Here is a 72,089-nt window from a genome sequence, read left to right as displayed (position 1 = left end):
AGATTATGGCTAAGGGTATGTTCACACGAGGGCGTCCGTAACGGCTGAAATTACAGGCTGAAACATCCCCGTAATTTCAGCCGTAACGGCATGTGCAGGCGCTTGAACGCCGCGTCCATTACGGCCGTAATTAGCGCTGCTATTCATTGGAGTCAATGAATAACGGCTCCAATTACGGCCAAAGAAGTGACAGAACACTTCTTTGATGCGGGCGTCTATTTACGCGCCGTCTGTTGACAGCGGCGCGTAAATTACGCCTCGTGTGAACAGACAAACGTCTGCCCATTGCTTTCAATGGGCAGATGTTTGTCAACGCTATTGAGGCGCTATTTTCAGACGTAATTCGGGGCAAAAACGCCCGAATTACGTCCGTAAATAGGCCGTGTGAACATACCCTAACAGTTAATGAAAACCCAAAATTTAGTCTCTCAGAAAATTAGAATATTGGGTAAAAGATTGTAGACTCATGGTGTCACACTCTAATCAGCTAATCAACACAAAAGACACATAGACTTATGGGAAATGTGAACTAGTAACTATTTTGGGTGGTATAACCATCTGTTTTACAAGCAGATGCATTTAAATTCAGCAAAATTTTATTTTTTCACAATTTTCTCTACATTTTGCAATTTTTCACAAATAAAAACTGAATATATCGACCAAATTTTACCACTAACATAAAGCCCAATGTCTCACGAGAAAACAATCTCAGAATCACTTAGATAGGTTTAAGCATTCTGAAGTTATTACCACATAAAGTGAAATATGTCAGATTTCAAAAATGGGCTTGGAGCCCTAAGGCCCAAACTAAGCTGCTTCCTTAAGGGGTAAAAAAAAAACACAGTATCACTGTGCTTGATTGGCCAGCAAACTCACCTGACCTAAACCCCATAGAGAATCTATGGGGTATTGTCAAGAGGAAGATGAGAGACACCAGACCCAACAATGCAGATGAGCTGAAGGCCGCTAACAAAGCAACCTGGGCTTCCATAACACCTCAGCAGTGCCACAGGCCAATCGCCTCCATGCCACGCTGCATTGATGCAGTAATTCATGCAAAAGGAGCCCGTCCAAGTATTGAGTGCATATACTGTACATACTTTTAAGTAGGACAACATTTCTGTATTAAAAGTCATTTTTGAAATTGGCTTAGTTAATGAAAACACAAAATTTAGCCTTTCCGAAAATTTGAATATTCAACATTTAGGCCCCATGCACACGAACGTGTTTTTGGGGCCGCAATTCACCTGCAAATCTGCGAGTGAATTGCGGTCCCATTCATTTCTATGGGCCCATGCACACGACCGTGGTTTCCACAGTCCGTGCATTGCCCAGGAGCCTGGACCGCAAAAAGATAGGACATGTCTTATTACGGCCGTGTTTTTCGGTCCAGGCTCATAGAAATTAATGCATGCGGCCATGTGCACGGCCCGCGATTTGCAGGCCATGTGACACTCCGCAGTGGTCCGAGCCAAATATCACGGCTGTGCACACCACTACGGTCGCGTGCATAAGGCCTAAAAGAAAAAAATGCTGGAAATAGATTACTCAGTGTGTAATGAATCTATATAATATATGACTTTCACTTTTTGAATTGAATTACTGAAATAAATTAAATTTTTGATGATATTCTAATTTATTGAGAAAGACCTGTACCCTATTTTTCAACGGACCCTTCACACGGTCTGTTTAAAACAACAGCCGTGTGACCGGCCCCATTGAAATACATGCATATACTGGTTGAAGAGGAGAAACTAAGGACCGCACATCCACAATATTAATCAATGAACATGAACAGGAGGTTCTTCGTTAACATTTTGATCAAATTGTATAAGCCCACTTGCCACTTCACTCTGAAAAGTAGGACCCTACTCTATTGGTTACAGCACTGCAAGGCGACGCCCGCCAGCACAATACTGCACCCGCCTGCATGACGGCCGTTGTTTTAACGGCCATCATACGGACGTATACAACGTTTGTGTGATTAAGCCCTTAAAGAGGCTCTGTCACCAGATTTTCAAACCCCTATCTCGTATTGCAGCAGATCGGCGCTGCAATGTAGATAACAGTAACGTGTTGTTTTTTTTTCAAAAATGAGCAGTTTTGGCCAAGTTTATGACCATTTTTATATTTATGCAAATGAGCCTTTCTTAAGTACAACTGGGCGTGTTTAACCCATTAGTGACCGGCTCATCGTGTTTTTACGTCGGTCACTAACGGGCCTTATTCCGATGCCATAGACTTTTTACGTCGCAGCATCGGAATAAGTAAACAGAGCAGGGAGCTGTCAAATTTCCCTGCTCTCAGCTGCCAGAGGCAGCTGGGGGCATCCCTGCTCTGCCGTGTGAGATCGATATTAGTATCGATCTCACCCGTTTAACCCCTCAGATGCGGTGCTCAATAGCGAGCACCGCATCTGAGTGGTTTTGGAGAGAGGGAGGGAGCTCCCTCTCTCTCACACCGACACCCGGCGATACGATCGCCGAGTGTCTGTGTCTCTAATGGCAGCCGGGGGCCTAATAAAGGCCTCCAGGTCTGCCTGTAGTGAATGCCTGCTAGATCATGCCGGAGGCATGACCTAGCAGATGCCTGTCCGTTTTAAACGGACAGGCACAATACACTGCAATACTGAAGTATTGCAGTGTATTATAATAGCGATCGCAGAATAGCATATTAAAGTCCCCTTGTGGGACTAGTAAAAAAGTTTAAAAAAAAGTTTGTGAAAAAAAATGAAAAACCCACTTTTTCCCCTTACAAACTGCTTTAGTATTAAAAAAACAAAATAAAGCAAAAAAGTTACACATATTTGGTATCGCCGCGTCCGTAACGACCCCGACTATAAAGCTATTACATTACTTAACCCGCACGGTGAACGCCGTAAAAAATTAAATAAAAAACGACAGAAAAATTGCTGTTTTCTGTGAATCCTGACTTTAAAAAAATGTGATTAAAAAGGGTCAAAAAGTCGCATGTACTCCAAAATGGTAGCAATAAAAACTACAAGTCATCCCGCAAAAAAAAGCCCTCATACAACCGCATCGGCGAAAAAATAAAAACGTTACGGCTCTTCAAATATGGAGACACAAAAACAAATCATTTAGAAAAAAAAGCGTTTTTACTGTGTAAAAGTAGTAAAACATACAAAAACTATACAAATTTGGTATCGTTGCAATCGTAACAACCCGCTGAATAAAGTTATTGTGTTATTTATACCACACGGTAAACGGCGTAGATTTAGGACGCAAAAAAATAAATAATATGTACCTCAAAATGGTGCTATTAAAAAATACAACTTGTCCTGCAAAAAACAAGACCTTATACAGCTATGTCGACGCAAAAATAAAAGAGTTATAGCTCTTGGAATGCGACGATTGAAAAACGTAAAAAATAGCTTGGTCATTAAGGTCTAAAATAGGCTGGTCATTAACCCCTTCCCGCACCTTGGCGTAACTGTACGTCCAGGTGAGCAGTAACTTCGCGCACCTGGGCGTGCAGTTATGTCCGCGCTTTAACAGTTAACCGCCGTGCGGCACTACACCGCAGCGGCGGTTAACTGTGCAGGGTGTCAGCCCTGCTCTCCCCGTTGCGATCACCACATCGAAGAGGTTTACAGCGGATCGGCAGCCCCCCACATGTATTTGCGGGGGCTGGCGATCCTTATCATGGCAACCAGAGGCCAGACAATGACCTCCGGGTTGCCATGTATGGAAGCCTCGGAGGATCAGCCTCCGGCCGGTCCTCCGATGCTTCCTGTCAGTGTGACTGTCACGTCACAATGACAGTTAGAACACATTACACTACGTGTGTAGTGTAATGTGTTCTAGCAGCGATCAGAGCTGCAAGTCTAAGTGTCCCCTAGTGGGACAAGTAAAAAAAGTAAAAAAAAGATAATAAAAATGTTTTTAAAAAGTGTACAAATAAAAGTTATAAGTGACATAAACAAAGAATGCTTTTTTTCCTATAATAAGTATTTTATTATAGGAAAAAAATGAACACGTTAAAAAAAGTACACATATTTGGTATCGCTGCGTTCGTAACGACCCCAACTATAAAACTGTAATATTATTTTTCCTGCACGGTGAACACCGCGAAAAAAATAAACGAAAAACAGTGCCCGAATCAACATTTTTTGGTTACCAACCCTCCCAAAAGATACAATAAAAAGTTATCAAAAAGTCGCATGTACGCCAAAATGGTACCAATACAAACGACATCCCGTCCAGCAAAAAACAAGCCCTTACAGCGCTTTTTTGAATGAAAAATAAAAACGTTATGGCTCTCAGAATATGGTGACACAAAAATTTATTTATTTTATAAATAAGTGATTTTATTGCACAAACGCTGCAAAACATAAAAAAATGATATACATCTGGTATCGCTGTAATCGTATCGACCCGCAGAATAAAGTATAATGGTCATTTATAGCCCAGGGTGAAGGCCATAAAAAAAAACGAATAAAAAACATTGTCAGAATTGATGGTTTTTGGTCACCTTGCTTGCCAAAAAATGGAATAAAACGTGATCAAAAAAATTTCTGGTACCCCAAAATGGTACCAATGAAAACCTACAGATTGTCCCGCAAAGAATAAACCCTCACACAGCTCCAGTGGTGAAAAAATAAAACCGTTCTGGCTCTCAGAATATGGCGATGCAAAATGTGCAGTGTTCCAAAAGCAGATAAGATCCGACACCATTTATCAGTGCGACACCGGCCATACATCTGCGGATTCTTATTTATTTACTGCATTATTATATCCTCTTATTATACCCTGATGTACCCCGCACAGATTACATATGCCCCCACATTACAAACTGAAACACCAGTAAAACCCCAAACAGAACAACTACCAAGCTACATCTGCGCCCCAAAAGCCAAATGGCGTCCCTCCCTTCTGAGCCCTGCAGCGTGCCCAAACACCAGTTTACGTCCACAGATATGGCATCGCCATACCCGGGAGAACCCGGTTAATATTTTATGAGGTATTTGTCTTCAGTGGCACAAACTGGGCATAACATATAGTGCACTAAAATGGCATATGAGTGGAAAATTGTAATTTTCACTCCGCACCATGCGCTGCGCATTAACCCCTTCGCGCACCACAACATAGCATGTCTTAGTGTGGGGAGTGATGTATGGAGCGTCTCATGTGAAAAATAAAGAATTTAAAACGGCAAAATCGCTGTTTTTTTGGTCACCTTCGCTCTACCTAAAAATGTAATAAAAAGTGCTCAAAAAGTTGTATGTACCAAAAAATGGTACCAATAAAAACGAACGCTCGTCCCTCAATAAATAAGCCATCATACCGCTCTATTGACTGAAAAATAAAAAAGTTGTGCCTCTTGGAACGCGGGGAGGAAAAAACTAAAAAGGAAAATAAAAAAAATGGATCAGTCCAGAAAGGGTTAATTACTTTCTAATGAAAAACCATTTATGACCACACGTGGGGTATAGCCGTACTCGGGAGAAATTGCTTTAAAAATGTTGGGCAGATTTTACCCCTTTTATCCTTTGTAAAATTGAAAAAAATGCAACATTTTAGTGGAAGAAATGTTGATATTCATTTTCATGGCCTAATTCTAATAAATCCTGCAAAAGACTTGTGGGGTCTAAATGCCCACTATATCCCTAGATAGATTCTTTAAGTGGTATAATTTCCACTTTTGGGGGGTTTCCACTGTTTTGGCCTCTCAGGGGCTTTGCAAATGCGACATGGCACCCAAAAACCATTTCAGCTAAATTTGAGCTCCAAAAGCCAAATAGCGCTCCTTCCCTTCTAAGCCTTGCTGTGGGTCCAAACAGCAGTTTATTACCACATATGGCATATTTCCGTAATCGGGAGAAATTGTTTTACAAATGTTGGGGTGCTTTTTCTCCTTTATTCCTTGTTAAAATTAAAAATGGCTACCTTTTTTCAGAAAAAAAAGTCGATTTTTACCTTTACAGAATAATTCCAATGAATTCAGCAAAACAACCGTGGGGTCAAAATGCTAACTTTACCCCTAGAAAAATTCCTTGATGAGTGTAGTTTCCAAAATGGGGTCACTTTCCGGGGGTTTCCACTATTTTGTTCCCTCCAGTGCAATTCAAACGCGACATGGCACTGAAAACTATACCAGCAAAATCAGAATTTCAAAATCCAAATGGTGCTCCTTCCCTTCTGAGTCCTGCTGTGGGTCCAAACAGCAGTTTATTACCACATATGGGGTATTGCTATAATCAGGAGAAATTTCTTTACATATGTTGGGGTGTTTTTTCTCTTTTATTTCTTGAAAAAATTAAAAATTTCTAAGTTTTTTCAGAAAAAAAGTAGATTTTCATCTTCACAAACTAATTCAAATAAATTTAACAAAAAAACTGTGGGTTCAAAATGCTAATTATACCCCTAGATAAATTCCCTGAGGGGTGTAGTTTCGAAAATGAGGTCACTTTTGGGGGTCTTTATTGTTTTGGCCCCACAAGACCTCTTCAAACCTGACATGGTACCTAAAATACAGTGAAGGAAATAAGTATTTGATCCCTTGCTGATTTTGTAAGTTTGCCCACTGTCAAAGACATGAACAGTCTAGAATTTTTAGGCTAGGTTAATTTTACCAGTGAGAGATAGATTATATAAAAAAAAAAAAAGAAAATCACATTGTCAAAAGTATATATATTTATTTGCATTGTGCACAGAGAAATAAGTATTTGATCCCTTTGGCAAACAAGACTTAATACTTGGTGGCAAAACCCTTGTTGGCAAGCACAGCAGTCAGACGTTTTTTGTAGTTGATGATGAGATTTGCACACATGTTAGATGGAATTATGGCCCACTCCTCTTTGCAGATCATCTGTAAATCATTAAGATTTCGAGGCTGTCGCTTGGCAACTCGGATCTTCAGCTCCCTCCATAAGTTTTTGATGGGATTAAGGTCTGGAGACTGACTAGGCCACTCCAAGACCTTAATGTGCTTCTTTTTGAGCAACTCCTTTGTTGCCTTGGCTGTATGTTTCGGGTCATTGTCATGCTGGAAGACCCAGCCACGAGCCATTTTTAATGTCCAGGTGGAGGGAAGGAGTTAATGCCAAAGAGCTCAATTTTAGTCTCATCTGACCACAGCACCTTCTCCCAATCACTCTCAGAATCATCCAGATGTTCATTTGCAAACTTCAGACGGGCCTGTACATGTGCCTTCTTGAGCAGGGGGACCTTGCGGGCACTGCAGGATTTTAATCCATTACGGCATAATATGTTACCAATGGTTTTCTTGGTGACTGTGGTCCCAGCTGCCTTGAGATCATTAACAAGTTCCCCCCGTGTAGTTTTCGGCTGAGCTCTCACCTTCCTCAGGATAAAGGATACCCCACGAGGTGATATTTTGCATGGAGCCCCAGATCGATGTCGATTGACAGTCATTTTGTATGTCTTCCATTTTTTTACTATTGCACCAACAGTTGTCTCCTTCTCACCCAGCGTCTTACTTCTGGGTTTTGTAGCCCATTCCAGCCTTGTGCAGGTCTATGATCTTGTCTCTGACATCCTTAGAAAGTTCTTTGGTCTTGCCCATGTTGTAGAGGTTAGAGTCAGACTGATTAATTGAGTCTGTGGACAGGAGTCTTTTACACAGGTGACCATTTAAGACAGCTGTCTTTAATGCAGGCACCAAGTTGATTTGGAGCGTGTAACTGGTCTGGAGGAGGCTGAACTCTTAATGGTTGGTAGGGGATCAAATACTTATTTCTCTGTGCACAATGCAAATAAATATATATAATTTTGACTATGTGATTTTCTTTTTTTTTTTTAATATAATCTATCTCTCACTGGTAAAATTAACCTAGCCTAAAAATTCTAGACTGTTCATGTCTTTGACAGTGGGCAAACTTACAAAATCAGCAAGGGATCAAATACTTATTTCCTTCACTGTATATGCTAAAAAAAAAGGAGGCCCCAAAATCCACTAGGTGCTCCTTTGCTTCTGAGGCCTGTGTTTCAGTCCATGACCGCACTAGGGCCACATGTGGGGTATTTCTAAAAACTGCAGAATCTGGGCAATAAATAATAAGTTACATTTCTCGGGTAAAACCTCCTGTGGTATAGAAAAAAAATGTATTACAAATGAATTTTGTAAAAAAAAAAATGACATTTGTAACTTTCACCTCTACTTTGCTTTAATTCCTGTGAAACGCCTAAAGGGTTAATACACTTTCTGAATGCTGTTTTGAATACTTTGAGGGGTGCAGTTTTCAAAATGGGGTGATTTATGGGGACTTTCTAATATATAAGGCCCTCAAAGCCACTTCAGAACTGAATTGGTCCTTGTAAAAATCGCCTTTTGAAATTTTCTTGAAAATATGAGAAATTGCTACTAAAGTTCTAAGTCTTGTAACGTCCTAGAAAAATAAAAGAATGTTCAAAAAATTATGCCAACATAAAGTAGACATATGGGTGATGTTAACTAGTAACTATTTTGTGTGGTATTATTATCTGTTTTACAAGCAGATACATTTAAATTGAGAAAAATGCTAATTTTTGCAAATTTTCTCCAAATCTTGGTGTTTTTTACAAATAAATATTGAATTTATCAACCAAATTTTTTCACTAACATAAAGTACAATATGTCACGAGAAAACAGTCTCAGAATTGCTTGGATAGGTAAAAGAATTCCGGAGTTATTACCACATAAAGTGACACGTCAGATTTGAAAAATCGGCTTCGTCCTGAAGGCCAAAACAGGCTCAGTCCTGAAGGGGTTAAGGGGTTTAAAGTTATGTCCAAGTGGGCGTGTATTGTGTGTGTACATCTGGGTGTGTTTACTTGCTTTACTAGCTGGGCGTTGTGAATAGAAGTGTATGATGCTGACGAATCAGCATCATCCACTTCTCTTCGTTAACACCCAGCTTCTGGCAGTGCACAGACACACAGCGTGTTCTCGAGAGATCACGCTGTGACGTCACTTCCTGCCCCAGGTCCTGCATCGTGTCGGACGAGCGAGGACATATCGGCACCAGGCGACAGAGGCTACAGTTGATTCTGCAGCACATCGGCGTTTGCAGGTAAGTCGATGTAGCCTCTGTCGCCTGGTGCCGATGTGTCCTCGCTCGTCCGACACGATGCAGGACCTGGGGCAGGAAGTGACGTCACAGCGTGATCTCTCGAGAACACGCTGTGTGTCTGTGCACTGCCAGAAGCTGGGTGTTAACGAAGAGAAGTGGATGATGCTGATTCGTCAGCATCATACACTTCTATTCACAACGCCCAGCTAGTAAAACAAGTAAAAACGCCCTGATGTACACACATAATACACGCCCCTGGTACATAACTTTAAACACGCCCAGTTGTACTTAAGAAAGGCTCATTTGCATAAATATAAAAATGCTCATAACTTGGCCAAAAATGCTCGTTTTTGAAAAAAAAAAACTTTACTGTAATCTACATTGCAGCGCCGATCTGCTGCAATACGAGATAGGGGTTTGAAAATCTGGTGACAGAGCCTCTTTAAGGACGTTAACGACGAAATATCAGCGCTACTGACGAGTATGTTTAAGTAAATGTGTTAATTCCGAACGTTAATCGGGTGTTCCCTGTTTTAACAGCAGTCCCTGTGAACTGATAGGACAGATGGAATATTTAAATAAACAATTAGACTAATTAATAAAATGATCCCCTTACCCTACAGATGTAAGTTAGCCCCTACCAACTTGTGAGGAAAACAACAAATTTCTCCAGCACATCCATGTAAAATATATGGATGTGCTGGAGAAATTCGTTGTTTTCCTCTCTATGGCTCCTTCTTGCTAGCCTGCAACCCCCCCCCCCACCCCCACGGTTGCACATCCGTGAGGAACTATAGATACCACCAGGGGCAGCTTGGGAACTGAAAAAATATCTAAAGTGGCCTTGATAATGTAGGTAGTTCACAATTGGCAGCAGGCATGGCCAACACAAGTAGGCAGGCAAAAAAATAATTAGCCGTAGTCATATTGGTGGTAGGTTTTGCCAATGCAACAATACAAAGTCGGTTTACTAACGCACAATTAACCCCATCCCGCTTTGGCCACTTTTGACCTTCCTGACACTACATTAGCCCCGTGTACCCCTGAGGACGCTACTTAATAGCGAAACATGTCGGGGGGCTTCTAATATTTTAATACCTACCGCCGACCAGACTCCCTGTCAATCCACTAGCCAATTTAACAATTTAACTTGCTAAAGGTTAGGAATACGTTCCTTACCAATACTCATTGTATGCCTGTACCTTTACAGGTAAACTACTTTTTGTCCGGTCTTAGGTAGTGAGAATTTTAATATGTATCTATGTGGTCTGTCTTGCTATACGTAGCCTAATAAAGTTTATTCTAATCATTTTTGGTAGTTGGGAAATTGGGCTTGGTTGCCTGTGGGCGATCTTCCTTCCCTTTCTTGTTAATTATATATTGCGCCCGCCAACTACCTGGGGTCTTTTTTATGTCTTGTGTCTTTAGAATATATTTTATGCACCATGTCAGGTTTGAAATAAATGAAAAAAAGAACCCAACATTTGTAAAGCAATTTCTCCAGAGTATGGCAATACCCCATATGTGGTCATAAACTGCTGTTTGGGCACACAGTTGGGCTCAGAAAGGAAGGAGCGGCATTTGGCTTTTGGAGTGAAGATTTTGCTGGACTGGTTTCTGGGCGCCTGTGGGACCAAAACAGTGGAAACCCCCCATAAGTGACCACATTTGGAAACTACACCCCTCAATGCATTCACCTAGGGGTGTAGTGAGCATGTTAACCCCGCAGGTGTTTTGTAGAAATTAGTGTGCACTCGATTTTGCAGAGTGAAAATTGTATTTTTACCATACATATACCAATATGTGATACCCACATATCTTGTGCCACCATAACAAGACAGCTCTCTAAGGGTATGTTCACACGCAGTTCAGGCGAAAACAGCTCCTGATTTGAAGACTTTTATTAACAACTCGCGTTTTTCGCTGTGTTTTTTTACGGCCGTTTTTGGAACTGTTTTTTAATGGAGTCAATGAAAAACGCCTCCAAAAACGTCCCAAGAAGTGTCCTGCATGTCTTTTGATGAGCCGTCATTTTACGCGTCGTATTTTGACAGCGACGCGTAAAATAAAGGCTCGTGGGAACAGAACATTGTAAAACCCATTGCAGGCCTGCGATTGCTACATCGAAGGGGTTAATGGCAGGGATCCGAGCTAGCTCCGGTTACTGCCGTTACAGGTGGATGTCAGCTGTAACATACAGCTGACATCCACCGCTGATGATGCCAGCTCAGCTCCTGAGCCAGCGCCATCTTGCCGGAAGCCATTTCAAATGCAACGATCGCGTTTGAGCGCTGCATTTAAGGGGTTAAAAGCTCATTTCGGCAAGTAAACTATAAACAAATATTACCACAACATAGTAACTGGATAATACTACTGTAACTGGATAAAAAAATTGTATACAAAGATCAATATTAACAGTAGAGATTAGCGCATTTCACAAAATTCCTTCTGGGCCATTAGATTTGATCAGAATAGATATTTACAAACAGAGGCACTCGAACAGAACCTTTTCTCAAAAAAGTGAAGAGAATCTGGTCTTGGACAGAAAAGAACCTAACCCATCTGTTTGATGTACACATACAAAGGATCCCTCAATATTGTAGCTGACCAACTAAGTCGGGGCCAAGCGGCTTGTGTTTAATGGTCCCTGAACCCAAAAATGTTCAAAGCAGATCACCTGGAAAGTTGCAGAAAAAAAGATCTCATGGCAAAAAGATTTAAACACCAAGGTGAAGAAATTCCTCCCTCTTCAGGAGTACAATCCCTTGGCAGTTGATGCTCTGTTCAGGCTCACGCTAGCCAACATCTTCCTTCCAGTTTTTTTTATGCCAAAGGTATTAATTAAAATCAGGCAAGACCAAACCACGGTAATATCCATCATATCATTCTGAGGTCATGGTTTGCCTAACTCATTCAGAAGAGTCAAGGGTGTTATTGGAGACTTCCCCAGTGTAGAACCTGATGTCTCGAGGCACACAGTTCTGTCCAGATCTGAAGAGATTCAATCTGATAGCCTGGAGGTTGATCAGTCCCTATTACAATCTGGAAGGCTTTGATAGCTCTAATCCTCCACACAATTTTGTGTTTTCCATGAGAACTCACACTTATATTTATCAAATGAGTTGCAAAATGTCTAGAAAATATAGTCAAGACATTGACAAGGTTAGAAATAAAGTGTAATGACGGGGGGTAGGGAAACGGACAAGTGAGCCCTAGTCTACCCGCCACTCTGTCCCTGCCTACTTGCAACGACCCGCCCTAGGCGACGGGGTACAACTGGGCGGCGGTCCCTGCGCTCAGTAAGTGCACGAAAAACACGACAAACATACAAGGGAATACAAGCAAGGGAAAGGGGCAGTTGCCCACGGCAACACCGTGAGCAACCAGAGTGGTGAACGAGCCGAGTCAAGCCAGGAGAGTGCGAGGTACCAAACGAAGAGCAGAAGAGTAGTCAGTAAGCCAGGGTCTGTATGGAGCAGGATCAAAATAGAAGGAGCTGTAGCTGGGCCAGGAAACGAATCACAAGCACCGAGGGACAGGAAGGGCAGGCTTAAATAGACCGAGGGCGGGAGCTAGCTGAGTCTGGCCAGGTTGCGATAGGCTCTCCCACTCCTAAGCCTGCCAGCCTGAGTGGTGGAAGCTGGAGTCAGTCTCAGGGATGTAGATTCAGGTGCTGACTGATTAATTATGGGAGTTAACCCCGAAGCTGTGCCTGGCAGATCCTTTACAGTACCCCCCCCTTTTATGAGGGGCCACCGGACCCTTTCTAAGTGGACCTGGCTTACTGGGGAAACGCAGGTGGAACCTCCTGACCAATACCCCAGCGTGAACATCCCGGGCGGGTACCCAAGTCCTCTCCTCGGGCCCGTATCTCCAATGGACCAGGTACTGGAGGGAGCCTTGGACCATCTTGCTGTCCACAATCTTGGCCACCTCGAATTCCACCCCCTCAGAGGTGAGGACGGGAACAGGAGGTCTCCTCGAGGGAGCCAAGGACGGGGAGCAGCGTTTAAGGAGAGAGGCATGAAACACGTCGTGTATACGAAAAGACGGGGGTAACTCCAGCCGGAAGGAGACAGGATTGAGGACCTCAATGACCTTATACGGCCCAATAAACCGGGGAGCAAACTTCTTGGACGGAACCTTGAGACGCAAGTTCCTAGACGACAACCACACCAGATCCCCGACCATAAACAGGGGGTTAGCAGAACGTTTTCTATCAGCCTGAGTTTTTTGTACGCTCTGGGATGCCTCTAGGTTCTTCTGAACCTGGGCCCAGACTGTGCACAGTTCCCGATGAACGACCTCTACCTCGGGATTGTTGGAACTACCAGGTGAAACGGAGGAGAACCGTGGATTAAACCCAAAATTACAGAAAAAGGGGGAGACCCCTGACGAGTTACTGACCCGGTTATTAAGGGAAAATTCGGCGAGGGGAATGAATGAGACCCAATCATATTGACAGTCAGAGACAAAACACCTTAAATATTGTTCTAGAGATTGATTAGTCCTCTCAGTTTGGCCATTGGTTTCAGGATGGAAGGCAGAGGAGAAGGACAGATCAATCTCCAACTTCATACAGAAGGCTCTCCAAAACAATGAAACAAATCGTACCCCTCTGTCCGAAACAATATTGACAGGGACCCCATGGAGACGCAGGATGTGTTTGACAAACAAGGTAGCCAACGTCTTGGCGTTGGGTAGTTTCTTGAGGGGCACAAAGTGGCACATCTTACTGAAGCGGTCTACTACCACCCACACCACCGACTTGCCTTGGGATGGAGGCAAATCGGTGATAAAATCCATGGAGATATGTGTCCAAGGTCTCTGGGGAATGGGCAACGAATGCAGTAAGCCCGCTGGTCGGGACCTGGGAGTCTTGGACCTAGCACAAACCTCACAAGCGGCGACGTAGGCCTTAACGTCTTTAGGCAACCCAGGCCACCAATAGTTTCTAGTAATGAGGTGTTTGGTACCCAAGATGCCTGGATGACCAGATAGTGCGGAGTCATGATTTTCCCTAAGTACCCTTAGCCGGAATTGCAGGGGAACAAACAGCTTGTTCTCAGGAAGGTTCCCGGGAGCTGAACCTTGATCAGAAGCAATTTCAGAGACTAAATCAGAATCGATCGAGGAAATGATTATACCTGGAGGCAAAATACAAGCAGGATCTTCCTCCGAAGGAGGACTGGCCATGAAGCTACGCGACAGTGCATCAGCCTTAATATTTTTAGACCCAGCCCTATAGGTAACCAAAAAATTGAATCTGGTAAAAAATAACGCCCATCGAGCTTGTCTCGGGTTTAGCCTCCGGGCAGATTCCAGGAAAACCAGATTCTTGTGGTCGGTAAGGACCGTTACCTGGTGCCTAGCCCCCTCCAGGAAGTGGCGCCACTCTTCAAATGCCCATTTAATGGCTAAGAGTTCGCGGTTGCCAATATCATAGTTACTCTCAGTTGGCGAAAACTTCCTGGAGAAGTAGGCACAGGGGCGGAGATGGGTGAGGTTGAGATCTGGTGACTGCGCTGGCCACTCCATTACAGATAGAATACCACCTGCCTGCTTCTTCCCTAAATAGTTCTTGCATAATTTGGAGGTGTGCTTTGGGTCATTGTCCTGTTGTAGGATGAAATTGGCTCCAATCAAGCGCTGTCCACAGGGTATGGCATGGCATTGCAAAATGGAGTAATAGCCTTCCTTATTCAAAATTCCTTTTACCTTGTACAAATCTCCCACTTTACCAGCACCAAAGCAACCCCAGACCATCACATTACCTCCACCATGCTTGACAGATCGCGTCAGGTACTCTTCCAGCATCTTTTCAGTTGTTCTGCGTCTCACAAATGTTCTTCTGTGTGATCCAAACACCTCAAACTTCGATTCGTCTGTCCATAAGACTTTTTTCCAATCTTCCTCTGTCCAATGTCTGTGTGCTTTTGCCCATATTAATATTTTCCTTTTATTAGCCAGTCTCAGATATGGCTTTCTCTTTGCCACTCTGCCCTGAAGGCCAGCATCCCGGAGTCGCCTCTTCACTGTAGACGTTGACACTGGCGTTTTGCGGGTACTATTTAATGAAGCTGCCAGTTGAGGACCTGTGCGGCGTCTATTTCTCAAACTAGAGACTCGAATGTACTTGTCTTGTTGCTCAGTTGTGCAGCGGGGCCTCCCACTTCTCTTTCTACTCTGCTTAGAGCCTGTTTGTGCTGTCCTCTGAAGGGAGTAGTACACACCGTTGTAGGAAATCTTCAGTTTCTTGGCAATTTCTCGCATGGAATAGCCTTCATTTCTATGAACAAGAATAGACTGTCGAGTTTCACATGAAAGCTCCCTTTTTCTAGCCATTTGGAGAGTTTAATCGAACCCACAAATGTAATGCTCCAGATTCTCAACTAGCTCAAAGGAAGGTCAGTTTTATAGCTCCTCTAAACAGCAAAACTGTTTACAGCGGTGCTAACATAATTGCACAAGGGCTTTCAAGTGTTTTCTAATCATCCATTAGCCTTCTAACACAGTTAGCAAACACAATGTACCATTAGAACACTGGAGTGCTGGTTGCTGGAAATGGGCCTCTATACACCTAGGTAGATATTGCATTAAAAACCAGACTTTTGCAGCCAAAGTAGTCATTTACCACATTAACAATGTATAGAGTGTATTTCTGATTAATTTAATGTTATCTTCATTGAAAGAAAACGGTGCTTTTCTTTCAAAAATAAGGAAATTTCTAAGTGACCCTAAATTTTTGATCTGTAGTGTATATATATTAGAAAAAAAGCAGAGGATTGGAGCAGCACTGTGAACAAATGCCTGACTAGGCTGGTGCAAAGCTTCAAAAATAAAGGAGTGACCTCTCCTTATGTGTTAGATATCCAAAAAAGAGAACGTGAAGCAGCACTCAAATAAAGTGAATTTATTCATCCAACATGGAACCACAACGTTTCACCTCCTCTATGAAGGCATTTTCAAGTGAAAATGCCTTCATAGAGGAGGTGAAACGTTGTGGTTTCATGTTGGATGAATAAATTCACTTTAATTGAGTGCTGCTTCACGTTCTCTTTTTTGTGTATATATATATATATATATATATATATATATATATATATATATATCCTAAAGGTTCAAATTGATGCTATATCTCGTGTCACGATCCGTGAGTACGTGGACCCACTAGGCTGCACCGCCGTAGCAGCTGGCCAAATAACAGTCCTAGTACAACTTGAAGACCGATGACACCAGATGTGGTGTGGGACAGCAGGCGTGACAGGTGGCACAACACGACTCCAACACTCTAAGGCACAGGAACAAATATAGCATGGGGTACAGGATAGAGGAAGCCTGGCACGGGAACAACGGGAACAGGATAACACTAAGGGACCATTTGCTTAGACTAACATGGGTAAACGCAACAACGCCCAGGCAATGAGTGAAAGGGCAGAGCCATTTTTATATTCCAGGGTGATCATGGGCTATTTAGTGTTTTTTTTTATATGTGCGCGCACTTTCCCTTTAAGGCTGGGCGCGAGCAAACACCCTACAGGAACCAGCATAGCAAGCGCAAGTGAGTGCCTGCGTCTCTCAGGAGGGAGATGCCGCCCAGCACTCACACATCCATAGCCGCAGCCATCGAGGGGTAAGTCAGAACGACGGTCCGCGGCTGTGGAAGTTACAGTATCCTCCCTCTTATGACCCCTCTTCTTGGGGCCGGAGTGATAGTAGAGCTTCTTAATGAGGGTAGGGGCATTGAGGTTCTCTTCTGGCACCCAGGACCTCTCCTCTGGACCGAACCCCTTCCATTCCACCAAATAAAAAGTTCTTCCTCCTACTTTCTTGAAGTCCAGGATCTCCTTAACCTCGAACACATCAGCAGAACCGCTGGGAGCAGCTGCGGGGCTATGAGTTTTAGCGTAGCAGTTCAGGACCACAGGCTTCAGGAGGGACATATGAAAGGAGTTGGAGATCTTAAGGGTAGGAGGCAGCCGAAGCTTATAAGAGACCGGGTTAATTTGCTGCAGGATCTGATAAGGTCAGAGGAACCTGGGATCAAATTGGTATGACGGCATCTTCAGTCGGATATTTCTTGAAGACAGCCAGACTTTGGTACCTGGAAGATACTGAGGTTGCTCTCTTCTACTAGTATCCGCTTTTCACTTCATGCGATCGACTACCAGCAGAATGGAGGACCGGGTCTGCTGCCAGATCTGTAGAAAGTCCCCAAATGCAGAGTCAGCTGCGGGTACCTGGGATGTAGCCGAAACAGGAAGAGGGATTCGTGGACGTTGCCCATAGAAAATGAAGAATGGTGTGGAAGCGTGGACTCACTTGTGTGGTTATTGTATGAGAACTCGGCCCATGGAAGAAGCTGGACCCAGTCATCATGCTGCATGGAGATGAAGAGACGAAGATAGTTTTCCATGATTTGGTTAATCCTCTCGACTTGGCTATTGGACTGGGGATGGTAGGCTGAGGAAAAGTCCAATCTCACATCTAGGAGTTTACTCTCCAGAATTTTGAGGTGTACTGAACCCCCAGATCAGACACAACGTGAAGGGGCAAGCCATGCAAGTGGAAGATGTGTTGGATTAAGAGATTGGCCAGTTGAGAGGCAGAAGGTAGGCCAGTCAGCGGAACAAAATGTGCCATGTTCGAGAATCGATCCACCACCACCCAGACCGTATTGCATCCTGCTGAGGAGGGGAGATCGGTAACAAAGTCCATTGCTATATGCTGCCAGGGAGCGTTGGGCACAGGCAGAGTCTGGAGCAGACCGGCAGGCTTGGAGTGAGCAACTTTGTTGGAGGCACACACAGGGCAGGAAGAGACTAAGTCACAATATCTTTGGGCAGGGTGGGCCACCAAAAACGACAAGCAATCAGATCTAGAGTCTTACGAACACCCGTGTGCCCACCAAGTTTGGACCAGTGTCCCCAGCGAAGGATTCTACTACTGTCTCCCCAGAGGAATATCTCTAACTTGCAAGGGATTAGCGGAAATAATGCAGGACGGACCTATGATACATTAAGGGGAGTCCACAGTGTCCTCTGTTTCAAATGACCTGGACAGGGCATCGGCCCTTGCATTTTCCTCAGCGGGACGGTAGTGGAGCACAAATTGGAAGCGGGTGAAGAACAGCGACCACCTGGCTTGACAGGGTTCAGCCGCTGAGCCGACTGGAGATAGGTAAGGTTCTCATGGTCGGTATATATCAGGATGGGCTGAGCTGCGCTCTCTAGTACAGGGGCCTCAAGCACGCGGACCCTGAGGCTGTCATCTGCGGCCCGCGGGACACAGAGCAGCTAGTATAGGCTCTGCTCCGGGACTCTGTGGAATTCCCTGACATCGCGGTCCATATATGGACAGTGTTGTCAGGGTCTTCCCCAAAGCGGGGTCCCGGGCAGAGCGCTAGTATAGGCTCTGCTTCAGGACTCTGTGGAATCCCCTGACATCGCTATCCACATATGGACAGTGATGTTTAGGGCTTCCCCAGAGCTGGACAGTGATGTCAGGAGCACAGCTGGAGTCCCAGTAGAAGCGCTACTAGCGCTCTAGCCGGGACATCAGCTCAGGGGTTACCCCTGACACCTATGTCCATATATGAACAGTGATGTCAGGAGCAGAGCTAGAATCCCAGGCAGAGTGCTAGGAGCGGCTCTGCTCCGGGACTCCAGCTCTGGGCAAGCCCCTGACTTCACTGTCCACATATGAAACTGATGTCAGTGGCTTCCCCAGAGTTCCGGAGCAGAGCCTATACTAGTGCTCCGCTCTGGGGTTGCCCCTGAAGTCACTGTGTATGGACAGGGACGTCAGGGGCTCCTCCAGCAGAGGAATGCCTGGCAAAAGCGTCGGCAATGCTCTGGCTGGAGATTCCACTCCTAGAGGGAGCCCCAATGGAGCCATCTACTGGGGGTATGTGTGGCAGCATCTGCAGAGGGCACTGTGGCATCATCTACAGAGGGCTCTGTGGCATTTATCTATAGAGGGCTCTGTGGCAGTATCTATAGAGGGCTCTGTGGCAGTATCTATAGAGGGCTCTGTGGCACTATCTAAAAAGGAGCTGCCTAATCTTGACATTTGTATCTCTGCCAAACGCTGCCAACTGAGCCGCCGGACCGCACTTAGCAACACTTAAACCGTAAGGCTATATTCACACGACAGTGAAAAAAAATGTCCATTAAAAACGGATCAACTGTCGGTTTTTCATGGCCGTTTTGCATCAGTTTGTCTCTAAACTTTCACCCATTTCCAGTCCGTATGTCCGTTTTTAATGGCCGTTTGACATCAGTTTTGCATCAGTTTTTCATGGCCGTTAAAAAAAAAAAACTGATGAATTTCATTGGTCAGACTTTTTTTGTCCCAACCCCCTGAAAACACCCAAAGGAAGGTCACGTTTACCTAGACACAAGTTACAGCCTCCCTGTAGATGATGCCACACCTCCCTGTATATGCTATACACCTCCCTGTATATGATGCCACACAGCCCCCCTGTAAATGATGCCACACAGCCCCCCTGTAAATGCCACACAGCCCCCCTGTATATGATGCCACACATGCTGACATGAATGCCCTTCATACTCACCGATGCAGCACTGTCTTCTTCAGGTAAGGTACCTAGTCTTCACGGGATCTGCGATGGCGACGCGATGACACTCACCGTTGCAGCGCTGTCTTCTTCTGGTATGGTCGCTAGTTTCACGGAATCTGCGAAGGTGGCGGGATGACGCCATCGCGCCGCCTTCGCAGAGCCCACGAGACTAGCGACCAGACAAGAAGTCGTCGGCGCTGCATTGGTGAGTATGTGTCGTCGCGCCGCCGAACTAGTAGTTCCCTTGCAAATCCCCATGTCACACATCAGTTTTTAAGGGTTGTTACATGTATCGACAGTTGTTAAAAATGGATCCATTGACTTCTATGGGGGCCGTCAGAACGGCCAAAAATAGGACATCCTATTTTTTGACGGACATAATTCACGGGCCGTTAAAAAAATGGCCGTGTGAATACGCCCATAGAATATCATTGTTCTGAAAACGGCCGTTTTTCACTGTCGTGTGAATAAGGCCTAAAACTGGACTGTTGAAATAAGTACGTGGAGCAATCTCACAAATTTCCATTAAGATTAAACCTAGCGCTATTATTATAGTAATGTAGTATTATAGTAATGTATTATTATAGTATTGTAGTACTATTGTTATAGTAATGTAGTAGTAGTATTATTATTGTAATGTAGTAGTGTTATTATAGTAATGTAGTATTATAGTAATGTAGCATTATTATAGTATTGTATTACTATTGTTATAGTAATGTAGTAGTAGTATTATTGTAATGTAGTAGTGTTATTATAGTAATGTAGTATTATTATAGCAATGTAGTATTGTAACGTAGTATTATTATAGTAGTGTAGTATTTTATAGTAATGTAGTATTATAGTAGTTCAAATAACTAATTAATTGACAATAATTTTGCATTGTATCAAATTTGAAAATAATGCGGCCCGTCAACTTCACATTTTTTTCTATATGTGGCCCACTTACCCGGCCGAGTTTGAGACCCCTGCTCTAGTAGATGTCTCCACTCCTCCAGGGCCAATTTGATGGTCGGTAACTCCCGATCCCCAATGGAGTAATTGCGCTCTGCGGGAAAGAAAAAAAAGGCTAGCGTAATAGCCACATACTACTGTCTTTGCTTTGAAGCTTATCTGGAACAGAAGTGCACCTGCACCAGCAGAGGAAGAGTCCACCTCCAACGAGAACTGTCGAGACACGTCAGAAGGCTGGAGGCTGAAGTGAAGGCACTCTCAAGGTTATTAAACGCTGATTCTGCGTCCGGAGCCCACACCTTGGCGTTCATACCCTTCTTGGTAAGGGTAAAGATGGGAACCGTCAGTGAAGAGAAGTTTGGGATAAACTGCCGGTAGAAGTAGGCGAATCACAGAAAACGCTGTATGGACCTCAGACCCTGAGGACGTGGCAATTCCAGGACGGACTTTACTTTCTCCAGATCCATCTTGATGCCTTGATCCGAGATGATGTAGCCCAGGAAGGGCAGGGAATTCTTTTCAAAAGTGCACTTCTCCAGCTTGGCGTACAGATGATTCTCCCTTAATCGCAGCAGACCATGACGGACACGCCTCCGATGAGTCATCGGATCTGGAGAGAAGATCAAAATATCATCGAGATAGACCACAACACAGACATAAAAGAGATCTCGGAAGATATATTATTGATGATCCCTGGAAGACCGCGGGAGCGTTACACAGACCGAAGGGCATCACCAGTTCTTCGTAGTGCCAGTCTCGAGTTTGAATGCAGTCTTCCACTCCCACGCAAGTCTAGCTTAGAGAAAATCCTGGCTCCTCGTATGCGATAAAATAGTTAGGTAATTATTGGCAACTGATATTTGTTCCTGACCGTGATCTGGTTGAGACCAGGGTAGTCAGTGCAAGGTCGAAGAGATCAGTCTTTTTCTTAACGAAGTCGGGGAGGAGGATTTTCGCACGAATTCCCTCTCCAGATTCTCCTTGATATAGGCCGACATGGACTGAGTCTCTGGCGAGGAGAGAGGCTATACTCGTCCACAGGGAGAAGAAACATTTGGAACCAGTTCAATTGAACAGTCGTCAGACCGGTGTGGAGGACGCATCTCAGCCTCCTTCTTGCTGAAGGCGTCCACAAACTGAGAGAAATGGGAAGGTAATCCTGCTAATGACTGAGGCAAAGGAAGCTTGATCTGTAACAGACAGCAGTTGAGATATTTGAAGCCCCATTGGAGAACTTCTCCAGAATTCCAGTCCAGGACTGGGGCACGTAACCGGAGCCAAGGCATGCCCAGGAGGACAGGATTGACAGCTTTGGGCAAAACAAAAAACTAAATCAGTTCAGTATACGATCGGGTCGGGCAGAGGCAGTCAATTCACGGAGGCAACAGCCAAAGACGTCTCCAGAGACTGTGGGCAACTGGAGATGATCCACTAGGTCTTGTTGGATGAAGTTTGCCACGGACCCGGAGTCCAGATAGGCAGAGACCTGGTGGGTTTTTTCGCCGGACACTACGGTCACGGGGATGGACAGTTTAGAAGAGAATTTTTTATTTAGCGCCGTTCCGCCTAGGGTTGTTTCTCCAACCAATCCTAGGTATTGGAGTTTTTAGGCTTCTGGGGACACAAACGCACAACATGGCCTCCGAGGCTGCAATACAAAGTCCCGAAGTGCGTCGGCGTGGTTTCTCCTGAGCTGACAATTTCAGATGGTCCATCTGCATAGGCTGCTCTGGTGGAACAACTGGTGAGGGCAACAGGGATTGCTGGAAAGTAGGAGACAGCCTGGGGAATCTGCTCTCCCGACAAACCTCTTGGGATCGCTCCCGGATCCTCAAGTCAATCGGGGTGGCTAGAAGAGCACAGTCATCCAGGGTAGGTGGCAGATCACGAGCGGCAAGCTCGTCTTTAATCTCAGAAGACAGTTCCTGCCAGAATGTAGCCACTAAGGCCTCATTGTTCCAGGACAGCTCTGCCGTCAGGGTGTGGAACTGAATTGCGTACTCACCCACGGAGATGTCTCTGGCTCTGGCAGGTAGACTGAAATGGATCTTCAGAAATCCCCTGCAGCTCCTCGCATCTCCGTCATAGCGAGGAGGAAGTGGCAGCAAGAATCGGGAGTCGGCACAGGTACTGAAAAGAGGTGTAGCAGGAGGAACAGCCGGAGCAACAGGAACTGTGATGACTGCCGCTTGCGCATCCAGCCGAGGTGCAATGGCGTTCACCACCAGGAGCTGGTCCTTTCGTGACCGAAGGTCTCGCAGTTCTGCCAGCATGGCTTGTGGCGTCGTCATGGTCTTCGGTTGACCAGCAGGATCCATCGCCTGAGCGTACTGTCATGATCCGTGGGCATGTGGACCCACTAGGCCGCACTGCCATAGCCCTTTAAGGCCGATCACACATGCTACAGGAACTAGCATAGCGAAGCGCAAGTGAGTAACGGCGTCTCTCAGGAGGGAGATGCCGCCCAGCACTCAACTCGTTCATGGCCGCGGCGTGGCACGTCAGAACCACGGTCCGCGGCTGTGGACGTTACATCTCATCAGATCTTTATTGCAACCACCATTAATTGAAAGGATCCTGTGGGGATCTACAAGATTGAGACCTACTGTTCTTAAGCTAATAACACAGTGGGATTTCGCTGCGTTCCACTCCCTTTGAGCCTCGGAAAGCAGTTAGTCATACATTCCATCAATTATTATCACTTATCTACTAGCCCTAAACTCTGCCAAAACAATAGGGGAAGCATCTTTTTTTTTTTTTCTTTGCCAGACAGGGTTTACATTTTCCCTACTTTAAGACCCCCCAAAGTTCTTGCTTTTGAAAAAAACTGATTATTTTGCTTCCATTTGTTTGTCCAGACCTCTCCTCTGAGGAACAGAATGTCCATTCCCTAAATATTCTCAGCCGGATATGGGCCGTGAAAAAGAGCACCGATCAACAAGACCGCTCGTTAATCGGTGCTCGTTTGCTCCTTTCACGAGAAGCAATGCTTGGTTATGTATGGGGACGAGCAATCGTTATTACGACAGTTTGTCCCTATACATTTCCATCCCTCCATTCAAACTAGATGTGGCGGCATGTAGCTGCCTCACCAGGCAGTACTGGGATTATGTGACACCCATTCTAGAGATAGATGTGGGTCTCAGCTCTTGGACCAGCACTTATCAGACATTTATAGCATATCCTGTGGATATGCCTTGAATGTTAAGTGGGACTACTTTTCTTCTAATTTTGGTGGACTGCACCTAGTAAAGGTATGTTCACACAGGGCAGATATGCAGCATAAAGTACACAACGTATCTGCCCTGGATACCGCAGGGAATTCTGGCTGAAAAATTGCAACGAAGTCTACTTACCGGTAGCCATGGTGACGCATCTCTTAAATTCTGCAGCCCAGCCTCTTGGGATGATGTTTTATCCCATGTGATTGCTGCAGCAGTCACATGGACGAAGAAGCAGACAGATCTGGGTAAGTATAGGCTTTTTTATTTTTTTTCTGATTTGCGATGGAATCGCAGCTTTTCCGCTGCAAAAATCACATCTATTTGTTGCAGGTTATATCTCCCCATTGACTCAATGGGAAAACCCCGCAACAGTAAAAGAACGATATCTTACTGTATTATGCTGCAGATTTCCCCACAATAAAAACAGTTACGGAAAATCCGCAGTATTTACGCTACACGTGGACTTACCCTAAGGGCTCATTTACATGAGCGTGTGCGTTTTGCGCACGCAAAAACAGTGGCGTGTTGCGTGCGCAAAAGGCACTTAACAGCTCCATGTGTCAGCCCTGTATGATGCGCGGCTGCGTAATTTTCACGCAGCCGCCATCATTATGACACTCCGTTTGGATATTTGTCAACAGAAAAAGCACGTGGTGCTTTTGTTTGCAAACATACTTTTGACTGCTGTTGCGCGAATCACACGCGTCCCACGGAAGTGCTTCCGTGTGGTGCGCGCGATTTTCACGCACCCATTGGACTTCAATGGGTGCGTGATGCGCGAACAGCGCACAAAGATAGGACGTCGTGAGTTTTTTTTCAGCGGACTCACGGACTGTCTGCATGCCCCCATACTTCTATAGGTCCGTACGACACGCGTGAAAAGCACACGCGTCGCACGGACGTATATCACGCTCGTGTAAACGAGGCCTAAGGGTATGTGCACACGCTAGCTGCCTTTTACGTCTGAAATGACCGACTGTTTTCAGGAGAAAACAGCTGCGTCGTTTCAGACGTAAAAGCTCCTCCTCGCATTATGCTTGGCGTCTTTGACGCCCGTAATCTTGAGCTGTTCTTCATTGAATTCAATGAAAAACGGCTCAAATTACGTCCAAAGAAGTGTCCTGCACTTCTTTGACGAGGCAGTCATTTTACGCGTCGTCGTTTGACAGCTGTCAAACGACAACGCGTAAATGACCGGTAGTCGGCAAACCCATTCAAATGAATGGGCAGATGTTTGCCAACGTATTGGAGCCGTATTTTCAGATGTAAAACGAGGCATAATACGCCTCGTTTACGTCTGAAAATAGGTTGTGTGTACCCAGCCTAAGAGTGATTAATCAATAGGGTTAGCAATCACTGTGCCTATGCCCTTGTGTATGGTACTGAAAAAGTTAAAGCCTTACACAAAGGTGAATCAGTACATTCTTTCCAATCCATAGCCCCCTAGATAGAACATAACCCAATTACGTTTCTAGGGGATTTAATATAAGTATAATACTGCGCTATGGAGTAGTAAACAAAGCATTTACTAACAATTTATTGTTCGGACCGATGAAGACCCAATTCTGAATCTTTGGCCGGAAGTTAGTAGAAATTAACGAATTAGGAATGAGTTTGGGTTCTTAGACTCAGATGGTCTACTCTTTAAAAGACCTCCAGCTGAAACATTCCATCAATGTTCTGGACGTCTTTTATGTATACTGTAATCACTTTCCTGCAGTTCAGCCTCCTGTTTCTACACATCTTGAATTTTACATTTCACCCTACTTTCTCTTCCTCTGTGCTATGCCATCAAGCCCATTAAGACATAAGCAGCTAGAGTCAGTACCCTCAATATTCTCCTAAATAAGAGATTGTAAGTATAGAGATAGGGGGGCTGAGCTGTGATCTTCATTATAAGGGTATGTTCACACGCAGAGTTTTCAGATGTAATTCGGGTTTACGCCTTGAATTACGCCTGAAAAAACACCCCTAATACGCCTACAAACATCTGCCATTGCTTTCAATGGGAATTATGATGTTCTGTTCCCACGAGCCTTTATTTTACGCGTTGCTGTCAAAATACGGCGCGTAAAATGACGGCTCGTCAACAGAAGTCCAGGACACTTCTTGGGACGTTTTTGGAGGCGGTTTTCATTGACTCCATTGAAAAACAGCTCCAAAAACGGCCGTGAAAAATGAGTTGTTAAAAAAAACAAAAAAAACTTTGGAAAATCAGGAGCTGTTTTAGCCTGAAAACAGCTCCGTTTTTTCAGACGTTTTTGGCCACTGAATGTGAACATAACCTCACTGTGTGACAGGAATTGGTCTAAACGCTGTGTATTTTCATTTTAACATCTTTTAGAGCAGAAGGGGCATTTTCCAAGCATCAATGATTTAGGCATTGATTGAAATCATGCTCAGGTAAGTAGGGAAGCATTTCCAGAGCCATATTCTCCCCGGAGCTGCGTTCCCAATTTTTTTTGCGAATTAAGAAGGGACGGAAATACAGAACTCTCCTAGCACAAGTCTGCGCATGCAGTCTAAAGTTTAATACTCTGAGTTGCAGGAGTGTATTTTTTTGTAATTATAGTGTCCGTCCCTTGAGATGTCCAGGGAAAATAGATCTTGGATATAAGCCTGGGGGATCGATCAGATGAACTGCTCCTTGTAGCCAAGGCCAAGCTTGCATGTTACATTTGTTTATTGCCAAGATTCAGAATAGACCATTTCTTTAACAAATAAATCAGACTCCGCTTCATTTTCTACACTGTTTATTAGGTTTATGAATCGACCATCACAAAGAAAAAAAAACAGAGCAAAAACACAGCACAAGGAGTACAGGGACACGGGAGAGAGGTCACAGGGCCACACACATCACATCAGTGGGAGCTACAGGAACCCATCCTTGCTGCTTTAGGGACTGCTCACTGGCAGGGATAGGTTTTATTCTTTGCACTCCATGACAATGAACGCGGTGTGTGATTTATAATGTGGTCTTTCTCCTCCTTCTCACTGATTAGAAGCAGTGAAAGGCTCAAGAACTTCACTGATCTCTTTTCCTCTACATTTGGTCAAACATTGCAGACTGAAAGCCCTCAATAACACAGAAGTAGTCACCCCTCTACCCAGCGTGCGCTCTTGGATTCCCTAATTACGATACACTGATGTCAGAAGTCGCCAATTCCCTCTTTTTGTGCTGGCCTTGGACAGCGTTAATAGTTAATGACAAACAAATACTGGGACACAGTAAACGTGACGCTGCTACCTACTGGTTAGAAGAGGGATGTGATGGGAAGCGTGCAGGGAGCACTACACTATTCAGAAATACTATCTGCCAGCAATATTCAGACTGTGGTGGTATACAAGGTCAGGGGCAGCTGCATGTGAGAAAAAAAAAAACACATAGCAGCAAGGTGGACAAGGAGATCCCTTATAATTTAGATCTCTAACTGTGGTTAACCTTTTCAATGCTGAACCTGTGTACAGAGCCTCCAGACTGAATGGGGTTAATGAGCCAAATGGCTGTAATGGTCGGGCGGAAGCAGCAAGAAAGGAAAAGAGCACTTTCCACTCTTCAGAGCCTGAGAGAATTGCCTGCCTTTTTTCACTTGGGTTCACACCATCGGAAAGTAGTGTGATGGGGGCAGCATTAATAATGGAAGTGGCTCCCTCCTCTCGAAGTATTGATGCATTAACAACGGGTCTCATAGATTCCACTGCGGCCAATGTATCGCACCCATTTGATCACATCATGGTCGCTGTAATTCAGCTTCGGTTCAAACACTTTAAGATATCGAACTTTGAGGCCGGACGGAGCAAAGGGGACCTGGGGAAGAAGGCAAACAAAAGTTAATTGCAGCAACATCTCATATGTACTAATATCGTGGTAACTGGTATTTGCTAGTGTAATCACAGCTAGATGAGCTTGTTGGACATCCCATGCCACAACCATGTTCGAGTCTTTTTCGTCTAGAGAACGCAAGAACCAAAAACAATTTTTGTTTTTACTAGAACCCGTGTATACAATATACATTAGGCCAACCCAAAAAAAAACCAAAAAAAAACACTTAAGGAAATCCAAATTTTATATATATATATATATATATATATATATATATATATATATATATATATATATATATATATATATATATATATTTTAGATTTAGGTCTCTCTCTCCTGTAATCCATTTTTTTAAACATCAATATATAAGAGATAGCTACTCCATTGTGATAATGTGGGGACATCCCTAGAGAACCCGTACCTTGCAATCAACTTTCTTGCGGCATATAATAATTTTTGTATGGCTTTATCTGTAGAATATCTGAAACTCCCATAATACATAAACGTACTTTCTGCAAAGGTATTACATCCAAATATCATCATCAAGAACACGATCCCAAAATCAATATATAGCTTCGGGCATCTCCAAAGTAGACGTATCCAGTCCGCTTCTTCCAGTCTAACCTACAATTCATTTTGACAAGAAGTACAACTGATGTACAATATAAGTTTGGGATTTTAAGTAAGCCAAAACTTGGTGAAATCTTGGGTATATTTCTAAGACAAATTCTCATTTCTCATCAGATAGGCCTCACAGGTCTTTTCTCCATTTCAGCTTCAATCGATGAGGGAATTCTCAAATGTTCCTCAACTAACTAAGCCAAAAGGAATGTTATCCATACTATACAGGTAGTCTTATTTATAATGCAGTCAAGAACAGGAAAACCATCACTAAGGCTTCATGCACACGACCGTGCTCGTAATTACGAGCACGGCCGGCCGCGGGCCGCTTTTGCGAGCCGTGCTGTCATTATAAAGTATAGCAGCACGGTCCGTAAAATAGAAAAATAGAACATGTTCTATTTTTTATTTAACGGCACGGGCACCTTCTCGTGAGAAAACGAGAAGGTACCCGTGGCTAACAAAAGTCTATGAGCCCGTTATTGCGGGTCGTAATTACGACCCGCAATAACGGGTGTTTTTACGGTCGTGTGCATGAGGCCTAACACCACGCTGATTTTATCTGTAGATACCTCTATGCAAAGTCTCTAGAAGGCCTATATTCCGGAATTAAAAGTGGCAGTGACTTAAGTGCCCCCTCAGAAAAAAGATCCTTCACTATTGTGATCTTTATCTTTTTCATAATCTTCCCACAGTCCAGCACACTCAATGGTTTTAAAGCTAAATTACTCCATATTGGAGAATTAAGAGAAGAACCCACATTAAACAACTTCTTACAATACCCCCAGAGCCCCCACATCATTCTACAAGCTGGAAACTTGAGAAAACAAAGTAGAGCTGTTCAGACTCGAGAAGCTGGATAAAACTATTGTATTTATGAGAATCCATTGAAAGCAAAATCAAGTAAAAAGGATATAAAAATCACCATCCCACAGGTACTGAAGTGGTGAGGCAAAGTTGTAGAGTAGTAGAGTCTGAAAGTCGGCAAATTAACCCCTCCATTCAAAGGATGTTGGAGGACAACCTGTTTAATTCTAACATAGCAAACGCATCAACCTTAGACTTAATTATAGGTACGGATAGACGAGGTGTACCCAGATAAGGCAATATATCATCTGCGAATAAAGAAATCCCATCCTCATACATATATGTTTTAATATGGAGATGGGCCCCATTACAGCCTCCACTCTTCTGGGAAGACTTTCCGCAAGATTGTGTAAGTGGGAATTTGTGCCCATTCAACCAGAAGAGCATTTGTGAGGTCAGACACTAATGTTAGACGAGAAGGCCTGGCTCGCAATCTGCATTACAATTCATCCCAAAAAGGGTTGGAGTCAGGCATCTGTGCGGGCCACTCCAAGGTCTCTAAGGGCATGGTTTGGTGTGGAGGAACTGGATTTGTGCACTGGGGCACAGTCATGCAGGAACAGGAGAGTGTCTCCCCAAACTGTTGCCACAAAATTGGAAGTATACAAACTGCCTAAAATGTCTGTACACTGTAACATAAGCGGCCTAGGCCAAAACCAGAAAAACTCCTCCATACCATTATTCCTCCTCCACCAATTATTCTAGTAGGCACTATGCTTTCTGGTAGGTAGCGTTCAACCGTTCACCAAACCTAGATTTGTCAATAAGATTTCCAAATAGCGAAGTGTGTCTTTTGGAGTGATGAACCACATTTCCAGCGGTGGCATGCTGTAAACCATTTCAGCCAACGCTTGGCATTGCACATCCTATGACAGTGCCACGTTTAAAGTCAGAGCTCACCGGTACAACTTAAATGACCAATGTTGGTCTATGGAGATTGCATGGCTGTGTGCTTGATTTTATGCACCACTTTGCAATAAATGGGGTAAGACACCATAACAATATAAACAGGAGTGTCATCCACATACTTTTGGAAATAGTGCACTTAAAATCGTTCCTATCAATAGCACAATCTTGTTTTATTATCCAAGTGAGGGATTAGTGATCTCTGGTTAATAGGTTAGGGCTAGATACATAACTGTAGACTTTTAGCAGCCGGTTAGAACACTCCAGGGCCCAGTTCACATTTTTTTTTCTTTAACGTGGCCAATCAAGTAGGGGAAAGAAAACCAAACACTCAGAACCAGTAACCCAAATTGGTTTGCGATGGGCAATTCTTCCACTTTGCCCTCTCAATAGTTTAGATATCTCGAGGTCCTAGAAAACATCTTACCTCAAAGTTCATGGAAATAGGGGGTCGTGCCCACTTTTTCTTGTCATTGGTCGGCAAGAGCTCAATCTCCGCGCTAATCTGCGATTCCTTCATTCCAGCCATTCGTTTTATCCTAAAAGGATAAAATTAAAGAATGACAGGACAGGTTACAAAACGTCATCAGGCTTAACTGCATGTGATCAAAACAGTGAAATCTTTCACATGGTTTTCCAAGATAATTAAAAAAAAATAAAAATAATATGGCTGGGTGAGGGGCTTGGGACAGCGGAGGCCAGTAATTGACTGCAGCCATCCAGTTGGTATACAGTCACGTCATCGCTGCAGCCAAAACAAACAGCGGTGGAGGGGGGTAGGAGAGGAGGAGCGAGAGATTGGAGCAGCTATGTTGGAACGCCAAGGGATCGTCGCGCCTCTTTTTGTTTTATTGCATTCCACACCGCTCCTCCCTCGGACAATTTTTTTTTTCCATTCGTTAAAATTCTCTAAGATATACTACAAAGGTTATGTTCGCTTGTACTAATGATTTATGCAATGTTTGTTAAAGTTTAGTGTCCATTTAAGAACTCTAATATATTAACCTGATCTGTTTTCCTTCAAGATTTACAAAAGAAGTGTAGAAATATAGGGGCAAAACGTAAACGTTTAATATAAAACTGGATTATCACTTACTTCCAGACAATGGCATTTTCACTGGCCTTGTACTTGGCTTTTCCCTTCATACAAATGACTTGCACTCCGCTTGTGTTGAGTGGTGTGGGGATTCGAACCTGTGTAGTAAACCGCAAATTAAGCACAAGCATGAACAGCTGACAAGCAAGGACGTTCTGGAAAATAATGTTTAGGCTGGGTTCACACGACCTAATTTCAGACGAATTGGAGGCGTTTTACGCCTCGAATTACGTCTGAAAAAATGCCTCCAATACGTCGGCAAACCTCTGCCCATTACTTTCAATGGGTCTTACGATGTACTGTGCCGACGACCTGTCATTTTACGCGTTGCTGTCAAAAGACGACGCGTAAAATAACAGCCTCGTCCAAGTGGTGAAAGACACTTCTTGGAGCCGTTTTTCATTGACTTCAATGAAAAGCTCCAAATTACATCCGTAAAAGACACGGCGAAAAACGCCAGTACATTAATTTACGTCAGAAATTCAGGAGCGGTTTTCTCCTGAAAACAGCTCCGTAATTTCAGACATAATTGCAGTTATCGTGTGCACATACCCTAAAGGGTATATGGGTACGGATTTGTAGATGCTACCTAAAAACAAAGTTGAAGCGTGAAAAAAAAAATAAATATGAAAATTCTCGTTCTGTACTTCACATTTCTCCTGTTTTCCCACGGTCTACTACTCAAAAACATACTTGCGCAAAGCTTTCTATAGGATTGATCACACTCCAGAATATCGCACCTCAATTTTCTGAGCCAGCAGGGAAGGCTTGAAGTTGGATTTAATGACCACCTTAACCTCTAGTTTTGTACGCCCCACCTCACGGACCAGCGGGATGACACGGAATGGAAGGATTATGTCCTTTGTGGTTCGATATCTTAAAGTAAAAATAAAACAAACACAGGAAACTGCATTTAGAACATGTTGGGCCGTGTAAGAGTACCTCAAGTCTGAATGCATACATGTTCACAAGAATACCAGAACTAAAGAGTCAAAAATCTACATGATCAGGAGGCCAGTAAACAAAGCCAACAAGTGGCTGTATAAGATGCAGAGGGTTATAACATAATATATGCAACTGCTTATCTTCTCACACCTTTAGTAGGAAAAAAAGAAAAAAAAAGCCCACCTCTCCTAAATGTGACATACTTCCTGATCAGAAGATATTTTCAGGTGACAGGAAGACCGTACAGGTGTGTGCATAAAAGGAAGAGGTGACAACCGGCTGTAATCTTTCTTCCTGCTGTCATTTGCAGCTCCCCCTTACACACACACAAACCCTCAAAGTAAAACTTTGAATCCTGTCCCCCCCCAACATTAACCCCTTAATGACCACAGATGAGCCTTTTCACGGCGGTCATTAGTGGGCTTTATTCAAATGCAATAGCCTTTTCACGGCGTTGCATCAGAATAAAGTAAACAGAGCAGGAAGCTGTCAAATCTCCCTGCTCTCAGCTGCCAGATGTAGCTGAGGGCGTCCCTGCTTGAACGTGCGAGATCGATATTAGTATCGATCTCACCCGTTTAACCCTTCAGATGTGGTGCTCAATAGCGGCCGCCACATCCGAGTGGTCTTGGAGAGAGGGAGGGAGATCCCTCTCATCCCACTGACACCCGGCGATAAGATCGCCGAGTGTCTGTCTATGGCAGCCGGTGGCCTAATAAAGGCCCCCAGGTCTGCCTGGAGCGAATGCCTGCTAGATCATGCCGGAGGCATGACCTTGCAGATGCCTGTCTGTTTTAAACGGACAGGCATAATACACTGCAATACTTTTGTATTGCAGTGTATTATAATAGCGATCGGATGATCGAATATTAAAAGTCACCTAGTGGGACTAGTAAAAAAGTAAAAAAAAAAAAAAAGTTGAAGCCAATTTAAAAAAAAAAAAAAAAAAAAGCCCTCATACAACTGCATCGGCGGAACAATAAAATAGTTATGCCTCTTCAAATATGGAGACGAAAGAATAATTTAGAAAAAAAAAGGGTTTACTGTGTAAGTAGTAAAACATACAAAATCTATACAAATTTGGTATCTTTGCAATCTTAACAACTCGTTGAATAAAGTTAGTGTTATTTATATCACACGGTAAACGGCGTAGATTTAGGACGCAAAGAAAGAGTGGCGAAATTTCAGGTTGTCTTCTATCCCCCCCCCAAAAAAAGTTAATCAATAAATATGTACCCCAAAATGGTGCTATTAAAAAGTACAACTTGTCCCGCAAAAAACAAGACCTTATACAGCTATGTCGATGCAAAAATAAAAATAAAAAGTTATAGCTCTTCGAATGTGACAATGGAAAAACTTAAAAAATGGCTTGGTCATTAGGGCCCAAAATGCAACCTGGTGGGGAGGGGTTAAACTGGTATCAGTTAAAAGCAGCTAAGATTCTGGGCTTTAACATGAAACCAAGATCTATACCCTCATTCTAGTCGTGGCACGGGTTTGAAAGCTTGATCTATTACATACGTCCTTGGCAGTGAGAGGGTTCAAATTATGTCCGCTCTGAATATGGGTTCACATTGGGAGTTTTTAAAAACACTCAAGAAAAAAAAAACGCTTCAACTGCAATCTGGTTTTAAATTTAATAGTAAAATGTAACAAAAACAAAGAGCTGAGCCTTCTAGACTTATACCAATATAATGAGCTCTAAGGGTATGTTCACACGACCTCTTTTCAGACGTAATGGAGGCGTTTTACGCCTCGAATTATGCCTGAAAAGACAGCTTCAATACGTCGGCAAAATTCTGCCCATTGCTTGCAATGGGTCTTACGATGTTCTGTGCAGACGAGCTGTCATTTTACGCATCGCTGTCAAAATACGGCGCATAAAAGGACGGCTTTTACGGTCTCCATCGGGGCTCACAATCTAAACTCCCTATTGGTATGTTTTTGGGGTGTGGGAGAAAACCAGAGTACCCGGAGGAAACCCACGCAAACACATTTATACATACAAACTCCATGCAGATGTTTGTCCTTTGTTGGATTTGAACCCAGGACCCCAGCGCTACAAGGCAACAGTGAGCCACCGTGCTGCCCAGGCTGTTTTCCCTTGAAACCACATACCCTAACAAAGTCACAATTTTACCTCATCAGTTCAAACTCTCCATCGGGTGGAATAAAGCTGATGCTGCGCTCGGAATCAAACTTGCTGAGCCGAACACACTGATGGAATGTACAATCATCAATAGCAATGGATTGTTTCCCACTGCAAAAGAAGAAGTTATTAATTCATACCCGATTCATTAGCCACTTGAAGACTGTACGTAACTTACAAAAGGCACCCGGGACAGCAGTAAACACAAACTGTTACGACTTATCACTATTGGATATTTTCAAAAAAATACCCATTTATACATACATCTACTGGCAATTTTGTAAACGTTTTAAAACATGACATAACCAAGGGAATGTTTCACAGTTTAGGCTATGTTCACACATGCGTTGTTACATTCAGTTGTTCTGCCCGTCAGAGAAGCAGAACAAGGGAATACTGGGCAGCCACGATCCTGTTGGATGACGGACAACAGCGGCGGCTGACTTTAATAGGTTGCTGTCGTAGTGTGTGTTGTTTTACTGAAGACAATCGCACTATTGTCTCTGGTGATCTCGTCCGAATCTGCAAAGGAGGCCCCTAACAGACCTGAACAAGGCCTTACATTACAAAAGCCAAGGTGGTTGAAAAGATGAGGAAATAAAATGCATCTAGTTTACGTAGGAGCTCTAGAAAGAACACCAATGCTTTACTACACTCACGTTTTGCCTGTCTCATCAGCTGTTCCTTTGCCTTGTTTCTCAATTACAATCTTGTCATTCATTCCAAACTTGCACTCCGGCATGCCACTCAAGTAGCTCTTCATAACCACCCGCCCAGACACATGAGCGCTCAGCACCTGCCCTGGAAAATGGGAAAATCAGACAAGGTGGATTAATACAACTAAGCCTTCGTCAGAGTGCGAAACGCGCGTCAAGGTGTCTCTTATGTGCTTTCCATCTTCCATTATGCCAGCAACAGGTCATTAACTTCCTCTTTTTTTGCTATTGAGTAATGTTTTGAAGTTTTTCTTGGTACCTCGTTATTAGCAATTTGGATTCTATGGCATGTGGAATATAGTGTTCTAGACACGCTTCCTCTGCCATATGAGTAACTACCGCCTAAGCATATATTGTATTCGCTGGTTTTAAAGTTTCTACTTTTTGTATGTAATTGTGGGACGGGGGTGTCCAGGTCTATGGACGGATAAAACAAAAACGTATTTTGGACTACATGGTCTGATTGCGTAATTGTTTTGAGACATATTTTGGTTTAGTTGCTTTACCCCTTAGTGACCAGCCTATTTTAGGCCCGAATGACCAAGCTATTTTTTCTGTCTTTCTATAGTCACATTCAAAGAGCTATAACTTTTTTTATTTTTACGTAGACATAGCTGTACGAGGACTTGTTTTTTTACGTGATTATTTGTACTTTTTAATGGCACCATTTTGGGGTACATATTCTTTGATTTGTTTTTATTGGGGGGGGGGGATAGAAAAAACCCTGAAACTGCGCCATTGTTCTATGCGTTTAAATTGACGCCGTTCACAGTGCGGCGTAAATAACACGTTACCTTTATTCTATGGGTCAGTACGATTACAACCATACCACATATGTAGAGGTTTTTTTTTATGTTTTACGACTTTTGCACAATAAAAACACTAACTAAAATTATTTGTTTTTGCATCGTTGCTATCAGACCGGTAATTTTTTTTATTTTTTCGTCAACGTAGTAATTTTTTGGGCTTGTTTTTTTGCGGGACGAGACGTAGTTTTGATTGGTATTGTTTTGGGGTACATGGGAATTATTGATTAACTTTTATGACTTTTTTGGGGGGCAATGGAAAAAAAATAGCAATTTCGCCATGGTCTTCTGCGTTTTGTTATTTTGCAGTGTTCACCTTGCGGTTTAAATTACATTAGGTCATTACGGTCGCGGCGATACCATATATGTGTACTTTTATTTATTTTTACACTTACTAAATAAAACCACTTTTTATGGAAAAGTTTTGTTTTTTACTGTCATTTTTATTATACTTATTTTTTTTCTAGTCCCACTAGGGGACTTTACTATGCGATCTTTAGAGATCGGTGCTAAAATGCTTTGGTACACTTCGTATACCAAAGCATTATTGCCGGTCAGTGTAAATCTGACAGACAAACTCTGGTACGTCCTATTAGGCATATGTCCAGGGCAGACCTGGGGGCTTTTATCAGGCGCCCGGCTGCCATGGCACCCCATCGGAGGCCCGCGATTGCATTTGCGGGTCACCGATGGGTGCGAGAGGGAGCTCCCTCCCTCTGTAAGCAAGTTAAATGGCGTGGTCGCTATTGAACGCAGCATTTAACGGGTTAAACGGGTGCGATTGAAGTAAACTTAGATCGCGAGATGATAGATATATATAGCTATATACCTGAACGTATAGGTTCTAATAAGGTGGATTAATACAAGTATGTAGAAATACTAAATTAACAACTCAGTAAGTCACTCTATACTGTACTTACCTTGAGGGGACATGAGTAGGTTAACACTCTCCAAAACATCCAGGAACAGCTCATTACGACGATATTTAATCCCTTCACGTCTCCAGCCAATTTGACCAGTCACCTGGCTGGTGATCTGAGACTGTTCCTCCTTGGTCTGTCAGAACCCAGGAGGGTGGGGAAAAAAAAAAATAAAAATATGACAACCACAATAGGAAACATAGGCTTGTTGTATCCATGCTTTTTTAAAAACTTGAATGAATCAATAGAGAACTTGGGCATTTATTTAGTACCATAATGTGCAAAACCGTAAGGGTCCATTTACATAAGATGTTTTTGGTAGAGTGCAAACTGCGGCAATTATCAGTAATAATCCACATTTATTTTTGCAGCAATTTTTAATGCGGTTTTTACCACATGCCCACAAAACGTCTCATGTAAATGCACCCGAATGAGAGTTTCTCAGTTCAAAAAGTGAGTGCTTTATGTGGACTACCCAGCAAGGGGATATTATAGGGGTATCCCCATCTCAGACATTTATGGCATATTCAAAGATTAGGTGGCCAGCAGCTGCATGTGTGGCTGTCTCTGGTCAAGTCTATGGGAGTTTAGACAAGAAAAAAAAAAAAAATCAAATAAGCTCTCCATTCAGTCGGTGGTTGCCTCGCTTAATTTAACAGTGGTCCATTCAGTTGAGACCTCTCAGGTATTTATGGCAAAACTAGTTAACACACTGACATTTATAAACCTAGCATTACACAACGGTGCTTACGCCATTAAAGACGAAGCAGAGAAAGATGCCCCCACCAGATTATCACAAATTCTTCCTTATTCCATTTCACTCCTACCTGATGCTACACGTCCAGCCACATGAAGCAGGAGAAGAAGCAATATGGTAGACAAACGTGGGAAGAGCAGGCAAGCAGGTCAGGAAACACAGAGATTAAAAAAAAAGTCGAGTCAAGGTCTAGGGTGGCAGCTAAAAGGCAGGTGAGAGCAGTTAGTATGTCAAACTACAAAATCCACAACGAAAAAGCAAATACAACACATGAGAAACAGCAGAACCCTGAAGACCAGATTTAAAAAAAAAAAATTCAAATAGAAATAAATGGAGAGATATATTTATTTATTTATTATGTTAACATATTACTATAGCGCCGATTCTACACTCCTTTACGGTTCTGGAATGCCATGTTGTACTTTGCGGAAAATGACGAGTCACCTGGCCCAACAAATTCACTATCATTTATGGCAGAAACTGGCTAAAAAATTATAGCGGACATCTACGCGAGCTTGTGTAGATTTCCATTTCTGGCACGCCGACAGCCAGAGATGCGACTAAGGCCATATGCACAAGAATGTAGTTTTCATCCGTAATTGCGGATGAAATTGCAGACCCATTAGTTTCTATTGGCCACAGTATATTTACGGCTGTGTGTCCGTGCCGTAGAAATGACCCGCAATATATAGAACATGTCCTATTTTTGTCCGCAATTACGGCACAGACGTCTATGGGCGCTTCTGCAATTGCGGATGGCTAAGGATGTATATGCGTAGCCGTCGGATTCATATTTGCGGACAGTAAAAACCATTACGGTCATGTGCATGAGGCCTAATTTAAAGAGGCTCACACCTCAATGGGATCTATCAGGGTATCCTTTCAAAAATGGATGCGGCATAGCCGTCACGTCACCATTATGAACTGAAACCATGACTCTGGAGTGAGCTACTAACCGAGCAGAATTCTACTGTGTAACTTGTAAACTAGCCTTTGTATTTGAATGTGCACAACGAAAAACAACAAAACCCATTAGTACCTGTGTAAAACGCCTGAAAAGTTAGAAAGTGTACTGTGGCAGCCGTTTATTACCTGGCTTTTAATCCCTTGCTGGGTGATGAAGGTTTTCAACGCTCCAGTTTCAGAGTTTTGTGGGTAGCCAAAGTCCAAGATTTCTATTAAAAAATAAATAAAAAAAGTAATAAATACATAATAATTATGTATATAAAAAGGAAAAAAAAAAAAATATCAATATGGACTAAGGATATGCAAGATGAATTAGACCCCAAACAATTTCAGTTCTTACCATCAAGCAGCTCATAGATCAGTACGAAGTTGTTCTTGATATTTTCTTCACTGATCTTTCCAAAGTAAGCAGTCATGACATCACACATCTTATAGAGGAACTCAAATACCATAGCGGCATTGACATTTTGCTTGGTGACTGCTGCCAACCAGATGTTTGAGCGCTTTACGTGAAAGAAGCTGGTACGAGCAATGTTGGTGACGGGAGAGCGCACCTGCTGCCGTGCGTGGATGACATTGACACGGAAAGCATCCACTGCATTCCTCCTGAATGAAAGCAAAAACATACCAACACAAACATTAAACAAAACAGGCGATGGCATCAAATTAGACAATGTGAAATACAGTGCACCCTCATTCCAAGTTCTAAAAGAGAAGCCAAAAAAAAACAAACAAAAAAAACACAATTACATCTTAGGCTTCGTTTACATCTGCATCAGCCTTCCGTTCATGGGTTTCGTCAGACCTTTCCGTCAAGAGAACCCATGAACAGAAACCATAGCTTTCCGTTTGCATTATCATAGATTTCAAGGGTAATGCTTCCGTTGCAAATGGTTTCCGTTTGTCTTTTGGTGGAAATAATAATGTCGTCGACTACGCTATTGATCCCGCCAAAAATAAACGAAACCTTACAGAGCGGAGACAAACGTAAACCATTTGCAACGGAAGCATTACCCTTGAAATCTATGATAATGCAAACGGAAAGCTATGGTTTCCGTTCGTGGGTTGACCAGACGGAAGGGTCTGACAAAACCCATGAACGGAAGCCTGATGCAGATGTGAATGAAGCCTTATTTGTACATATAATGCAGGTGATCCACCAGAAGAAAATTTAAGTTCCTTAAGTGTAATTTTTAATTATTTTTTTTAAATATCTTCTTTCCCCAGATAATATCCTCAAAAGCCCTCATGACGACAGGTCCCCTTATTGTCTGTGGGACGCGGTGCGGTCATTTGTAACCTTGTGTGGACTCAAATCACCATAAAGATCCTTATCCACACAACCAACTACTCAAAGCCAGGATGTAGATATTGTTGGATTTGTCATACACGGCACCTCAAAAATCAGAAGGGAACAAGATGCCATCAGAATCTTTTAGTAGTGCAACCTCAGGCACTGGAACTTCTAGCTCTCCACAAAAGATATTAAATATGGATTTAAATTGACACTAACATTTAATAAAAAGGTTTTACAATAAAGGGCCTTTTTCTATTTTCTTCTGGTGGGTCTCCGGTAATGTTATTCTTGGCAGCAGTGACCGATATATGAAGGGGCACTATAATGACACATGGTTTATGAAGACTTTACACATTCAATTGTAAGTTAGTAATTGAAAGGAGACTTAAATAACCATTTAAACCACTAAAACGTAAATAGATTAGAAGACAAAATCTTTAAGGTTTATTAGCAGTTTTAAATGCAAGTATGTATATGAAGAGCCAAGCACTCTACCAAACATCCAGTTACTACCACAGCGAGTTCAGTAGCTTCCCTACCAGAGACCAACATAATAGCTCAGTGCAACAGCTGAGCTAGTAACTACTTGACTGTGTACTAACCCAACCAATACACATCCAATTCAAAGGTCTCTAGCAGAGGTAAATAACCTTGCACCTCACAATACGCTTGAGCAAACCACACATTTTAGTTAAAAACTGTTAGAGCACAAAAGCTTCTAGAGCCAAGATTGCCGCAAATCTGGTACAAGCAAAGACCCGGCACTAGAGGGAAAGTGGCAGCAGTAAGAGGTCTTACCTATTGCTACAGCAGCCAATGAAGTGATGAGATGGAAAGAGATGGCACCAGCAAGGAAAAGGACAGTGACAGCAATGAAAGAAAGGGTTAGAAATAAAATACTAAAAGAACATGGCACACTAGCAAAGATCCAGGAGGAGGAGTGCACAGTGAATACTGCAAAAAGACATCCTGACTGCAAATACAGCACCTTGAAGCAATGCTCATCTCAGAGGCATGCCACATAGTTGCCAAAACGTAAGATTCTCCACCTACATAGTTACAAAAATCTGATTCATATCACAGTAAAGACAGGGGAGAAGAAAAATAAACAAAAAGGAGTACAGCAATGCCTCGTCCACCTTCTACACTCCGCTCATTACCAATTTATTCACGAGCTAAAGAACTGCGTAAAGAAGCTGGTCGCTGGGCAAGAGATGCCCGAGCTCCTTACTAAGTAGATGGATTCTCTAGCCAACAGTGCCTTTAAATGACTGCAGCTCAGCTCAAAGCTGGATCGGACCGTACCAAGGTGTACCTTATGCAAGAAAAAAAAAAAAATAAAAGCACACTAAACAGATGGAAAACACTTATGTGAATTTTAACATCCGAAAAGAGAAAGACATGCACCATGCAGAGTGAAAAGGTAGTCACGCATGACCATGGCTGCTTTTCCCATGCATCACAAAACCTGGTGAGGAAGTGAAGACTGTGCCTTACTTGATCATTGTTCGGAACACTCAGAAAAAGTCTATAAATTGCAAGTGCAGCTTCTCCTGTGCACTGGGTGCTATGAGTAAATTATTTTTAAAGCAACGGTACTCAGACAGGATGGAGAGTACCGGAGCAGGAAAAGGCAACATGGCAAACATCAAACATGCAATGTAAAAGAAGGACCATGAAGAAATACAGAACATTACACTACAACTGAAGTATTGTGTGTGGTAATCTAAACCTAGAGCTCCTAGAAAGTCTTTATAAACACAGTTTAACCCCTTAGTGACCAGCCTATTTTAGACCGTAAAGAGGTTCTGTCACCAGATTATAAGTGGCCTATCTGCAGGATCACTATGTGCAGAGTAAATGAATGGGGAGAAGTGTATGACGCTGATTGGTCACTGATTGGTCAGCGTCATACACTTCCCTCCACAACACCCAGTTGGTCAAAAGTAAAACACGCCCAGTTGTCCAGTAAGAAAGTCATTAGCATAAATCTAAAATTGCTCATAACTTGGTGAAAATAGATCATTTTTCTAAATAAAAACCACTGCTGTTATCTACATTACAGCGCCGATCACAAGATGTACAAGATAGGGCAATTATAATCTGGTGACAGCCTCTTTAATGGCCAAGCTATTTTTTACGTTTTTTCCATCATCTCATTCAAAGAGCTATAACTTTTCTATTTTTGCGTTGACATAGCTGTATAAGGTCTTGTTTTTTGCAGGACAAGTTGTAATTTTCAATAGCACCATTTTGGGTTACATAGAATTTATTAACTTAACTTTTTTTTTTGGGGGGGGGGGGGGGAATAGATAAAAACACAGCAATTTCGCCACACTTTTTTGCGTCCTAAATTTACGCCGTTTACAGTGTGGTATAAGCAATAACTTTATTCAGCGGGTTGTTGCGATTGCAACGATACCAAATTTATATCGATTTTGTATGTTTTACTACTTTTACACAGTAAAAACGCTTTTTCAAAATTTGTTTTTGTGTCTCCATATTTGAAGTGCCATAACATTTTTATTTTTTCGCCAATGCAGCTGTATGACGTCTTTTGTTTTTCTGCGTGACGACTTGTAGTTTTTATTGGTATCATTTTGGAGTAGATGCAACTTTTTTTTTTTAAGGCAGGATTCAAAGAAAACAGCAATTTTTGCATTGCTTTTTATTTTATTTTTTTACGACGTTTTTTTAATCGATTTCTCACCCGTTAGAACAGGGATGCCCCCAGCTACCTCCGGTAGCTGAGAGCAGGGAGATCGAACGGCTCCCTGCTCTGTTTATTCATTCCGAAGCAGCGCTGTAAAAGGGCTGTTGTATCGGAATAAAGCCGGTTAGTGGCCGCCGTAAAAACACTATGGGGCGGTCACTAACGGGTTAATAGTCATCCTCTGTTCAACTATATGTTCCCATGTAGGTTGAAGTTTTGGGATGACAGATTTAATACATTAGAGTTTTCCTCCTCTGAATACTCATGAAAGCAAAGTGTGATCTTGCAGGGAATATCGCAATACAGATCGGAAACCACAAACTCGCCAGCTAAACAAACATAACGGAGGAAACTCAGCCGTTTCCGTATCTCCCATAGAGTTGTATTCTAGTCATACAAGCCGTCACATAGGCTAGATATGCAAAAATAACAATCCAAAATGCATTTGTGGCAAACTAAAAAAATCCCAGAACCTACCGAGACCAAAGTAAGTGTCACTTAGGCAAAAAACAGTCAGAAAAATCCTGCATGTTGATCAATGATTCTTTCCCAAGGGGTAAGGATGATCACAGCAGAGGAGGAGGTTATTTAGGTTCAATCTTGTTTACATGTAGGAAGGGAGAACGACAGGATTTTTGTTTTTTAACCCCTTCGGAACGAAGCCATTTTTTGATTTTCGTGTTTCCAAGATCCATAACTTTTTTATTTTCCTGTCACTAGAATGGTGTGAGGGCTTATTTTTTGCGGGAGGAGTTGTAGTTTCTTTTGGTACCATTTGTAATTCCATATAATGTACTAGGAAACTGAAAAAAAAAAAAAGTTCTTTGCGGGTTGAAAATGGAAAAAAAAAAAACAAAAAAAAACAAAAACTGATTCCTCAATTGTTTTTTGGGTTTTGTGTTTACTGCTTTCACCATGCGGTAAAACGACAACTTATCTTTATTCTGTGGCTCAATACGATTACGGCGATACCAAGTTTATATAGGTTCTTTGTTATATTTTACTACTTTTATTGATAAACTTTATTAAAATAATGTTTTGTGTCGCCACATTCGGAGAGCCATAACTATTTAACAGATTAAGCCCTCACACCGCTCATTTTTTGTGGGACGAGCTGTCGTTTTTATCGGTACCATTTTTTGGTACGTAGAACTTTTTTTTTTATTGCATATTTTTTGAAAGCCAAGGTGACCAAAAAGATAGCGATTTTGCAGTTTTACATTTATGGCGTTCACTATGCGCAGTACAAAAAAAAAACGATATGATATTAATATTTCGGACTTACAGACGCAGCGATATCACATTTTGTTTACTTTAGGGGGAAAATGGGAAAAGGGTTTGTTTTTTTTCCTCACTACTAAAAGCTTTTTTACTTTTTTCACACACTTTATTAGCCTCCTAGGGAACTTGAACCCACGATCGTCATTTTTACAGGCATCCGTTAAGCCCATTCATGGGCAGGGCTTAGCAGAGGCAGACCTCAGACGCTGCGGTTGCAATTGACCACAACATTTGAGTGGTTAAACAGCCAGGAGCAGCGCGATCGCTGCTCCTCGCTGTTAGTCCCGGGTGTCCCCTGTCGAATACAGCCGACACCCTCAGCATATGGAGAGCGCTCAGAGCGTGAGCGTGCTCCAAACATCACCCCCGCACCTAGACGTAATGGCACGACAGGGTGCGCGAAGGGGTTAAGGTCATGATCGCACACACAGTTGCCAAAGCCAAAAAGGTCGATCCAAAAAAGAAAGATAGGTATAAGAAAAGACTGATGCATTTCCTTTCTTGTGTGTCCACTTCTAGGTTTGGCTAAAAAAAAAAAAAACAATCACCGAGCCAAAACTGCATGTGTGATCCTGGCCTGAAGGGAAACAGTCACCAGCTTTGAGCCCTCAAAAATGCTGACAGCAATATATAGGAGGTTCGGGGGGAAGGGACGACAGTAACAATCCCTGTTTCGTTGATCATAGAAGAAGTTGCATGACCGAGAAAGAGGTTTAATGCCCCCAGCGCCGCGATTGCAACTGCCACAGATGCAGCCGCTTGATGTTCAAGTACTACGGGCTCTCCTCACTTGTTGAAGGTTTACGCACCCCATTAAATAAAGCCACAACACATGAGCAGCAATTCTGCAGCATTAATGGACATGCTGCAGCTAAAAAAATACTGTACCGCAGGTCAATTTGTGTGTGTTTTTTTTCCGCTGTGAGGGAGGGGGGTGGGATTTGTGGAAATCTCACTCACACGGCTTCTACTGTAATACGCTGCAAATTTTCCGCAATGAAGTCTGTAGCGGAAAACCTACAGGGTTTACACCTAGTGTGTTCCTACCCTTATGGCTCGGTATATAAACTGGGTTTCACCTGGCTTGCGGTCTCAAGTTTACATGAATTGTTGCAGCCGTGCACCCTGTCAAACAGTTCAGTTATAGTAAGCACACGCCTCATTCTTTGTAATTTAAATTATCTATACAAAAACTTGGATCCGTTGTGTTCTCAAATAAGAAAATGTGTACCATAAAAATAAATAAACAGTTGTATTTTTTCATAAGAAACTATGTGCGCATCGGAGTCTTATACACCAACACAATGACAGACCAATTCTTGTGCGATTGGTGTATTTTTATCAAAACCTACACAGGACGTAAAACATCTTACCAAGGACAAACGCAGATTTCTTACACATAAAAGGGTATGCATAAAACATTTATAAAAAAAACAAAAAAAAACCCTTCCCCATTTTTCTTTAAAAGGCCCTGTGGTCACCTCACTACTACTGTGTGAGAATCCATGAGACAATGTGCAAGACTTGCCAGCTTGAAGGAGTTGTACTAAGACAAACCCTGCTCATACAGATGCCAAAAGGTGGGTCGCCCACTCTGAAGGACCCAGTTTATCCATGCAGGCCAGATGAAGCAAAAACAGCTGATCATATAGCATTAAAGAAGCCATCCCCGAGATGATCAGCTGATCGATGACACCTGCTTTACTTTAGAAAGCGGTTGCCTAGGTAATACAACCCCTTTAACTGGTTGGAATGTAAAGAAAATTTATATTTAAAAAAAAAAAAAAAAAAGTACCTGTGGGAAAAGGCACTTTAAATAAATAAATGTTGCTTACCCAATGTCATCTCTGTACACCCGGGAGATGAGGACCTCTCCTTTGTGATTATAGATGAACAGCCCCCCGATCATGGTGGATTTGCTTCAGTCTCCTATTCCCATGATGATTACAACAGATCTGAGAAAAAAAGATGGGTGAAAAACAAAAAGTAGGTTTGAATCCGCACAGAATTTCAGAATACTAAGACAAATCTGCATTTAGAAATATAGTTGGCAAACACAACTGAGCAAAAGTAATCTAGTAATCGTATGTTTTCCTGCACATCTGAAGACAGAAGCTCAACCACTCCCGGTGACAACCTGCCTTTCTATGACAAAGTGACAGCTCTTATAGACCTGTTTTCTGCCTGGAGCTCCAGTTTAAGCCCAACACACATTCAGAATTACAGGAAGAGGGGGTGGCAGAGAGGGGCTGGCATAGAAGGATGCTTCATACAATCTGTGTTGACCAGTCTCTTCCCAGATCTTAACAGTCAGCACTCCAACTACAAGTATCAAGAGGAAGGAAGAGGCAGGGATCCGCTCACATGAAATTCAGAGGAAACCGCTTTCTATAGAAACTGCTCAGGAATTGGAACTGCTGAGCTTACAAAATAGCGCACACTGAAAAAAACAAAATCTATCATGTTACATGGATTCTATGTGCAGGGGACTTACAGCTGTATTACAGCACACAGAATACAAAGTACAGGAGAGGAAAAAAAAAAACAATCCAAATCCTTCCAGATGAAAATGACTACAGACACTGGAATTCTAGACACGGGTGGTGGCGTGGGGGATGGTCAGCATGTGTACAGTGTCTCCTATATTAGCCAACTTATGGAGTTCACAATAGAACTAATGAGATCTGATCTTCTGTTGGAGGTTATTTTCATTACATCTATTTCATAGGTAAATAAGACAGACGGGTTTGAGGGTAAAGAAAGAAAATATGCAGAGTGTCACGGCAGTTGACAGGAGTGGGGACTACAGCACAATACAGTTTTCTGTTGCTTCTGTTAACTGAGATAAAGGTCCACTAGAACGCGGTGAGCCACGATAAGCAAAGATAAATGACCAGAAAAACACTCAGACATAAGACATGCGTTCACCAACAGAGAACACCAATATTTAACATTGAGGCCAGGAACACATGCAGTTCTTGAGGAGCACAGGAGTAAACACAAGAAAGGAGGAGATGCTATATATTATATATTAATCTCCTTCCTTTTAGATCCCAAAAAAAATAAATAAACAAAAATGTGATCCTGGCATGAAGGGAAAAAGTCACTTTTTTTGCATATTCAGAAGGCCTCAAAAAATTATATTATACAGTAAATAATTTGGCACGCCGTATAAGGCCTGCTTCACACATTTTAGATTCCGTGTTTTAAAAACGCCGTGCTTTAAGCTTTTGGTGTATTTTTTTAAAATTATTATTATAATATAGCATAATTTTATACAAGCATTTTTGGATTCCATTATTTAATTCTTTAAAGGGGATTTCCCATGAGGGACATTTATGACATATCCACAGGATATCTTCAAGTCGGTAGCTGGACAACAGCACACGTCTCCAGATAAAACAGTAGAATTTATTCAAACATCCACCAAGAATTGGCTCCGAGGAGAAGTCTTAAATGTCAGATAGATGCGGGTCCCACCTATCTTTAGGATGAGGCCCCCTAAACCCCATTCTAGCTTTTTGTGCTCACGCTGCCTCCCGGCCACTTACTGATTACATGGTTGGGAATTACGGAAGCAGCGTAACTCGCTAAGCTACGCTGTTTCTGTAACTCCCATAGAACTGAATAGTAGTTACAGAAACAGCATAGCTTGCATGCTACGCAGCTTATGTAACTGCCATTCACTACTATGGGAGTTAAGGAAACAGCGTAGCTCAGCGAGTTACGCTGCTTCCGTAATTCCCAACCATGTAATCAGTAAGTGGCCGGGAGGCAGCGTGAGCACAAAAAGCTAGAATGCGGTTTAGGGGGCGCCATCCTCGATAGGTGGGACCCGCATCTATCTGACATTTATGACATCCTGTGGATATTTCATAAATGTAATGGGAAAACCCCTTTAATGTGTACATCAAGAACGCCATTCAATGGACACTTGAGCCCCATGCACACGGCCGTAGTTTTCATCCGTAATTACAGATCAGGTTATTGCGGTTGAAAATGCAGACCCATTCAGTTCTAAAGGCCACGGACACCTTTCAGTAAATTTACGGATGTGTGTCCGCGGCGTAGAAATGATCTGCAAAAAAAATTAAAACGAACATGTCCTATTCTTACCCACAATTGCAGCACAGAATCGCCCATAGAAGTCTATGGGCGCTTCCGCAATTGCGGACGACTACTGATGTGCATCCGTATTTGCGGACAGTAAAAACCCCTATGGTAGTGTGCGTGAGGCCTTAGGACGACTTATAAATTTGCATAACAGATACCAGACAACTTTGGTTTAAGCAGTTTTCAAACAGCGGCATATGTCACCCATAGGCTCACGTAAAAAAAAACATACAGCGCGGTATACTTTTTTTTGCGGGATCCCTTTGGATGGAATAGTGTAGTCTACTACGCTATTCCGTACCTCCAGGAGGCCAAAAAGACACTTGGCTAGGGCTGGGCAATTATGACCTAAATCACCATTATTTAGGTCACACCTTTTAACATGCCACGCCATTGAATATATACCCACTGAGCCGGCTGTGTATTATTTATTCCCTGACACTAGCCTAACCCACGCTACTGCATCGCACCTCTCTGCTCACATTATATAGTGAATGGTGGAGCAGGAATCTGACAGCTCCCTGCCCCACCATTGGATTCAAACATAACCATACCGAAAAAAACGTCAGCTATCTGCGCGGAATTCGGTTTTATTTTGACGAATTGCCCAGCCCTACTTTTGGTCCCTATGGGCATCTTTATGCCGGGAATGCTCCCAGGAGCAGTGATTTGAGCAGGGCCTAATTGTTAGGGTAAGGCCATACAGAAAGGCCCTGACACGGCCACAACCCAGCCAACAACCGCGCCAGCACCATGTTCCGTGCGGCTCTTAACAGGGTATTTGACAGCGGCGTGGAAAGCGGCCAATTCCTGCAAAATCGTGCAGCCATAAAGGATGTATTAATTAATGGCCGCACGATATTGCAGCTAAAGGGACGTTTTACCCCCATTAACGCGCGGCCATTAAGAGAGTGTTTAACAGCCGCGCCGAACATGGTGCCGGCGCAGCTGTTGGCAACACCGTGATTGTATCAGGGCCGCTATGTGTGGCCTTACCCTAAGGCCGGATTTAAACGAGCGTATACGTTTTGCACACGCAAAAAACGCAGCGTTGTGCGCACGCAAAAGGTACTTAACAGCTCCGTGTGTCAGCCTCGTATGATGCGTGATTTTCGCGCAGCCGCCATCATTATGACACTCTGTATGTTTGTAAACCGAAAAGCACATGGTGCTTTTCTGTTTTCATTCATACTTTTAACTGTTGTTGCGCAAATCACACGCGTTACACAGAAGTGCTTCCGTGTTGTGCGCGTGATTTTCACCCACCCATTGACTTCAATGCGTGCGTGATGTGCGAACATTGCACAAATATAGGACATGTCGTGAGTTTTACGCAGCGGACACACGCGGTGTAAAACTCACAGATTGTCTGCACTGCCCCATAGACTAACATAGGTCTGTGCGAGGCGCGTGAAAATCACGCGCGTTGCATGGACGTACTGCACGTTCATCTAAATAAGCCCTTAGTAAGAGCAAGTACAAAACCTTGGGATGACTAATGCATCTTGGGAAAGTCAGGACAGTTTACTGGAGCAGGGATCTGCTGGAGGAGTCATTCCCTACCTAACAACTTAGAAGTCAGTCTCTCTTTCCTATGTCCTCTAGGGCTAGTTCATTACAGTCTGTTCTAGCAACAGGTTCTCTTAAAGGGTTATTCCCGTCTTAGACATTTATGGCATATCCACTGTATACGTCATTAACATCTGATAGATGCGGGTCCCACACACCTATCTCTGGAATGGCGCACCCTGACCCACATACTACCTTCTCTGGCCATTGACCGACGGAAAGTACGGAAAACAGCCACCATTTCTGTAACTCCCATAAAAGTGAATGGGAGTTCCAGGAACAGCGTAGTCTTAGGGTATGTTCACACGCAAACGTAAAATACGTCTGAAATTACGGAGCGGTTATCAGGCGAAAACAGCTCCTGAATTTCAGACGTAATTGCTCATACTAGCGTTTTTCCCGGCATCCATTACGGACGTAATTGGAGCTGGTTTTCAATGGAGTCAATGAAAAACTGCTCCAATTACGTCCCAAGAAGTGACATGCACTTCTTTGAGGCGCGTAAAAACAAAAAGCCCGTCTGTACAGAACACCGTAAGACTCATTGAATTCAATGGGCAGATGTTTGCCGACGGATTGGAGACGTTTTTTCGGCCGTAATTCCAGGTGAAAAACGCCCGAATTACGTCTGTAAATAGGGCGTGAACATACCCTAATAATGCACGGCCAACGATACGATCCATAGCAGTCGCAACAACCTGTTTGCAATAACTAAAAGACTCCCCTTGCACTTCATTCTTAACAGTAAGGCTGTATGCACACGGTGCAGAAAATCACACAGGTAATCCCACGTGGAAATCTGCATCTAATAGTGTGTTTTTTTACATTTTGATTGTGGAAATAGGTAGTTTTATGCTGCATAGTTCGGTGCATTTTTTATAAATTAGTCAGCTACAATTCGCAAGTGGAAACGCAAGACAAATTGACGTGCTATGGATTTTATACACTGCAGGTCAATTTACATATGGAAAAATTCTGCAACATGTAGAGGAGATTACGTGAATTCTTATTTACCTTGCTGATACTATATTATGCTGCGGAGTTAAAGAAAAAAAAAAAGGGGCCAGCAAATCCACACGTAATACGCATTTTGTTTAGCTAAGGCCATGTTCACATCTGCGTCAGGGCTACGCTCCAACTGAGCTTTCCGTCAAAACGACAGAACCCTTGCACAACGAAGACAAACTGAAAGCATCGGCACCGGATCCGTCACCATTGAAATCAATGGTGATGGAGACGGAAACTTATGGTTTCAGTTTGCGACAGTCAGTGCTCCGTTCTGACGGAATGGAGTCCTGGCGCAGATGTGAACGAAGCATAAGTTTTCTGCGACTAAAAGTCAGTTCCATTCATCTGAACGGCACCTGCTGCAGAAACAGTCACATTCAGATGAACGGAACCGATTTCACAGAAAATATCAGCAACAAACTCTGCCACGTGTGACTGCACCCTTGATAAGATGGAGATGGTTCTGCACTTTCGGGGACACTTTGCTTTCATGGACCGAACTTCTGGAATGTTTGTCACTATTGATTTCGGCTGTGAGCAGATAACGTACACAGAACGCCGCTGTAACTCAAGTCTAACTAACGGCATCCAGCTCAATCCACGTGACGCTACTAGGAATTCATTCATTTTGAAGAAAATTCACGCACTAGCAATTTTTAACAGTTGCAGATCTGCAGACAAAAAAAAAAGCCGCCGCCGCCGCCGTTATCTCACATTAAAAAACTCCATATGCTCATAATGAAAGATCAAACAAGGGAGGAAACCCTGGAGTGAAGGATAAATGATGCACATCTGATAGACTTCAGGAGAGCAAGAAATAGAGAAAGCCAGGAGTCATCCTGTGACAGGTCAGAACATTACAGGGGGGCTTTCACCCCAACTTTAAAAGAAGGGGCAATTGGGAGGTTTATTTTAAGGCCGCTGGGGCAGGCCCCTCACATTGAAGACACCATACAGATGGCCCTCGGTGACAGTTCTCAGCTCCTGCCGTCATCTAAGAGGTCACGTGGTATCTTCCCGCACAACATTGGAGATATATAGGGGAGGGCATCTGGGTGACAGGACGTTTTCCGTGTACACACCCTAATGCACACAGCACTGGTTAATACAACGAACGAGTACAGCGTATTGTGGATCGCGTAACGATCAACAATTACACAAGCAAACCCTCAGAAATTACCTCCCCCCGAATAAGTCTCTTCTTTGCTATGGCGCCTGTCGGCCGCGGTCATATCCATCACAAGGCGGAGCTGCTAGAGAAGAGGGACCCCGGCAACCATGGAAGATGGTTACACCTTACGAGGGCGTGCAGCACAACACCGGGCCGGCTCGCTGACCACGCCCGGAAACTGGGACCCGGCTAATTTGACAGCCGCGCCTGTAAACCCTTCAGGCTCTATACTCTGCTCGCAGCACACATGACATGAAGAACCGTCCCCGGGATGACGAAAACATATGCAGCCCGTATTACTTGGCGTAACCCACACATACACCCGGTACCCGAGAAACACTCATTATTAGTCAACACAAAACCCACCGAGAATAACGGTCTCAACGAGAAATTCCGTCTATCACTGCCCGTTTACCTGCTCTCAATCCCAGAGCTTCTGAGGAGAGTGAAAGATGGCCGCTCCTTTCCGCAGTGCTTACGTCACCGCGCAGCTGCGTTAAATTCCTGAATCCGGTACTCGATACGTGACAGGCAGGGGGGACTGCGCACGCGCACAAGTAAGTACTGCTAGAATTGCCGCCTGACTGATCAGGTCATGTCACGTGATGTAACGAAGGCCATAGAATATATAGTATATATGCATGCGTGCGCATGTGTGTGTATATATATATATCAATCAAGAAACCTTCATTTATATTTAATATAATCTAAAAATGCATAAAGAAAATGAGATGAGCGGGTGTTTAGCTATAAAGGAAGGCTGATTTGGAATTCTATGTGCACTAACACAGTATGAGGGGTCTGTATTCCGTGTGCTGCTTTATGGTACTTACACAATATGGCGTATGATGGGGCATGGCACGATTTCTGTGTATGTCTCTGAAAACTTGGAGGTGAGTGAAGGTGCAGAATTCTATGGGCACAGTATAATGATCAGCGGTGTGCAGGAGCCATAATGGCTTGTTGATTTACATCCCATTGCTTATATATTGCTAATATATTCCGCAGCGCTGTACTGAGTGTCACTATTCACATCAATCCCTGCCCCCAATGCGGCACGCTATCTAAAGTTCCCTAATTCATTCACACACTATGGCTGATTTTTTTGCAACCCAGACTTAGGCCTCATTTACACGAGCGTGTGCGTTTTGCGCACGCAAAAAAAACGCAGCGTTTTGCATGCGCAAAAGGCACTTGACAGCTCCGTGTGGCAGCCCCATATTATGCGTGGCTGCGTGATTTTCGCGCAGCCGCCATCATTATGACACTCCGTTTGGATGTTTGTAAACAGAAAAGCACGTGGTGCTTTTCTGTGCATAGTTTGACAGCTGTTGCGCGAATCACGCTCGTCCCACGGAAGTGCTTCCGTGTGGCATGCGTGGTTTTCACACACCCATTGACTTCAATGGGTGCGTGATGCGCGAACAGCGCACAAATGTAGGACATGTCGTGAGTTTTTTGCAACGGACTCACGTTGCACAAAATTTACGGACTGTCTGCACGGCCCCATAGACTATTATAGGTCCGTACGACACGTGTGAAAATCACGCGCGTCGCACGGACGAATAACACGCTCGTGTAAATAAGCCCTAAGGGCGGATTTACACGAGCGTGTTAAACGTCCGTGGGACGATTGTTGAAACAGCGGCCGTCCCACTGACCTATGTAATTCAATGTGGCCGTTCACACAGCCGTTGTTGCAACGGACCGTGTGAAGGGTCCATGCAAAAATAGGACATGTCCGTTCTTTCCACGCATCACTCCATAGACTCTCAACTATGAGGGAAGCGTGACATCGCGTCCCGCAGCGCTGAGCACAGATGCACCTCTGACGTGAAAAACGGCAGTTTTTCACGTCCGAGATGCGCAGCGCTCGTGTAACTAAGGCTTAAGGGGAACAGCAATGACGTTGGCACCGTTTGTGCAGCTGTCAAATTGCTTGTTAATGGCCACGCTTTGTTTCAGGTAAAATGGCTGTTTAGCTGCAAATTCATGCGGGGAATAATGAATACACCCTTTATGGGCGCGCAATTTTTCAGGTAAACAGACATTTTACCCACAACATTGCGTGACCATTAACAAGTTATTTGACAGCTGCGCCAAACTGGGTGCCTGCACAGCTGATGGCACCGCATCAATGCCGCTCCGTGAGGCTTTACCCTTAGGCTGGGTTCACACATCACGATCAAAATTCGTTTTTTGACACAAATCGTTGAGGTGCTTTTTGGCTTCATTCCTGGTTACAATGAAAAATTTGAAGCTAAAACTCGGTTATTGCAAAAATAATACTAATAAATGCAGCATAAACCTGTGGGGTTAAAATGCTCATTATACTCCTAGATGAAGTCCTCGAGGGGTGTCACTTTTCCGGCGTTTCCACATTATTTAAAATGTCACCTTCACTTTGCTTTCATTCCTATGAAACAACTAAATGGTTAAGAAACTTCCAAAATGCTGTTTTAAATACTTTGAGGGCTGCCGTCTTTAGAATAGAGGGGGGTTTTAACATATGGACTCCTCAAAGCTCCTTCAGAACTGAATAGGTCTGTAAAAGAATAGATTTTGGAAATTTTCTTGAAAATGTTCAAAATGACTGCTTAACTTATAACCCTTCCTTAACCCTAAGGATGTTGAAAAAATGATGTTATCATAAGGTAGACATATGGAAAATGTTAATGTGTAACTATTTTGTGTGGTATTACTACCCGTCTTACAAGCAGAGAAAATAAAAATTGAGCACTAACATAAAGTACAATGTGTCACGAAAAAACAATCTCAGAATCACTTAGATGAATGAATGCATTTCATTGTTATTACCACATGAAGTGACATGTCAGATTTGAAATGTATGGCTCTGACAGAAAGGTCAAACCTGGCTGCGGCTTCAAAGGGTTAAAGTTCAAATTTACTCAATGAAATATTTTCTTTCCATGAGTCCAAAGGCAGCACAAGAAGGGTTAATATTCCTTTTGCCCCCAGCTAGGACAGAAGTAATAAGCCAGAATTGAATAAATTATAAAACAGCCCAGCTCCTATAATGCCACCCCTGAGACAGGAGCAAACCCTTTAGTTATATAGCAATGGCTATATAATAAGGCCGGGAAATTTGTGCTGCCTTCGGACTCATGGAAAGAAAAAATTTCTGAGAGTAAACTTAGCCCAGTTTGTGGAAGACCCGACTAGAGGTGAAGCTCTGTTGGATCTGGTCATTTCTAATAATGCAAAGCTTGTTGGGAACGTCAATGTTCGTGAAAAGGTCGGTAAGGGCATGTTCGCATGGAGTGTTTTCAATCGTATTTCGGGGCATTTACGCCTCGCAGAACGCCTACAAACATCTGCCCATTGATTTCAATGGGAAATACGGCTGTCTGTTCCGACGTGGTGTTTTTTATGCCTAGTTTTCCAAAAACGGCACGTAAAAAGACGCCCGCGAAAAATAAGTGCATGTCACTTCTTGGGATGTTTTTGGAGCCGTTTTTCATTGACTCTATAGAAAAACGGCCGTAAAAAACGCTGCGAAAATTGCGAGAGTGGCTTAAAAAACTTCTCAAAATCAGGAGCTGTTTTCTCTTGTGCACACACAAACTCAAAAACGTCAAAAAATACAGAGCTGTTTTCAAGGGAAAACAGTTCCTGATTTTCAGCCATTTTTTAACCCCTTAATGACCAGGCCATTTTGCTCGTTAATGACCAAGGATTATTTTTTGTTTTTTTCACGGTCGCATTCCAAGAGTCATAACTTTTTTTATATTCCGTCGACATAGCCGTATAAGGGCTTGTTTTTTGCGGGACGAGTTGTATTTTGTATTTGCACCATTTTTAGATGCTTATACTATATTGATTAACTTTAATTAATTTTATTTTAGGAGAGAATTGAAAATAAGCAGCTATTCCAGCATTGATTTTCACGTTATAAATTTACGCCGTTTACTATGCAGCGTAAATAACATGTTAACTTTATTCTATGGGTCGGCACGATTACGGAGATATCAAATATGTAGAGGTTTTATATGGTTTCCTACGTTTGCACAATAAAAACCCTTTTACAAAAAAAATTACTTGTTTTTGCATCGCCGCATTCCAAGAGACGTAATTGTTTTATTTTTCCGTCAATGTGGCCGTATGTGGGCTTGATTTTTGCGGGCCAATGTGTAGTTTTCATTAGTACTATTTTGGGGTACATAGCACTTATAGATTAACTTTTATTTAATTTTTTATGGGGGGAATGGGAAAAAATAAAGAATTTTGCCGTTGTTTTTTTTGGACGCCGTTCATCCGGCAGTTTAATTAATGTGTTCATTTTATTGTTCAAGTTGTTACGATCGCGGGGATACCATATATGTGTATGTGTTATTTGTTTTGACACTTTTACTAAATAAAACCACTTTTTGGGCAAAAAAAGTAGTTTTATTTGATTTTGACTGTAAATGTGTATTTATTTTTTTTCACAAACTTTATTTAACTGCATTAAATTTTTTTTTTTATTCCCACCAGGGGACTTCACAATGCGATCTGCTGATCGCATATATAATGCTTTGGTATACTTAGTATACCAAAACATTATTGCCTGTCAGTGTAAAACTGACAGGCAATCTATTAGGCCATGCCCCCGGCATGGCCTAACAGGCATTTGCTGAAGACAGACCTGGAGGTCTTTGTTAGGCCCCAGGCTGCCATGGAAACCCGACGGCGACCCGCGATTTCTTTGCGGGGGCACCGATGGGGTGACAGAGGGAGCTCCCTCCCTCTGTCAAACACATTAGATGTCGCTGTCGCTATTGACAGCGGCATTTAATGGGTTAAACTGCCGGAATCGGAGCGCGCTTCGATTCCGGCAGTTGCAGCAGGAGCCAGGCTGTGTATAACAGCCGTGCTCCTGCCGCTGATCGCATGGGTACACTGTCAGTACCCGCGGCATCACAGGACGGATATATCCGTCCTCCTGCGCGAACTAGCAGCTGCAGAGGACAGATATATCCGTCCTTCATCGTTAACAGGTTAAGCCACTGGCGATTTTCGCTGCGTTTTTTTGCGGCCGTTTTTAGAGCTGTTTTTCTATAGAGTCAATGAAAAACGGCTTAAAAAACGGCCCAAGAAGCGACATGCACTTCTTTTTCGCGGGCGTCTTTTTCCGTGCCGTTTTTGGAAAATGAGGCGTAAAAAAATGCCCCGTTGGAACAGAACGCTGTATTTCCCATTGAAATCAATGGGCAGATGTTTGTAGGCGTTCTGCTTCCGATTTTTTTTAGCCGTTTTTCGGGACGTTACTACGTGTGCACATACCCGAACAGTGATCACAATATAGTTATATTTTACCTATACTGTAAAAAACAAACACAGGCTGGGAGGGCGAAAATACTTAATTTTAAGAAGGCCAATTTCCCCAGGATGAAGGCTGCAATTCAGGATATAGACTGGGAAGAACGAATGTCAAATAATGGTACAAATGATAAATGGGAGATTTCAAATCTACTTTGGGTAATTATAGTGCAAAATGTATTTCTATAGGTAACAAGTATAAACGACTAAAATTAAACCCCACATGGCTTACACCTTCTGTAAAAGGGCAAAACATGACAAAAAAAGGGCATTGAAAAATACAAATCTCAGGGTACAGCTTTAACCAATGGCGGATTATCATATGAGCGGTTCCGGCGACCGCCCGGGGCCCGAGGCTCCCAGGGGGCCCATATCCGCCCGAACCGCACACAATCTTAAAAAACTATGCAGCGCTCTAGCGCTTCTAACTGCAGTGCTCTAGCGCTGCTAACTGCCGCGCTGTCCCGCTTACAACTGAATCTGCGTCCGCAGGACGCAGATTCAATTGGGTTGAATGCTGGAGCCTCGCTCCAGCATTCACTCTGCCGTGAGCGGCTCGGTGCATGCAGGCGCGATGTAGTGACGTCATCACGCTTGTCTGCACAGAGTCACTCACGGGACAGTGCAGAGGAGGAGAAGCATCCCCCACCGTCGTGGGAACTGGAATAGGTAAGTAATTATGTTGTTTTTTTTATTAGGTACGTACATATGGAGGCATTATACTGTGTCGCAGCTGTGGGGGCATTATACTGTTTCGCAGCTATGGAGGCATTATACTGTGTCGCAGCTGTGGGGACATTATACTGTGTAGCAGCTATGGAGACATTATACTGTGTAGCAGCTATGGGGGCATTATACTATGTAGCAGCTATGGATACATTATACTGTGTAGCAGCTGTGGGGGCATTATACTGTGTCACAGCTATGGGGGCATTATACTGTGTAGCAGCTGTGGGGGCATTATACTGTGTAGCAGCTGTGGGGGCATTATACTGTGTCACAGCTATGGGGGCATTATACTGTGTAGCAGCTATGGAGACATTATACTGTGTAGCAGCTATGGAGGCTTTATACTGTGTAGCAGCTATGGGGGCATTATACTGTGTAGCAGCTATGGGGGCATTATACTGTGTCACAGCTACAGGGGCATTATACTGTGTCGCAGCTATGGAGGCATTATACTGTGTAGCAGCTATGGGGGCATTATACTGTGTCACTGCTATGGGGCATTATACTGTGTCGCAGCTATGGGGGTATTATACTTTGTCGCAGCTATGGGGGTATTATACTGTGTCGCAGCTATGGGGGCATTATACTGTGTAGGGTCAGCTAAGGGGAAAATTATACTGTGTAGAGGCAGCTATGGAGGGCATTATACTGTATAGGGCAGCTATGGGTGGCAATATACTGTGGGGGCAGCTATGGGGGACAGTATACTGAGCAATTACAAGAGCTGCAGGTGTATCACTATATCTAAGGGGGATTGCTGTGTAGCACTATATACAAGAGGGGGAGGGCTATGTGATGCTATTTATAGAGGGGGAGGACTATGTAGTGCTATTTACAGGGGTCAGTGTGTGGTGCTATCTACAGTGTTTGACACCATTATATTCAGGGGCGCAGTCTATGGTGCTATAATATTTACGGGCCCAGCGTTTGGTACTATTTTATTCAGGGGCGAAGTGTTTGGTGATATTATATTTAGGGGCACAGTGTGTGGCACCATGATAATATTATCTTTGTTTATAGGTATGGAAATGTTGGAAAAGTGAGGAGCCAAAGACATCTGAGTGGCAAATTCTGCAGAAATGGGTCATGGCCGGGAAAAGTCGTCATGAAGTCTGGACTGAATGGAGAAGAAAAGAGGAAAAAAACGACGTCGTCACCTGTGAGTCACTAGATTTATAGACAATCTGTCATCTCTACTGAGATGTTTATTATAGGAAATCCTTGTATTTCACAAAGGCTTTGTGCAGTCCAGAACTGATAGACAAATAAGTGTTACTATTCCCCTTGTCAGGAGAATGTGTCCCTACACGGTGCAATACTGTCAGCGATGGTTGGAGACTGTCATTATGTGGGGACACAGCCTTTTGACAAGGGGAGTACTAACACCCATTTGTTAATGTCTGGACAAAAAGGAAGTGTTAACAATAGTTACAGGGCGGCGGTGGAGAAGGGGGGCCCAAGTTTGGGTAACAGCCGAGGGCCTATGGTCTACTTAATCCACCACTGGCTTTAACCCCTTCCCGCTTTGGCCCCTTTTAACCTTCCTGTCAGTCCCATTTTTCAAATCTGACCTGTTTCACTTTATGTGGTAATAACTTCGGAATTCTTTTACCTATCCTAGCCATTCTGAGATTGTTTTCTCTTGACACATTGGGCTTTATGTTACTGGCAAAATTTGCTTGATACATCCAGTATTTAATTGTGAAAAACACCAAAATGTAGCGAAAAATTTCAAACATTTGCATTATTCTCAATTTAAATGCATCTGCTTGTAAGACAGGCAATTTTACCACACAAAATTGTTGCTAATTAACATCCCCCATATGTCTACTTTAGATTGGCATCATTTTTTTGAACATCCTTTTATTTTTCTAGGACGTTACAAAGCTTAGAACTTTGGCAGCAATTTCTCACATTTTCCAAAAAATGTCAAAAGGCTATTTTTATAGGGGCCAGTTCAGTTGTGATGTGGATTTGAGGGCCTTATATATTAGAAACCCCCAATTAAGTCACCCTATTTTAAAAACATCACCATCAAAGTATTCAAAACAGCATTTACAAAGTTTCTTAACCCTTTAGACGTTTCACAGGAATTAAAGCAAAGTAGAGGTGAATTTTTGCAGAAATTCAGTTTTAATCCATTTTTTTTTGCAACACAGAAAGTTTTACCAGAGAAATGCAACTCAATATTTATTGCCCTAATTCTGCAGTTTTAGGAAATATCTCACATGTGACCCTAGTGTGCTACTGGACTGAAGCACAGGCCTCAGAATGAAAGGAGCACCTAGTGGATTTTGGGGCCTTGTTTTATTAGAATATATTTTAGGCACCATGTCAGGTTTGAAGGGCTCTTGTGCCAAAACAGTGGAAATCCCCCAAAAGTGACCCCATTTGGGAAACTACACCCCTGAAGGAAATTATCTAGGGGTATAATGAGCATTTTGACCCTACAGGTTTATTGCAGAAATGATTGGAAGTAGGCTGTGAAAATTAAAATATCCATTCTTTCAAAGAAAATGTAGGTTTAGAAAAAAAATTCTCATGCCACAAGAACTAAAAGGAGAAAAAGCACCACCACATTTGTAAAGCAATTTCTCCAGAGTAAATCAATACCCCACATCTGGTTATAAACGGCTGTTTGGACACACGGCAGGGCTTAGAAGGGAAAGAGCGCTATTTGGCTTTTGGAGCTCAAAACACAGGTGTTTCATAGAATTTATTACAATTGGGCAGTGAAAATAAAAACAATCCCTTTTTTTCAATAAGACGTAGCTTTAGCTCAAAATGTTACATTTTCTCAACAAATAAAGAAAAATAAGAACCCCAACAGTTGTAAAGCAATTTCCCTATTTGTGGTCATAAACTTCTGTTTGGGCACACGGCAGGGCTCAGAAGGGATGTGTAATGTCGGGGAAGGGAGACAGACAGGTGCGCCCTAATCTACCCGCCACTCAGTCCCTGCCTACTTGCAACGGCCCATCCTAGGCGACGGAGTACAACTGGGCGACGGACAAACAGACATGGGTACACAGAAGCTAAGGGAAATGGGGCTAGTTGCCCACGGCAACATCGTGAGCAACAAGAGAAGTGAACGAGCCGAGTCAAACCAGGAGTGTACGAGGTACCAAACGCAGAGCAGGAGAGTAGTGAACGAGCCGAGTCAAACCAGGAGTGTACGAGGTACCAAACGCAGAGCAGGAGAGTAGTCAGTAAGCCAGGGTCAATATGAAGCAGGGACAAATAGTTCAAGCAGCAGAGCCAGGAAACAGGAGAATCACAGGCAAAGGAGGAGCAGGAAGTGAAGGTATAAATAGACAGAGGGCGGGAGCTAGCTCCATCTGGCCATGCTGTGATAGGCTCTCCCACTCCTCAGCCTCCCAGCCTGATTGGTAGAAGGAGGGGTCACTCGATCAGACTTAGGAGCAGGTGCAGACTGACTAACCACGGGTGTCGACACAGAAGCTGTGTCTGGCAGATCCTTTACAGTACCCCCCCTTTTATGAGGGACCACTGGACCCTTTCTAGGTGGACCTGGCTTATTGCGGAACCGAAGATGGAACCTCCTGAGCAATACTGCAGCGTGAACATCCCGGGCGGGTACCCAAGTCCTCTCCTCAGGCCCGTATCCTTTCCAATGGACCAGGTACTGGAGAGAGCCTTGGACCATCCTGCTGTCCACAATCTTGGCCACCTCGAATTCTACCCTTTCAGGGGTGAGAACAGGGACCGGAGGTTTCCTCGAGGGAGCCAAGGACGGGGAGCAGCTTTTCAGGAGGGAGGCATGAAACACGTTGTGTATTCGAAAAGACGGGGGTAACTCCAGTCGGAAGGAGACAGGGTTAAGGACTTCAATGACCTTGTACGGCCCTATATACCGGGGAGCAAACTTTTTGGACGGGACTTTAAGGCGCAAATTTTTTGAAGACAGCCACACCAGATCCCCGACCACAAACAAGGGGTTAGCAGAATGTCTTCTATCTGCCTGAGTCTTTTGTATGCTCTGGGACGCCTCTAGGTTCTTCTGAACCTGGGCCCAGACTGTGCACAGTTCCCGATGAACGACATCTACCTCAGGATTGTTGGAACCACCAGGTGAAACAGAGGAGAACCCTGGAGACCCCTGACGAGTTACTGACCCGGTTAATAAGGGAAAATTTGGCGAGGGAAATGAAGGAGACCCAATCATATTGACAGTCAGAGATAAAACACCTTAAATATTTTTCTAGAGACTGATTAGTCCTCTCCGTTTGGCCATTAGTTTCAGGATGGAAGGCTGAGGAGAAGGAGAGATCAATCTTCAACTTTTTACAGAAGGCTCTCCAAAACAATGAAACAAATTGTACCCCTCTGTCAGAAACAATATTGACAGGAACCCCATGGAGACGCAGGATGTGTTTGACAAACAAGGTAGCTAACGTCTTAGCATTGGGTAGTTTCTTGAGGGGCACAAAATGGCACATCTTACTGAAGCGGTCTACTACAACCCACACCACCGACTTGCCTTGAGATGGAGGCAAATTGGTGATAAAATCCATGGAGATATGGGTCCAAGGTCTCTGAAGAATGGGCAAAGAACATAGTAAGCCCGCTGGTAGGGACCTGGGAGTCTTGGACCTAGCACAAATTTCACAAGTGGCGACGTAGGCCTTAACGTCTCTAAGCAACCCAGGCCACCAATAGTTTCTGGCAATGAGATGCTTGGTACCCAGGATGCCTGGATGGCCAGATGGTGCAGAGTCATGATTTTCCCTGAGTACCCTTAGCCGGAATTGCAGGGGAACAAACAGCTTGTTCTCAGGAAGGTTCCCGGGAGCTGAACCTTGATCAGCCGCAATTTCGGAGACTAGGACAGAATCAACAGAGGAAATTATTATACCTGGGGGCAAAACACAAGCAGGATCTTCCTCCGAAGGAGGGCTGGCTATGAAGCTACGCGACAGTGCATCAGCCTTAATATTTTTAGACCCAGCCCTATAGGTGACCAAAAAGTTGAATCTAGTAAAAAATAACGCCCATCGAGCTTGTCTCGGGTTAAGCCTCCGGGCAGATTCTAGGAAAACCAGATGCTTGTGGTCGGTAAGGACCGTTACCTGGTGCCTAGCCCCCTCCAGGAAGTGGCGCCACTCTTCAAATGCCCATTTAATGGCTAAGAGTTCGCGGTTGCCAATATCATAGTTACTCTCAGTGGGCGAGAACTTCCTGGAGACGTAGGCACAGGGACGGAGATGGGTGAGGGACCTGGTACCCTGGGACGAGACAGCACCCACTCCCACCTCGGAGGCGTCATCCTCCACGATGAATGGCTCCATTTGGTTAGGCTGAATCAGCACTGGGGCCAAGATAAAGCACTTCTTAAGGACCTCAAAAGCCTGGACCGCCTCTGGAGGCCAGTGGAGGAGATCATTACCTTTGCGAGTAAGATCCGTAAGAGGCTTAGCAATGACCGAGAAGTTAGCAATAAATCTCCTGTAATAATTAGCAAACCCCAGGAAGCACTGTAACGCCTTCAGGGAGGCAGGTTGGACCCATTCAGCCACAGCCTGTACCTTGGCAGGGTCCATGCGGAATTCATGAGGAGTGAGGATTTGACCCAAAAATGGTATCTCCTGCACACCAAACACATATTTTTCGGTTTTAGCAAACAATTTGTTTTCCCGAAGGGCCTGGAGCACCTTCCTGACATGCTCAATGTGGGAGGACCAGTCCTTGGAAAACACAACTATGTCATCAAGGTACAATACAAGAAATACCCCCAGGTAGTCTCTTAAAATCTAATTTATAAAATTCTGGAAGACCGCGGGAGCATTACACAACCCAAAGGGCATGACGAGGTATTCAAAATGACCTTCGGGCGTGTTAAACGCAGTCTTCCACTCATCCCCCTCTTTGATGCGGATAAGGTTATAAGCCCCCCGTAAATCAAACTTAGAGAACCATTGGGCCCCCTGAACCTGATTGAAGAGATCAGGAATCAAAGGAAGGGGATACTGGTTCCTTACAATGACCTTATTCAAGTTTCGGTAGTCAATGCACGGCCTAAGTCCACCATCCTTCTTCCCTACGAAGAAGAAGCCAGCACCTACAGGAGAAGTAACCCTTGGCCAGGCATTCCTGGATATACTCTCTCATGGCCTCATGTTCGGGACAAGAGAGATTAAATATCCTACCCTTAGGGAGCTTAGCTCCTGGTACCAAATCGATTGCGCAATCGTATTCTCTATGAGGAGGTAACACTTCGGAGGCCTTTTTAGAAAAAACATCAGCGAAGTCATGAATAAACTCAGGTAGAGTGTTCACCTCCTCAGGGAGAGAAATTAAATTAACAGAAAAACATGACGTCATGCATTCATTACCCCATTTGGTAAGATCCCCAGTATTCCAATTAAACGTGGGATTATGCATCTGCAACCAGGGAAGGCCTAAAACCAAATCGGACGATAATCCCTGCATCACCAGTACAGAGCACTGCTCCAAATGCATGGAGCCAACAAGGAGTTCAAAAACAGGGGTATGCAGGCATTAGCAAGAGGAGTGGAGTCGATACCCACTACCGGGACAGGTTTAGGCAAGTCAATCAATGGCATAGCTAGAGACATAGCAAATTCCACAGACCTAATATTAGCAGAAGACCCTGAATCCACGAAGGCACTGCCGGTAGCAGACCTACCACCAAAAGAGACCTGAAAGGGAAGCAAGATTTTATTAGGTTTCATATTTCCGGGAAATACCTGTGCGCCCAAGTGACCTCCCCGATGATCACTTAGGCGCGGAAGTTTTCCGGCTGCTTATTCTTACGCCTAGGACAGTTGTTCACTTGATGCTTGTAATCCCCACAGTAGAAGCAGAGACCATTCTTCCTGCGGAACTCTCTACGTTGTTGGGGAGACACGGAGGCCCCGAGTTGCATAGGTTCATCCGAGTTTTCCGTGGAAGAACGAAGCAACGGGACCTCGGGAGCCATCATGGGGGGGTCAGAGGAGAAGGCACCAAAACGTTCAAGTCGTCGTTCCCTGAGACGTCGGTCAAGACGTACCGCTAAAGCCATAACCTGATCTAGGGAGTCAGAAGAGGGATAGCTAACTAACAGGTCTTTCAGGCGTTCGACAGAACCAATCTAAACTGGCACCTCAAGGCAGGGTCATTCCACCAAGAAGCTACACACCACTTCCTAAAATCAGAACAGTACTCCTCAACGGGTTTCTTACCCTGACGTAAGATCACCAGCTGACTCTCGGCAAAGGCAGTCTTGTCAGTCTCGTCATATATGAGCCCGAGAGCAGAAAAAAAAGAACAACAGAGGAAAGTTCAGGGGCGTCAGGAGCCAAGGAGAAGGCCCATTCTTGGGGCCCGTCCTGGAGCCGGGACATAATTATACCCACTCGCTGGCTCTCAGAACCTGAGGAGTGGGGCTTTAAACGGAAATAGAGCCTACAACTCTCCCGAAAGGAGAAAAAGGTCTTTCGGTCCCCTGAGAACCGGTCAGGCAACTTGAGGTGGGGTTCAAGAGGTGAGGTGGGGGGCACTACCAGGGTAGTATCATGCTGGTTGCCCCTCTGAGCCAGGGCTTGGACCTGTAGGGAGAGGCCCTGCATTTGCTGAGCCAGGGTCTCAAGGGGGTCCATAGTTGTATCAGGGACCAGGGTAGAAAAGGTATATGGGCCTGTGATTATGTAATGTCGGGTAAGGGAGACAGACAGGTGAGCCCTAATCTACCCGCCACTCAGTCCCTGCCTACTTGCAACGGCCCGTCCTAGGCGACGGCGTACAACTGGGCGACGGTCCCTGCGCTCAATAAGTGCACGACAGACAAACAGAAATGGGTACACAGAAACTAAGAGAAATGGGGCAGTTGCCCACGGCAACACCGTGAGCAACAAGAGAAGTGAACGAGCCGAGTCAAACAAGGAGTGTACGAGGTACCAAACGCAGAGCAGGAGAGTAGTGAACGAGCCGAGTCAAACCAGGAGTGTATGAGGTACCAAACGCAGAGCAGGAGAGTAGTCAGTAAGCCAGGGTCAATATGAAGCAGGGACAAATAGTTCAGCAGCAGCAGAGCCAGGAAACGGGAGAATCACAGGCAAAGGAGGAGAAGGAAGTGAAGGTATAAATAGACAGAGGGCGGGAGCTAGCTCCGTCTGGCCAGGCTGTGATAGGCTCTCCCACTCCTCAGCCTCCCAGCCTGATTTGTAGAAGGAGGGGTCACTCGATCAGACTTAGGAGCAGGTACAGACTGACTAACCACGGATGTCGACACAGAAGCTGTGTCTGGCAGATCCTTTACAGGATGGAGCGGCATTTGACTTTTTGGAGTGCAGATTTTGCAGGATTGGTTTCTGGTCACTATGTTGCATTTGCAATGCCCCTGTGGGACCGAAACAGTGGAAACCCCCAGAAGTGACCCCATTTTGGAAACTACACCCTCAAGGTATTCACCTAGGGGTGTAGTGAGCATGTTAACCCCACAGGGGTTTTACAGAAATTAGTGTGCACTCGATGTTGCAGAGTGAAAATGGGATTTTGAGACGTTGTTTATTTTGTGTGTGCAAATACCGTAATTATTATGCTGTGTTTCCCAGTTTTAGTGGATAAATGTAGAAAAAGAGGGGATCTGTATTGGCGCTGCTGAGTGGACCAAGTACAATGGAGAAACGAGTAGTCTCTTCCTTAGTTTAAATAAGTGCTTTATTGCAACGCGTTTCGACGCCGAACTGGCGTCTTCATCAGGCATAAAATTTAGTTTAAAACATGCTGGTATATATATACACAACACTGGATACTGATTGGCCCAGTTCAGATGGAACAGAATTGGCAAAAAAAACGCCAAAACATGGCGGGTCAAAGTTCAAACAAATATCAGGCAAAATAACAGGAATAGTCAAATTGAATATCGATTAGAATGGGAACATATAGTTAAATGAATAAAGACTCGGGATATTAAAATACAGAATAAAAGATGTTTTGCGTGATTTTTATATAAGTCAAATGTTGTAACAGCACCAAGAACGTAAATATTTTAAGTAAAGAGGTTTTTCATAATATGGTCGGCAAAGGTTTATTTTCCATTAGTGATACTGTAGCATAAATGTGTTACTTTTATTCGGTGTTTTTATTGATATAGTAAATGGGGATTTGTTTAGGTCAAATGCGGGCCGTAGTCATGGAGATTATTGACTTATTACCTTTATTATAGGTGGTAATAAAATTGGTATTGAAATTGGTATTGAAATTCTTACTAGGTCCAGGATTTCTAGGGGGCGGGTTTAGGCAGGAACCTTTTATTAATTTCAGAGGGAAGTGTTTGTCCTTAAATCGTTGCTCAAGGACATTGCACTCCTTGTGGTAGTGAGTGTCTGTACTGCAATTTTTTCTGATTTAAGGACAAACACTTCCCTCTGAAATTAATAAAAGGTGCTAGACAGAAGGCCACCGAACTATCACAAGATTCCTGCCTAAACCCGCCCCCTAGAAATCCTGGACCTAGTAAGAATTTCAATACCAATTTTATTACCACCTATAATAAAGGTAATAAGTCAATCAGAGCTATCTTAGTTAAGCATTGGCACATTATCAAAAATGACCCTTACTTGAAAGACCTGGTCCCCATAAAACCGAATATTACCTTCAGGCGGTCTTCCACCCTTAAAAATATCCTGGCTCCTAGTAGAATCAAAAAACATCTAATACCCAACACTAACTTCCTCTCGGATCTCAAAGGTTCATACAAATGCGGTCGGCCACGCTGTTTATGCTGTAACATTATTAATCATAACAAACATACATACACATCCTCAGTTACCGATGAAAATTTTCCAATCAGAACGTTTCTCAACTGCGGCAGCTCGTATGTCGTTTACCTTATAGAATTCCCCTGTCAACTACAGTACATAGGCAGGACTACGCAATGCCTACGGACCCGGGTTAATAACCACCGTTTCAATATTAAAACTGGTTTTCTAAAACACAGTGTTTCTCGCCACTTTGCTCAAATACACAAATGCCAATTTAATGAAATCCGCATTACTCCTATTGAACATATTCACCCCGATGTCCCAAACAGGTTCAATAAGTTGAAACAAAGAGAGAATTTTTGGATATTTAAAATGGATACATTACACCCCAGAGGCCTGAACGACATCTGAGAGTCGTCCTTGGATTAGTCCTACCAATAGTTACTAATTCTCCTAATTATGATATGCCTTGACCCGTCTAGTAAACACACCAAGACGCACACACATATACCTTCATGATTTCCTTATCATAACCTAGCGATCACATACACAATCAAATACCGTCTTCTTCGGATCTTCTAATCAACCTCTATATGTGAACAAACCATTCAAATTTCCTCAACTAAAAACTTCTGACTCACAGTATTACTTATCGTCAGTCGCCGACAAAACCCCCCCCCCCCCTTTTTACCTATATTGTGAATTAAAATTCTTTCATACAAATCTCTACTTACCTTTTCAGCAATAGTTCTGTCCATCTCTCTACTTAATGACATCCCACACGATTCCCCGGACTTTGCATGCCATTTTGCGTTCCACCATGCGCTCCACCGTATGCGGTCCACCACCTAGTTTTGGCCCGCCTCGGCCTCCGTAGTTTAAATAATCTCCATGACTACGGCCCGCATTTGACCTAAACAAATCCCCATTTACTATATCAATAAAAACACCGAATAAAAGTAACACATTTATGCTACAGTATCACTAATGGAAAATAAACCTTTGCCGACCATATTATGAAAAACCTCTTTACTTAAAATATTTACGTTCTTGGTGCCGTTACAACATTTGACTTATATAAAAATCACGCAAAACATCTTTTATTCTGTATTTTAATATCCCGAGTTTTTATTCATTTAACTATATGTTCCCATTCTAATCGATATTCAATTTGACTATTCCTGTTATTTTGCCTGATATTTGTTTGAACTTTGACCCGCCATGTTTTGGCGTTTTTTTTGCCAATTCTGTTCCATCTGAACTGGGCCAATCAGTATCCAGTGTTGTGTATATATATATACCAGCATGTTTTAAACTAAATTTTATGCCTGATGAAGACGCCAGTTCGGCGTCGAAACGCGTTGCAATAAAGCACTTATTTAAACTAAGGAAGAGACTACTCGTTTCTCCATTGTACTTGGTCCACTCAGCAGCGCCAATACAGATCCCCTCTTTTTCTACATTTATCCACTATACACCAGCGGTACCTCTGGTCACCGGTCCGGATCTGGCAGCAGCACCTGTGGACTCTGTTTCCTCGCGCATTACCTATGGCTTTCTGGTGAGCATGGTATCTTCTATCCCCCATTAGCTTATCCTAACCTACTTCACTATGTGGCGCCGTGGTTTTTTCTCTATTTGTTTCCCAGTTTTAGAAACTCCCTACATGTGGCTCTAATCTTTTGCCTGGACGTTTGACAGGGCTCAGGAGTGAAAGAGTACCATGGCGTACTAATTGGCTTCCGTAATGGCAGAGCAGGAAGCCATTATTAGGTCTCCTGTTGCCATAGCAGCAGTCGCCAGCCTTGCTATCGTATTGGGTTAATGGCAGGGATCGGAGCTAGCTCCGGTTCCTGTCGTTACAGGTGGATGTCAGATGTAACATACAGCTGACATCCACCGCTGATGACGCCGGCTCATCTTCTGAGCTGGCGCCATCTTACCGTCGGCTACGGAAGCATTTCAGGCCCCGCCTCTGGCTTCTATGCTAGGCAGACCGGGAGGCCAGTATTAGGCCTCCGGATGCCTTTGCAGCCACCGGAACCCTGGCAATTTCATTGCTGGGGTGCCGATGAGTTGCTAACTCCTTAAATGCAGCGATCGCTTTTGGCCGCTACATTTAAGGGGTCAATGGTGGCTATCGAAGCTAAATCCGGTCTGCGCAATTACAGCCGGTTGTCAACTGTAATACACCGCTAACATCCGGCGATGCCATCCATTTGTCATATGGATAGGGCAAAATGCGGGAAGCACTAGCTTTCCATGACGTATCCATACAACAAATATCGAGAAGGGATTAACCTTTGTAAATTATAAAGAGCTTAATCATATCTGCAAAAAAGTTATAAAATCAGCAAAAATACAAAATGAAAGGCAGGTGACCAAGGATAGTAAAACAAATCCCCAAAAATTCTTCAGGTATATAAATGCAAAAAAAAAAAAAAAAAAAGGTCTGAACATGTAGGACACCTAGATAGTGGTAATGGGGAGTTGGTCACAGGGGATCAAGAGAAGGCAGAGTTACTAAAAGGGGTTCTTCAGCTCTGTATATACAACAGAAGAAAGAGCAGCTGATGTAGCCGGTGCCAGTGTTGTATATCAGTTGATATACTGAATTGGATTAATGTAGATATGGTCCAAGCTAAATAAAATAAATGTACACAAGGCCCCGGGACCAGATGGGTTACACCCTAGAGTCCTTAAAGAACTTAGTTCAGTTATTTCTGTCTCTCTCTCTTTATAATATTCAGAGATTCTCTAGTGACTGATATTGTGCCAAGGGACTGGCGCAGGGCAAATGTGGTGCCTATTTTCAAAAAGGTCTCTAGGTCTTCCCCGGGTAATTATAGACCAGTAAGCTTAACCTCTTCCCGCGCTGCTCCGCAATAGTATGTCCTGCAGAGGGGTTAGTTCCTGCATCCAGACGTACTATTGCGGAGTAGTTCCCGGCGCACACTGTCCTAACGGACAGTGTCCAAGAACAGGGAGGTCAGCTGTCCCTGACAGCTGACACAACAGCCTTGCCGGTCAGCAGACCATCGCCGCTGATTTCGGCAATTAACCCCATAAATGCGGCGACGGATTGGCGTCGCCACATTTAAGTGGTTTGAAGCACATCGGCAGCCCCCACGAAGTGATCGTGGGGGCTACCGATGCTTGTCGTGGCAATCGGAGGTCAGACAATGACCTCCGGGTTGCCATGTACGGAAGCCTCGGAGGAGCAGCCTCCTGCCGCTCCTCCTCGGCTTCCTGTCAGTGTGACTGTTACGTCATAATGACAGTTAGAGTACATTACACTACGTGTGTAGTGTAATGTACTCTAGCAGCGATCAAAGCTGCAAGTCTAAGTGTCCTCTAGTGGGACAAGTGAAAAAAGTAAAAAAAAGATCATAAAAATGTTTTAAAAAAGTGTCAAAATAAAAGTTATAAGTTATATAAACAAACACTTCATTTTTTTCCTATAATAAGTCTTTCATTATAGGAAAAAAATGAACACGTTAAAAAAAGTACACATATCTGGTATCACCGCGTTCGTAACGACCCCAACTATAAAACTATAATGTTATTTTTCCCGCACGATGAACACCCCAAAAAAAATCAATAAAAAACTACACCAGAATCGCTCTTTTTTGGTCACCACCCCTCCAAAAATAGAGAATAAAAAGTGATCAAAAAGTCGCATGTACCCGAAAATAATACCGATAAAAACTACAACCCGTCCCGCAAAAAAGAAGCCCTTACACCGCTTTTTTGACTGAAAAATAAAAAAGTTACGGCTCTCAGAATATGGTGACAGAAAATAAATTATTTTATAAAAAAGAGATTTTATTGAGCAAACGCTGCAAAACATAAAAAAAACCTATATACATATGGTATCACCGTAATCGTACCGACCCACAGAATAAAATATAATGGTCATTTATAGTGCACGGTGAACACCGCAAAAAATAAACTAAAAAACATTGTCAGAATTGCTTGTTTTTGGTCATCCGGCTTGCAAAAAACGTTAATAAAAAGTGATCAAAAAAAATCGCATGTACCCCAAAATGGTACCAATGAAAAGTACAGATTGTCCCACAACAAATAAGCCGTCACGCAGCTCCGGTGGTGAAAAAATAAAGACGTTCTGGCTCCCAGAAATATGGCGATGCAAAATGTGCAGTGTTTTCTAAAAGTGGATAACATCTGACACCATTTATCAGTGCGACACCGGCCACGCATCTATGAATTATTATTTATTTACCGCATTATTATACCCTCTTATTATGCCCTGATGTTCTCCGCACAGATTACACATACCCCCACATTATAAGCTGAAATACCAGCGAAACCCAAAACAGAAAAACTACCAAGCAAAATCTGCGCTCCAAAAGAAAAATGGCGCTCCCTCCCTTCTGAGCCTTGCAGCGTCCCCAAACAGCAGTTTGCGCACACATATATGGCATCGCCATACCCGGGAGAACCCGCTTAACGTTTTATGAGGTATTTGTTTTCAGTGGCACAAACTGGGCACAAAATATTATGCACTAAAATGGCACATCAGTGCAAAATTGCAATATTCACACCATCCGCTGTGCATTAACCCCTTTGAGCACTATGACTTAATAGCACGTCATGGTGCGGGGGTGATGTATGGAGCTGGCTCACGTGTTGAGCCCGCTCCATATGCTGCGGGTGTCAGCTGTGTATTACAGCTGACACCCGGGACTAATGAACAGGAACAGCGATCGTGCGGTTACAGAAGCCTGTAAGAATAACAATATACTGCAATACATTAGTATTGCAGCATATTGTACCC

The 72,089-nt window shown here is 43.5% G+C and overlaps 1 protein-coding gene across 3 annotated transcripts; it reads right to left on the bottom strand.

Moving 5' to 3' along the window:
- Nucleotides 1–26,524: 26,524 nt before the first annotated feature.
- AP2M1 (adaptor related protein complex 2 subunit mu 1) lies at nucleotides 26,525–52,038 on the bottom strand. 3 transcript variants are annotated; one of them, XM_075861882.1, is made up of 11 exons: nucleotides 51,931–52,038; nucleotides 45,490–45,609; nucleotides 38,704–38,969; nucleotides 38,490–38,572; nucleotides 36,641–36,776; nucleotides 34,858–34,999; nucleotides 34,190–34,309; nucleotides 31,845–31,980; nucleotides 31,105–31,202; nucleotides 30,436–30,547; nucleotides 26,525–27,596 (listed from the first exon to the last, which is right to left on the bottom strand). In XM_075861882.1, the coding sequence occupies exons 2-11, from the start codon at nucleotides 45,561–45,563 to the stop codon at nucleotides 27,462–27,464; spliced, it is 1,302 nt and encodes a 433-aa protein (XP_075717997.1). In that variant the 5' UTR covers nucleotides 45,564–45,609; nucleotides 51,931–52,038; the 3' UTR covers nucleotides 26,525–27,461. The 3 variants fall into 3 exon arrangements, with proteins under 3 accessions (XP_075717997.1, XP_075717998.1, XP_075717999.1); XM_075861883.1 differs by having other exon boundaries at nucleotides 51,882–51,989; XM_075861884.1 differs by lacking the exon at nucleotides 51,931–52,038 and adding an exon at nucleotides 51,525–51,546.
- Between the last annotated feature and the right edge of the window lie 20,051 nt (nucleotides 52,039–72,089).

Source organism: Rhinoderma darwinii, chromosome 4 (genome assembly GCF_050947455.1).
Source record: "Rhinoderma darwinii isolate aRhiDar2 chromosome 4, aRhiDar2.hap1, whole genome shotgun sequence".
Taxonomy (NCBI): domain Eukaryota; kingdom Metazoa; phylum Chordata; class Amphibia; order Anura; family Rhinodermatidae; genus Rhinoderma; species Rhinoderma darwinii.
This window is presented reverse-complemented; position numbering and strand designations above follow the sequence as displayed.

Excerpts from the sequence above, each read along its gene's own strand:
- AP2M1 (XM_075861882.1), bottom strand. The coding sequence starts at position 45,563 with ATGATCGGGGGGCTGTTCATCTATAATCACAAAGGAGAGGTCCTCATC. Across the intron at positions 31,981-34,189 it reads GGAGAGTTTGAACTGATGAG|ATATCGAACCACAAAGGACA; the intron begins GTAAAATTGTGA and ends TTTTACTTTAAG. Across the intron at positions 27,597-30,435 it reads CTATTTCCATGAACTTTGAG|GTCCCCTTTGCTCCGTCCGG; the intron begins GTAAGATGTTTT and ends CTTCTTCCCCAG.